Consider the following 72089-nt stretch of genomic DNA (forward strand, 5'->3'; position numbering starts at 1 on the left):
ACCATATCTTAGCATCACCCTTTAATGAGAATGGAAATAATTTAAGGATATAATAGTAGAGAGTTTTCTCATCATTAGTGAACAGGGTAGCTATATCATTTAATTTAGTAAGATGTGCCACAACAGTATCAGATTCATAGCCATAAAAAGGATCAGATTCAACCAAAGTAATTATATCAGGATCAACAGAGAAATCATAATCCTTATCAGTAATAAATATAGGTGAAGTAGCATAAGCAGGATCATATTTCATTCTAGCATTCAGATATTTTTCTTTCAGCTTAGCTAATAGTTTCTTAAGATCACTTTTATCATTGCAGGCAAGAAAGTCTCTAGCAGTTTCTTCATTCATAACATAACCCTCAGGCACAACAGGCAATTCATATATAGGGGAGAATCTTCATCATCACTTTCATCAATATTACCAGTTTCAATAATTTCATTCTCTCTAGCCCTAGCAAGTTGTTCATCAAGAAATTCACCAAGTGGCACAGTAGTATCAAGCATAGAAGTAGTTTCATAATAAGTATCATGCATAGCAGAAGTGGCATCATCAATAACATGCGACCTATCGGAATCAATAGCAGAAGCAGGTTTAGGTGTCGCAAGTTTACTCAAAACAGAAGGTGAATCAAGTGAAGAGCTAGATGGCAGTTCCTTACCTCCCCTCATAGTTGAGGGAAAAATCTTGGTTCTTTGATCTTCCAAGTTATTCATAATGATAAGCAGATATAAATCCCAAGTGACTCAAAGAATAGAGCTATGCTCCCCGGCAACGGCGCCAGCAAATGGTCTTGATAACCCACAAGTATAGGGGATCACAACAGTTTTCGAGGGTAGAGTATTCAACCCAAATTTATTGATTCGGCACAAGGAGAGCCAAAGAATATTCTCAAGTATTTGCAGCTGAGTTCTCAATTCAACCACACCTGGAAACTTAATATCTGCAGCAAGGTATTTAGTAGCAAAGTAATATGATAGTAGTGGTAACGGTGGCAAAAAGTAACGGCAGCAAAAGTAATTTTTTTTGGGGGTTTTGTAGTGATTGTAACAGTAGTAGCTGAAAAGTAAATAAGTGAAGAACAATATATGGAAAAGCTCGTAGGCAATGGATCGGTGATGGAGAATTATGCCGGGTGCGGTCAATCATGTAACAGTCATAACATAGGGTGACACAGAACTAGCTCCAATTCATCAATGTAATGTAGGCATGTATTCTGAATATAGTCATACGTGCTTATGGAAAAGAACTTGCATGACATCTTTTGTCCTACCCTCCCGTGGCATCGGGGTCCTATTGGAAACTAAGGGATATTAAGGCCTCCTTTTAATAGAGTACCGGACCAAAGCATTAACACATAGTGAATACATGAACTCCTCAAACTACGGTCATCACTGGTAGTGGTCTCGATTATTGTCACTTCGGGGTTAACAGATCATAACACATAATAGGTGACTATAGACTTGCAAGATAGGATCAAGAACTCTCATATATATTGATGATAACATCATAGGTTCAGATCTGAAATCATGGCACTCAGGCCCTAGTGACAAGCATTAAGCATAGCAAAGTCATAGCAACATCAATCTCAGAACATAGTGAATACTAGGGATCAAACCCTAACAAAACTAACTCGATTACATGATAAATCTCATCCAACTCATCACCGTCCAGCAAGCCTACGGTAGAATTACTCACGCACGTCGGTGAGCATCATGGAATTGGTGATGGAGGAAGGTTAATGATGATGATGGCGACGGATTCCCCTCTTCGGAGCCCCGAACGGACTCCAGATCAGCCCTCCCGAGAGAGTTTAGGGCATGGCGGTAGCTCCGTATTGTAAAACACGATGAATCCTTCTCTCTGATTTTTTTTCTCCTCGAACACGAATATATGAAGTTGGAGTTGAGGTCGGTGGAGCGTCAAGGGGCCCACGAGGTATGGGGCGCGCCCAGGGGGTAGGCGAGCCCCCACCCTCGTGGACAGGGTGTGGGCCCCCTGATGTGGATTCTTCTTCCAATATTTTTTATATATTCCAAAAATAATCTTCGTTGATTTTCAGGTCATTCCAAGAACTTTTATTTCTGCACAAAAATAACACTATGGCAATTCTGCTGAAAACAGCGTCAGCCCGGGTTAGTTCCATTCAAATCATGCAAGTTAGAGTCCAAAACAAGGACAAAAGTATTTGGAAAAGTAGATACGACGGAGATGTATCACGTCCCTTAAAAATCATATAATATGTGTTGTTTTGTATTAGTAGATGAGGACCAAAAAGATGTGGTGTGCCGATTTATGTCCATGCCTGAGGCGACAATAAGATGACAGAGGAAAATCATCAAATAGGAGTGGGACCTCTTAAAAAAAGAGGAAGTTGATGTGGAAACTACAAATGGAGGAGGGGCTACATGGAGCCTAGATATGTAAAAAAATTGATATACTTATTTTGGGGTGTCAAAAAGTTTTGAATTTGTTTTCACAAGTGTACATGAAGATGCTAACGACACATTTAAAAAAGTAAAAAAAAATCTTATTTAAGTGATTTGTAATAACCTTTTAGCTTCTATGAGGAAAATGTAGAAAATAATAATAAATGTTTGCTTCATAAAACTCAAACCATTACATGAATCCTATTGGTTTCCTTTTTTACAAAATGTAAGTGTGGTATGCAAAATATGAAAAATTGGCATGGGGCTATGATATGACCTAATAAGGTTCATGATATGACCTAATAAGGTTTTGTTTAAAATTGCAGAAAATATCAAAGAACTTAGATTTTGCATTGCTTTAAAAATTAAGCATCTACTGAGAACCATTGTAGCATTCAAATACAAAGTATTAGGTTTGATCTCCACATAATAGTCTCTTCAGCATTTGAACATGAAATTTCTACTAGAACGTTATATTACATTATTATATACTACTATATCTTCATGCTGCATTTTTATGTAATAATTTATTTTTATATCTTTTTAAATACCAATCCGAGGCACCATCTGTAAAGCCTTGCAAAACTACTTATCAAAAGGTTACAAAAAAAATTTACATGGAACATGCTACTATATGAAATTGTTTGTGTCAAAGTTAGGCTTTTTTGGAATTCATTTGTTATTACTAAGGCATTAAAATATTGTTATTACTAGCCATAATTCAAATTTAAACTACATGTATCTTGAAAAGTCCACTAAATGGAAGAAAAATTAATATCTAAGTACATATGTATCTTTTAAGATATTATACAATATATATAAAAAAATTGAGCAAATTCCAAATAAAAATTGAACCTACACTTGCACCTTATTGATTTTTCATTCTTTATAAACTGTAAATATGGACTAAAAATATGAAATTGGCATAGGGTCAACATATGACCTCATGAGGTTGTGTTTCATATTTTTAGACAAATCCACAATAATTAGAATGCACATTTCTTTGTAACACAAGCATTTTCTAAGAAGCATCATAGCACTCAAAATCTAAGTATGAAGTCGTCATTTGAACTTGAAATTTGGACTACAACTTGGTATTACACTAATATACCTTCATGGCCCTCTTCTTTCATAGAAATTTGTATTTTCCAAAAAAATCAATACCAATTTGATGTACCATGTGTAAATATTTCCACAAAAAACTATCTAAAAGGCTCTAAGCAGAGCTTTACAGCCAAGCAACAATTTCCCGTAAGTGGATGAGCTTAAGCATTTTCTAAACAATAGGAGTATTTGAACAACGATCAATGACCAACACCCGCACCCACAATTACTATATTTTCCTGATCTCTAATGAACTAAGTGAGATTGTCAGTCTCACTAGCCTTTCTAGTTACAAGAATTAATGCAACTTGTGTTTGGAAGGGATTTTTGCAACAAAATAAAAAATTAAGATTGTAAACGGAAATAAAAGTACCTTGATGATAGAGGTTGAAAGAAATTGGGATGAATGGACCAGGATTCGTGGTTTCACTAGTGGTGTCTCTCAATATATAAGATAACATGACATGGTGAATAAATTACACTTGTGTATAGATTAAATTACATTTTTTATGAGTATGATCATACATGGCATAAAGGCATCACATCGGGACATCTATAGACCTTTAATCCAACAACATATATAGTTAATACTCCAGCCACCAAGAGACTATCTAGCATGCATCTTAAAGTATTAAATAAAAATAGAGTATTTTATTAAGCATGATAGCCTCATTGATAATATATTGTCTTCACCCATATTTAAGGGACCTCTATGCGACTATATTTTTATCCTTAGTGGCAACAGCACTATACAAGCATTTTCCAGTTCCTTTCATTGTGGTAGCTTATTTGCAAGATTGAATCCAACTAACATACACAACTCTCTCTTGGAGATCTTTCATCTAAACATGGCCAGTGCAAGACAAATAGATCGGAGAACATATTTGTATATAAATTATGTAGCAAATAACTCATATGAATGCATGAATAAAACATGTATAAATCTGATCATAAAGTGAGAATTCATTACACTGCAACAAGGACACCATAAAGATTACATCAGATTAATCGCAGTCATATAGGTAGCTCATGTGATTGTACATTAAGTTTCTAGCCTCAAGCTGATCATCCTTCATCAAGAAAATGATGTCATGCGCATATTGTTACATAGCTAATCCATCATTATGGGGCAAGCCCGGAAATCAAACCGTGTTATTGAGCTTTCTTAACAAGCAAAGCAAGTCCGCCAGCTACTATGTCAAACAACAACCCCCCCCCCCCTCATAGTTTCCATCATCCAGGCACACCAAGTATCACCAAAGCCTTTTTCTGTCATAGGCCTTTTCAGAGTCTATTTTCATAAGCACTCCAGCTTGTTTAGTATGACTAGGAAATATGCTTGTGCGTTGCAACGGGAGAAGAAAAATATCTTAGCCTCCTCCCTCCACCCCCGCACACACTGGTCATGTCCTCTATGTCAACACAATGCCCCACTATATCTCGCCGATTATCCTCCCTCATGCCTCGCCAGTGGTGGCAGTTCAACCTTGTGTTGGTGGAACGACCACTAGTAGAAAACAGGGCTTTGGTCCAGGCCGGGTCAGCCCATTAGTCCTGGTTCAGTCTAGAACCGGGACCAATGTGGGCATTGGTCCCGGTTCGTGAGCCCAGGGGGCCGGCCGGGCCACGTGGGCCATTGGTCCCGGTTCATCTGGACCTTTTGGTCCCGGTTGGTGGGATGAACCGGGACCAATGGGCCTCGCTCCTGGACCACCACCATTGGTCCCGGTTGGTGGCTTGAACCGGGACCAAAGGCTCCCCTTTAGTCCCGGCTCATGTCACCAACCGGGACCAATGAGGTGCCTATATATACCCCCTCGCGCAAGAGCAGAGCACAGTGCTCTGTTTTTTCTGGCCGAGGGGGAGAGGGCTTTGTGGTGCTCTAGCTCACCTCCTATGCACATGAGGTGTTCGATGGAATGCCCGAGCCACACTACTTAAGCTTTCTCCTCTCGAAGCTCGACCTCCAAGCTCCATTTTCCTCGAGATTTGTCTAGATTTAGCGGTCCATCACGCCCCGTCCCCGTCTTCACCGCCGTCGATCACCCACGCCGATCTCATCACCGACACCACCATGGTGAGCCTCTTGTTCTTATCTTCTTTCTGAAAGGAAAAATATTCTTACTTGTATGTTTAGATAGATACTTGTATCATTTTCTTACATTTATTATTGCATCTTATATAGTGCGATGGTTTTGGTATCCGCCCCCGTCGGCCCTCGTCCTGTCTATGATTCGGATGTGGTATGTATATTATCTTTATAACTATTGGTACATTTATTGTTTATGAAAATTATGCCGACCAACGTGACATAGATTTTATTTATCTAGGATGTATGTGAATCGGAAATGCCAACCGACCCTATTGTCGAGAGGTTAAATTTAGTTGAAGAAGAAAACAATTTGTTGAAGGAAAAAATAAAAAAAATTGAGGAGGAGAAGATGATATTGGAGTTGCATGTTGCGGATGTCGTCGATGATCACAAGATCAAGATGGATGCAATGCGCTTGAAGATTAGAAAGATTAGAAAATATGCCATTCATACCGAGGCTTGGTATCATTATGCCGTTGGATCAATTGTTACCTTGGTTGCGATTATGATCGCATTTGTTTTCGCATTGAAATGTTTTACATAGTTTCAATGTATGGTTTAATTAATTAGATGCTCTGGAGAGCTATATGTTGTTAGATGAGAACTATGTATGCACTTTGGTTTTAATGTGATGATGAACTTCTATTAATTTTGACACTTAATTATATATAATGCACGCAGATGAACCGGCAATGGATGTACGGTGACAGACACACCCGCGAGTACATTAAGGGCGTGCATGAGTTTCTCGATGCGGCTGAGGCAAACAAGCAGAATGGTTTTATGTGTTGTCCATGCACTGAATGTGGGAATACGAGGTCTTACTCTAACCGGAAAATCCTTCACTCCCACCTGCTTTACAAGGGTTTCATGCCACACTATAATGTTTGGACGAAGCACGGAGAAATAGGGGTTATGATGGAAGACGGCGAAGAAGAAGACTACGATGACAACTACGTGCCCCCTGAATACGGTGACGCTGCAACGGAGGGAGCTGGTGAAGATCAAGAGGAACCAGACAATGTGCCCAATGATGCTGCAACGGGTGAAGCTACTGAAGATCAAGAGGAACCAGACGATGTGCCCGATGATGATGATCTCCGCCGGGTCATTGTCGATGCAAGGACGCAATGCATTAGTCAAAAGGAGAAGCTGAAGTTCGATCGCATGTTAGAGGATCACAAAAAAGGGTTATACCCCAATTGCGAAGATGGCAACACAAAGCTCGGTACCGTACTGGAATTGCTGCAGTGGAAGGCAAAGAATGCTGTGGCTGACAAAGGATTTGAGAAGCTACTGAAAATATTGAAGAAGAAGCTTCCAAAGGATAACGAATTGCCCGACAGTACATACGCAGCAAAGAAGGTCGTATGCCCTTTAGGATTGGAGGTGGAGAAGATACATGCATGCCCTAATGACTGCATCCTCTACCGCGGTGCATACAAGGATCTGAACGCATGCCCGGTATGCGGTGCATTGCGGTATAAGATCAGACGAGATGACCCTGGTGATGTTGACGGTGAGCCCCCCAGGAAGAGGGTTTCTGCGAAGGTGATGTGGTATGCTCCTATAATACCACGGTTGAAACGTCTGATCAAAAATGAAGAGCATGCCAAGTTGATGCGATGGCACAGTGAGAACCGAAAGAAAGATGGGAAGTTGAGAGCACCCGCTGACGGGTCGCAGTGGAGAAAAATCGAGAGAAAGTACTGGGATGAGTTTGCAAAGGACCCAAGGAATGTATGGTTTGCTTTAAGCACGGATGGCATTAATCCTTTCGGGGAGCAGAGCAGCAATCACAGCACCTGGCCCATGACTCTATGTATGTATAACCTTCCTCCTTGGATGTGCATGAAGCGGAAGTTCATTATGATGCCAGTTCTCATCCAAGGCCCTAAGCAACCCGGCAACGAAATTGATGTGTACCTAAGGCCATTAGTTGAAGAACTTTTACAGATGTGGAATGAAAACGGTGTACGTACATGGGATGAGCACAGACAGGAGGAATTTAACCTTAAGGCGTTGCTGTTCGTGACCATCAACGATTGGCCCGCTCTCAGTAACCTTTTAGGATAGACAAACAAAGGATACCACGCATGCACGCACTGTTTAGATGACACTGAAAGTATATACCTGGACAAATGCAGGAAGAATGTGTACCTGGGCCATCGTCGATTTCTTCCGACCAACCATCAATGTCGAAAGAAAGGCAAGCATTTCAAAGGCGAGGCAGATCACCGGAAGAAGCCCGCCATGCGCACCGATGATCACGTGCTTGCTATGGTCAATGATTTACACTACGTAATCTTTGGAAAGGGTCCCGGTGGACTAGCTATTCCGAATGACGCTGAGGGACACGCACCCATGTGGAAGAAGAAATCTATATTTTGGGACCTACCCTACTGGAAAGACCTAGAGGTCCGCTCCTCAATCGACGTGATGCACGTGACGAAGAACCTTTGCGTGAACCTGCTAGGCTTCTTGGGCGTGTATGGGAAGACAAAAGATACACCTGAGGCACGGGAGGACCTGCAACATTTGCACAAAAAAGACGGCATGCCTCCGAAGCAGTATAAAGGTCCTGCAAGCTACACTCTTACGAAAGAAGAGAAAGAAATCTTCTTTGAATGCCTGCTCAGTGTGAAGGTCACGACTGGCTTCTCATCGAATATAAAGGGAATAATAAATATGCCAGAGAAAAAGTTTTAGAACCTAAAGTCTCATGACTACCACGTGATTATGACGCAACTGCTTCCGATTGCATTGAGGGGGCTTCTACCGCAAAACGTCCGATTAGCCATTGTGAAGCTATGTGCATTCCTCAATGCAATCTCTCAGAAGGTGATCGATCCAGAAATCGTACCAAGGCTAAGGAGTGATGTGGTGTAATGTCTTGTCAGTTTCGAGCTGGTGTTCCCACCATCCTTCTTCAATATCATGACGCACGTCCTAGTTCATCTAGTCGATGAGATTGTCATCCTGGGGCCCGTATTTCTACACGATATGTTCCCCTTTGAGAGGTTCATGGGAGTCCTAAAGAAATATGTCCGCAATCGCGCTAGGCCAGAAGGAAGCATCTCCATGGGCCATCAAACAGAGGATGTTATCGGGTTTTGTGTTGACTTCATTCCTGGCCTTAACAAGATAGGTCTCCCTAAATCGCGGTATGAGGGGAGACTGACTGGAAAAGGCACTCTTGGAAGAGACTCAATAATATGCAGGGACGGATATTCTTGGTCTCAAGCACACTACACAGTTCTACAGAACTCTACCTTGGTGACCCCGTATGTCGATGAACACAAGAACAGTCTGCGCTCCAAACACCCGGAGCAGTGCGACGACTGGATTACATGTGAACACATCAGGACTTTCAACAGTTGGTTGGAAACACGTCTCAGAGGTGACAACACTGTTTGTGATGAGTTGTACTTGTTGTCCAGGGGACCATCTTTGACTGTATTGACTTACAAAGGATACGAGATAAATGGGAATACATTTTACACGATCACCCAAGATCAAAAGAGCACCAACCAAAACAGCGGTGTCCGCTTTGATGCGGCAACCGAGAGCGGAAAGGATACATATTATGGTTACATAGTGGACATATGGGAACTTGACTATGGACCTGATTTTAAGGTCCCTTTGTTTAAGTGCAAATGGGTCAATCTGTTAGGCGGCAGGGTACAGGTAGACCCACAGTACGGAATGACAACAGTGGATCTGAAAAATCTTGGGTACACTGATGAACCGTTCGTCCTAGCCAATGATGTGGCACAGGTTATCTATGTGAAGGACATGTCTACCAAACCGAGAAAAAGAAAAGATAAGGAAGCGAATACATCATACGATGAGCCAAAGCGCCACATAGTTCTTTCAAGAAAAAGGGACATCCTGTGAGTGGACGGCAAGACAGACATGTCTGAAGATTATGAAAAGTTTCATGAAATTCCTCCCTTCAATGTCAAGGCTGACCCAAGCATCCTGATAAACAATGAACTTTCAACTTTCAACTTTCTAAAACTAATGGCACTAACAGAAACTTTCAACTTTCATCTATTCTCATTTTTTAGTAAGTTAATCACAAACTTGTGATTCAACAATTTTCAAAGAATTCAAATTTTAACTATTCAAATTTGAAAACTAATGGCACTAACAGAAAGTTTATAATTTTTCTAAAACTAATGGCACTAACAGAAAGTTTATAATTTTGCTAACCTAAAAGCAAACAGAATTAAAAATTAAAGCAAAAAACAAAAGAAAATAAATAATGCAAAAAACAAATCAAAAAAATAGGAAAAAACTATTTTTATAGTAAAGTTAATCACAAAATAAAATAAATAAAGCAACAAAGAAAACAAAAAAACTAAAAAAGTGTTTTCAAATTTGAAAACTAATGGCACTAACAGAAAGTTTATAATTTTTCTAAAACTAATGGCACTAACAGAAAGTTTATAATTTTGCTAACCTAAAAGCAAACAGAATTAAAAATTAAAGCAAAAAACAAAAGAAAATAAATAATGCAAAAAACAAATAAAAAATAGGAAAAAACTATTTTTATAGTAAAGTTAATCAGAAAATAAAATAAATAAAGCAACAAAGAAAACCAAAAAACTAAAAAAGTGTTTTCAAATTTGAAAACTAATGGCATTAACAAAAAGTTTATAATTTTTCTAAAACTAAAAGCATAAAGAATTAAAAATAAAGCAAAAAACAAAAGAAAAGAAATAAAGCAACAAAAAATCAAAAAATGCCACCTACTGGGCCACCACGGCCTGAATACGACTAGAAACCCTACCCTACCATGGGCCAGGATTCAGGCCCGCAGCGGGCCCAGTAGGCCCACAGGCATTGCAGTGACAGATTAGGCCCGAAAGCCTGTAGTTGAGAGGAGCTCGGGAGGGTGGGCGCAGCAGCGCTTATAAACCACTCCCGAGCCCTCTCAACTAGCGAGGTGGGACTAAACTTTTGGGCGCGGGGCAGCACAAGGCCATTGCTCCCGGTTGGTGGCACCAACCGGGACCAAAGGCCGCCGCTTCCCGCCCTTTGGGCTGCTGAAAATTGGCATTTGGTCCCGGTTGGTGGCACCAACCGGGACCAAAGGGGGGCATTGGTCACGGTTCGTGCCACGAACCGGGACCATTGCTCTGGGTATATAAGGTAGCACCTGTGAAAATTTCGCCAACCGCTCCCATTCGCCCCCGACGCCCCCAGGCCATTCGTCGTCGTCGTCGTCGCCCTGAGCCCGTCGTCGCCCGCTCCCCGTTGCCGTCGCCCCGCGCCGCCGCAGGCCTTGTCCCCGTCGCTGCTTGTGCCGTCGCCGGCCTCCTCCTCGTCACTGCGTGCGCCATCTCCGGCCCCCTCCCCGTCGCCCCGCGTCGCCGGCCTCCCCCGCGTCGTTGCCGGCCTCCTCCCCGTCGCGCCCCCAGTGAGCTCCCCCCTTCCCATCGACCCCTGTCGCTCTGACCATCGCCGCCGAGAGGCTCATATGTATGGCTATGTATGTATGTATGTATGTATGTATGTATGTATGTATGTATGTATGTATGGCTATGTATGTATGTATGTATATGCTCATATGTATGTATGTATGTATATGCTCTCTGTATATGGATTTGGCTATGTATATGCTCTCTGTATATTCTCATATGTATGTATGTTCATATAGCATTTTTTCTATATATGAATTATTATTTTGTTCATGGATATATGCTAAAGAAAACGAGGGGGGTGATAGATGGTGATGAGGGGTCGAGAGTGGGACGAGAGGTCGAGAGGTGTCGAGGGGAGAAAAAAATGTTATCAGGGACGAGGGTCGTCGAGGGGTCGAGAGAGGGACTAGGGGTCGAGAGAACTAAATAAGAAGAAGAAGAGGAGAGGAAGAAGAGGAGAAATAAATAAGAAGAAGAAAAAAGAAGAAAAAGAAGAGGAGAAGAAGAAAGGAATAGTGGAGAAGAAGAGAAAATAGAATATATTCTATTTTTTCTTCTTCTCCACTATTCCTTTCTTCTTCTCCTCTTTTTCTTCTTCTTTTTTTCTTCGATCTTCTCCTCTAGCTATTCCTTTCTTCTTCTCCTCTTTTCTTCTTCTTCTTCTTCTTCTTCTTCTTCTTCTTCTTCTTCTTCTTCTTCTTAATTTTTATCGGGAACGAGGGTGTCGAGGATCGCCGAGGGGTCGAGGGTCGGGAACTAGGGTAGAGGGTCGAGGGTCGTTAAGGGGTCAAGGGTCGAGGGTTCTATAGGGTCGAGGGTCGAGGGTTCCAGGGTCGTCTAGGGGTCGAGGGTTCCAGGGTCGTCGAGGGTTCGAGGGGTCGAGGATCGCCGAGGGGTCGAGAGAGGTTTCCTAGTGTCAAAGTATTGAAGAAATCCATGGCTTCATCATTAGCCGGAAGTAACCAGGGCATGACGAAGTCCTCCAAAATTATTTTGGAATGGTGTCCCGGATAGGATAATTTGCCTTTTTGTATGAATTTCAGCAAAGGCCTTCCAAATAACGATATTTGGAAGGTTCTTGCTGAACTTTGTACCAAAAAGAGAATTATCCTATCTAGGAATCCGTTCCAAAATAATTTTGGAGAGCTTCGTACCATCATGCACATGTTACTTTCGCCTAATGATGAAGACATGGTTTTGTTGAATCCTTTGACACTACGCAACCTCCCGACCCCTCGGCGATCCTCTCGAACATGAGAGGAAGAAGAGGATCGCCGAGGGGTCGAGGGTTCCAGGGTCGTCGAGGGTTTGAGGGGTCGAGGATCGCCGAGGGGTCGAGAGAGGTTTCCTAGTGTCAAAGTATTGAAGAAATCCATGGCTTCATCATTAGCCAGAAGTAACCAGGGCATGACGAAGTCCTCCAAAATTATTTTGGAATGGTGTCCCGGATAGGATAATTTGCCTTCTTGTATGAATTTCAGCAAAGGCCTTCCAAATAACGATATTTGGAAGGTTCTTGCTGAACTTTGTACCAAAAAGCGAATTATCCTATCTAGGACTCCGTTCCAAAATAACTTTGGAGAGCTTCGTACCATCATGCACGTGTTACTTTCGCCTAATGATGAAGACATGGTTTTGTTGAATCCTTTGACACTAGGCAACCTCCCGACCCCTCGGCGATGCTCTCGAACATGAGAGGAAGAAGAGGATAAAAAAAGAAGAGGAAGAAGAAAAAAAAAAGAGGAGAAGAAAGAATAGAGGAGTTCTTCTCCTCTTTTTTTTCTTCTTCTTCCTCTTTTTTTTATCGGGAACGAGGGTCGTCGAGGGACATAGATGTAGTGTCGTCGTTGTCGATATATACCCCCTCCCGATAGCTTACTATGATTAGGTAGCTAGTTCTACGTTTAGCACTAATATATCCATCTGTCATGTTTGAATAATAATTGCCATGTTGTAAATATTTTTAGAAACTATGGACACCGCCCTAAACGAAGCAAAATAAGCGTTGTTGAGGGACATAATCGCAGAAGGAAGTGATGCCGTCTCGTTGTTTCTCAATGAAACCGATGGTCTGGAAGGAGAGGGTGAACAAGCTGGCTACGGTGACCTAATGCCGGTGCAAGAAGAAGAACATGAGGACGGCTCCGGTGACCCAATGCCGGTGCAAGAAGGAGACCGTGATGATGGCTCCGGTGACCGAACCGAGTCCGGCCAGGTATATATATTAGTTAAGCATGTGCTGACTAGCTGATTGATGCATTCATTGTTTTGGTATGTACACATATTAATTAAGTCTTTGTTCTTTTTTCTAGCCCTCCGGATTGAGCACAACTTCGGTAAAGAGACGAGGCCCGAAGAAAAAGTTGAGCTCGGATGAAAAGTTTGAGATCATAGCAATCGCGCCCGACGGCCAACCGATTGAACCCCTCCGGACAAAGAGCGCATTTGTTGCTCAGTGCGGGGTTCTGGTTAGGGACAAGATCCCGATAAGTATCCAGCAATGGTTTAAGCCGGCTACAGAAGACCCTGAGGTGTCTTATGTCAATGTTATGCAGAAAAATGATCTTTGGACTGAGCTGAAGTCAAATTTCACCCTACCGCCAGAGGATAATCCAGAGAACCCAGTTAAAGAGAAATTAATCGAGTCTTTTGCTCTTAAGAGGATGGCAGAACTATTCAGGAGGTGGAAGAAAGAGCTGAATAAGTTTGTCGAAAATAATGAGACACCAGAATTCAAGGGCAGATATGAGAAGATCAGAGATCACTGGCCCGCATTTGTGGCCCACAAGACATCGGAAAAGAGTAAGAAGATGTCGGCAACAAACAAGCAAAATGCTGCGAAGAAGATGCTTCACCATCGCACGGGGTCAGGTGGCTACCTCATAGCCCGGCCTAAGTGGGCCAAGACTGAGAATGATCTGGTTGATAAAGGGATCGAACCAGAGACAATTAGCTGGCCAGACCGTTGCCGGACTTGGTTCTTTGGGGCTGGCAGAACCTTGGACCCTGTAACAGGGAAGTGCATTTGGACGAACGATCAAATGGACATACCATTCAGGAAGCTTAAGCGGTATATCGAAGCAGCGCAGCAAGGGAAGTTCTTTCCAGACAGAGAGAACGACGAGCTCACAATGGCCCTCGGGAATCCTGAGCACCCTGGACGGACACGAGGCATGCCAGGCTCCATTCCGTGGAAGGTTGGGTTTCCGGACGCAGGCGGTTACAAATCCCATGAGAGGGGGAAAAAGTGCAGCAGACCCAAATGCAGGCGCTACAAGCAAGGGTAGACGCGATAGAGGAACGAGAAGCAAATCGCAGCAAACGTACTACCGAAGCCTCCCCCGAAGCTACCCCGCCATCTCAGCGCAGAAGCGGTGTGGCTTCCACCGAGCTGCTTCAGCCGGAGCATGCCTTGATGGCTCCTGCCAGTTATCCCGTGGATGCTATCACGGAGTCTCAAAATTGCCACCTTATGACGCAATGGATGAATTTGAAGGTCAAGGCGGCTGTTGGCTCTGTTTATCCTACTGAACCCGGCGCAAATTTTCACTGTCGGCCGATTCCAGAAGGATATGCTAGGGTGATGGTGGATGAAATAACGGAGGGATTTGAGGACCTCCAACTTGACCACCCTACCGGTGAAGGGGAGACTCTGCTGGGGTCTGCTCTGAAGACTCCATGCCTATGGCGGAAGGAGCTCATCAACCTTCCGAACAGGACGCCTCCGCCTCCTCCTCCTCCTCCTCCGGCGAGTCAGGGCACTCCGCCTCCTCCACCGCCTCCTCCTCCGGCGAGTGACGATCAGGGCCCTCGGCCGGCTCCTTCTCCGGCGCGTGGCGGCACTCCGCCTCCTTCTCTGCCTGCGTCGACGCGCCCGAGCAGCCAGCCTCCTCCTTCTCCGCCTCATCAGCAAGGGCGGAAGAGACCTGCCGCCGCTCCATCTACTCCGGCGCGTCGTAGTCCTTCTCCTTCGCCTCGTAAGCAAGTAAAGAAGAAAATCGCTCCGTCTGCTCGGTCGGCGTCTAGCAGTACAACCAGAGGCGGGAGGACATACAGATTCGGTCCTTCTCTGAAGACTCCAGAGAAGTTACCATATGAGAGGACCCCGGAGGAGAACGCCGAGATCGCGCGAACCGAAGTGGATGACTGGTTTCAAGGGTTGAGAGCAAAGAGACATCCACCTCTGGAGGAGAAGGTAGATCCAGTGAAAGTGAAGCGCACTCTGGCTGCCCTGGCAAAACCACCCATGTCTCCGCCGAAAGGCAACTATGAGCGCATTATTGCAAAGACATGGGCCGAAGCGGAGCGGTCGGGAAGTACAGTCAGTGATCAAAGGCTGAAAGAACGATGAGCAGCTGGGAAACAAATTGCCCAGCTCGGCGAACAAGCGAAGCAATCGTGCCCCCCCCCCCTCAAGGTGCCTAGCGACATCGTCGATCCGAGGATGGTGCCCGGTTATGGCAATGTTGACGATTACCTGCCCGATGATGCATACTATGATACCATGGAGGTGCAGATACACAGATACGAGTACGGGAAGCCTCTCGTCAAAGATGAAAAATCTTTAACAACGATGATGCGAAGATTACATGATTGGTACTTGAAAATCTGCAGAGAGTCCGGGGGGAGGAGTACTTTGTATGGAGAGTTAAACCGGAGCATGACCTCGTTGGAATTGAACTGTTGCCTATTCCATTTGAGGAGTTCTATCAGTTTTTCAATCAATTGGCCCTCGATAAAACAACGATCACCTGCTACTGTCTGTAAGTACTACTACTTCTGTCATTAAGTCTCTCTATATAGCTCATCTCTTTCATTGCATGTATTTATAATTATCCTCACTATATTATGCAGAATGAAGATCGCCGAATTGAAGAAAAGACAAATCGGTGATATTGGGTTCATTAACACATATCTCATAGATGCAACTGAGGTTCAACATCGTTCCGGAGATACCGAGGCCAACTTGATACGATCATTCAATCTTTCCTTACAACTTCAAGTGAGCGTTACTGTCTTGTGCATATTCGGTTTCCCTTATATATTAGTCCAGGTTATAGTAATGTAATTGATGAGTTATGCATGCGTGTGCAGTTTCCACTATATTCTCCTAGAGATTAGGCTTGAGCAGGGAGTAGTAACCGTCTTGGACTCTAAACGAAAAGATCCCCAGGAGTATGCGGACATGACTGAAATCCTCAAGAAGTAAGTTAAATCGATCATTATCCACCATATTAGCAACTTTGTTCATTTCCTGATATCAAGTAATTGTTTTCTTTGTCCGGCAGGTTTTGGAGAAAATTCACCAAAACAGTTCCGGGACTGCCGAAGGAGCTGGAATTTAGACACCCGAAAGTAAGTACTATAGTAGCATGTTCCGCGCATCTCCTAGTGATTCAAGCGCTAGTTTCATCAAACCATTTAGCATTCTTGCTTATCAGTTTGATTGACCTCTATTTCTTGTAAAGTGGTTGTGGCAGGAAAAGGGGAATGATTTCTGTGGATACTACGTCTGCGAGTCCATCCGCCACACGACCTGTGAGCGGGGCGGGTACTCTGACGAACAATATGAAGTACGTAAATAACAACATTCACAATTTTATTTTATTACCATCATTTGTATTGAGTTTCATTCATTCATATATATATGTATTGACCCCCTTCTTCAAATTAGATGTTTCGGAAGCGGGATGAACTCCTAGCACCAGCTCGCATGCGAGCAATTCAAGAGGAATTGGCGGCATTCTTTCTTGACCAAGTGATCGCTGAAGACGGAGAATACTATGTGGACTATGAGTCCGTATGATTATATTTGTAAGAGATAATTATTGTATATATGTAGCCGGTAGTGTCGGATAGATATACGAGAACTTGTTGTTTGACCAATCTCTCGGAGAAGGAGAGGTGGTCGATATCACTTCTCTCTGTATGCATATATGTTCATGACGATCTTCTGTTTCCTTCGTTTGCTTACTAGCTAACTAGCGTGCCTAGTCCTCTCTATACGTATGTATAGTACGTAGTATCGACCAAGCACGGACGTAAGCGAGGACACTTCTCTCTATTAATTATAGCTAGCTAACACAATATATGAAACACCTAAATTAACCCCCCCAAAACCCCCAAACCCCCCCCTTTCAAAAAACAACAAAAACCCCAGCCACAGAAATGCTGACGCGTGGATGCCTATTGGTCCCGGTTGGTGCCACCAACCGGGACCAAAGGGTCTCCTGCCTGGACTCTGCGCACTGCCCACATGGAGGCCCATCGGTCCTGGTTCTGGATTGAACTGGGACTAAAGGTACAGGGCATTAGTACCGACACTTTAGTCCCGGTTCAGGAACCGGGACTAAAGGCCCTTACGAACCGAGACTATAGGCCCTTTTTCTACCAGTGGACGTGGGCGGCAGCCGTCAGTAATGGGAGATCGTCAGCGGGAAAGCTCGGTCGTGTCAGGGTGGCATCGTCGGATAGTGCCTCGCCTATAGTCACCTCCTCCGTCAACTGAACTCCTGTCGGCTTGCAAATATAATTTGCCAAGTAAATCTGCAGTTAAAATTATAGACCTAGGCACTGAGAATTGAGCGATGATTTTAAAATAGTCAGATACATACTTTCGAGAAGCTTGTTTGTTGAGGAGTTTTTTTCGAAATGAGGAATATCCCCGGCCTCTGCATCTCTTGATGCACACAGCCATATTATTAAAAATCCAAGATCCCAACAGGGTCTGAAACGGTCTTACAAATCTCAAACAAACAAGAAAGATATGCCACAGCCGGTGAAAATAGGTTAAGATGACTAAACACTTGCCGAAAAATAAACCCTTCTAAAAGAAAGCTCAAATTTATCAAGCAGCCCAAAAAAGAATCCTTATAAAATATATTAAGTCATATTTTGTGTCATAAGATCAATCATACATTTGATGTGCATTTAATTTCTATAGGAATAGCCCACATGAAAAAAAATGCAACTTGAAAACTATACTGTTAAATAATTAGATGTGTGAATGTATATATAACTAATTTATTTTCCAAAGAGTACACACTTGACTATTCCTAAAAAAACACTTGAGGCATGAGACTACATTATCCAAGATACTCCAAAGTCATTATCATTTTAGCTTATTCGCGAGTATGGATGCCAAGATTTATTTCCAGGGAAAGTATATATGCAAAATATCTCTTCAAAACCTACACAAACTTCAACGTACCAAAAAAATTTCACAGGGAGAATTGCAGCAAACTAAAGGACAGTACCAAATTATTCAATGTATTGTTGTCAACAGTAAGAAAAGTTATCAATACAAATTATGATCAAAATTATTTTTTTAAGAGCATACCTTTGTCTTGAGAGCAGTGAGCCGACCAAGAATATCCTATGTCTGCACGATTGAAATTGATCATCATTTTTTTTTTGTTGCAACATATGCTAGCTAGCATAAACTGAAAAACAATATCCAGAGGCTGACGGTGGCAATATCAAACTCTACATCTAGTAGCCTAATAATATATAATGTTTATGATCATCTACCAAAGTAGAAACGCACAATAGAAATTAACAGGAAACAGCCAAAGCTACACGACGATATAAAATGAGAAGGAACAATCTGTACTATTTTTGTGGTAATGAAAGAGATAGTGCTCCAAAATTAACAGGAAACACCCAAAGCTGCACAGCGACATAGAAGTGATAATGAAAGAGACCATATGAAAACTAATTAATCTCCCGTGCCACTGCTTCATTTTCCATCTATCCAGCTTGGTGTTGCAGGTTATCACGACAAGAAGGATCAATCCAGTAGCCAGCTTTGTGCATGTACCAGGGAGCAGATCGATCTTTTTCTCACATATCTCGCTCCCCGTACAAGGTTTCAGCACCTCACATAGGAAGCAAACATAGGCAGGCAGTAGCACAAAAGGCAGTCTCTCACTTTTTCTCTTCAGCAGCAGCAAACATAGGCAGGCAGTAGCACAAAAGACAGTCGTGGTCTGGAGCGACCTAGCCGGCTACACGTACAACGCCAATGCCTCCGCCGTCAACTGTTGTCTGTGACTTCGCCAGGAGCCGGGAGCCTGGAACCTGGGAACATGCACGCCGCCTCCCACACAGGTTGTGCACACCGCCCACGTCTAGCTAGTGCGCCGCTGTTCTGCATCGCATCTGAGCCGGTGTCGGCCAGGTCGATCTTCTTGTCAAGCGTGTTGGGCCTAGAGGATGACAGGGAGAGCCGAAGAGAGTAGAGAGTCGAGTTCTGATATGTAGCTTTCCGTCTCCATTGACGGTGTCAGGGAGGTGCGGGCTCATGGAGATCGCGTCTCCTTTAAGACGGCACAACGGCGAGACAACTGCTAGGCGAAGCGGGTTTTCCTTAGGAGTTAGAGCAGCCCCGGCCGTGGTTTATGTCGTCATGATCGGCGGCTAGCGGAACTAAAATTCGTGATGCCGATCGTTGCTTGCGTTCGTCCTATTCTTCTTTTTTTATAGGGAATCATATTCTCCTTTTGTTACATACGTTCATGGTTGTTTGCAGTTTCCCACGCGGACACGGTTTAGGTTTGAGGTCTTTGTTGGCCTTCTGGAGTGCAGGTGCAAAGCCCCAGCCGAGCGATGGACACATCGGGGAAAACTCGTGGAAAGATTAGACGTACGGCGACTGGACCTCTTTTTTGTACCATGACGTGATGAGGTGGGACTGCTTACTAATATGAAAACCCTAAATTATGACCAACACCAATGCTAGCTCTTCTGGTTGCATTAACACAAAATCTAACGAATATAAATATATGACAGATGAAGAACTATGAAAGCCTTCATCCCACTACAAGAAACCTGTTAATGCATGACGGATTTCACGTGACGTTCTCAGAAACTGTCATCGATGGCATGGTACAACCCTGAAAGCCCGCCAAAGCCCGCGTACCCTTTACTCATATAAAATGCTAACCCTAACCCTCCTCTCTTCCTCCGCAGCCCCCTCCCTATTCCCCATCAACCCCACACAGCGCCGCCACCCACCACCTCCTCGCCTCTCTCCTCCCACAAATCGCCGCCGGCCCGACTTCTCCTCTCCTCTCACCTCGTAGCTTCCAGATCCGCCTCGTCCAGCGCCCATCCATCCTTCTCCCGAACATCTCTCTTTCTTGTGACCCTCGCACCACAGCCAACCCCCACCGATTCCGGCGACTTCCACCACTGCATATCACGCACTGTAACTAGTCTCCGGCCCCTCTGTCCCCCAGGCCGGCTAGATCCGCGGCTCACGTCTCCGGCGCTCGCCTGCGAGCATTAGCCCATGGCTAGGGTTTCGGCTGCGTCGTCGTGTCCATCGTCGCCGCGTCTCCGGCGGCTCTGCTCCGCCACACACCGCGCCCCCTTGCGCCCTCTCCTCCTCCTGGATGCCGCCATCCTTGTTCGGTGCGTTCGCCCGCGCCGATTTGCACGACAGCGACCCCAACCTCCTCTCCCGCATCTCCGGCACGATGGTGCGTCATATGGCAACGTCCTCCGCTGCATTTGGACCACTGGAGGCCCTCCCTTGCCCAGGTGAACGCGTCAAACCCCTTTTCCTCTGCTCCAGCCCTTCTTTTCTTTGTAGGATGTGTTTTGGCTGACTGAGCGTGTTCATCCGTATATATTTGAACAAGTTACTGTTCTTGGAACCATGGAACATATATGTTTACCTTGTGCAGTAATAATTTTGGTGTCAAGCTTAATAAAGAGGCAATCCAAATGGCTTGAAATGAGAAGTTTTGTGGGGGCTAATTGAGGCTTTATAGATTCTTTATAGTTAAGCACTTGTACCTCTGCCTATCTCCTCTACTGTGAGCCCGTGGCTGAACCATGCAGTGTTTCATGTAGACTATTAGCTTGCATGGGCCTGAAGAATGGAGTAATTTAGCAAGTAGGAATTCTGTTTTTTCTTGCATGAGCTGTTGCACCTCTAGTTTGTTCTATTGTGTCCTGGACAGTGAGGGGAATTGAAGTATTTTGTAGTTCATGATTTTCTGGTTTAATATGCAAATCACTTATACATATATATTTCACTTGTTCAAATGTGGTAATTATCTTGGTTAATATGCACAGTGTCTCCTGTTTCACTCACTAACTTTGTAGTGTTTGATTTGATATGTATAGCAGAGAAGTGAATGTATGACGGTGATGTCGATTGTTGGCTGCCGGTGTGAACCAACAAATATGCCGAGACAACAGGCAGTTGATGGAAGCATCCAAGTTGAGCCAGGTCAGCAAGTCGTGAATCTAAACACCCATGTTTCATAAGTGCACTCTAAATTTAAGCAAATGCCTTAAATAATGTGTGTTCACTAGCAAGGGAATAATGGTATGCTCCAACCACTTGATACTTTATTCCAATATTTTTGAATGATACATACATCTGTTGATCAAGATCTCTTATAGCCACGATTACTCCTATTGTGGCTGTAGTACATGGGTTAGCATAGTCAATTTAAGTAACAAGAATCTAGTTGATGTCATTAAGCATAACTAGGATGTGAACCAGAATTCTAATTGTCTCTGGTGTCAAGCAGAATATGTTTGTTTCAAGTTCTGTATGAGGTTTGGCCACAATTCAGAAAATCATTGATCCTGCCAACTCTGTCTTTTACGTGTTAAGAGCTAACATGTATTTTCGTAGTCGTACTTCTGCCTTCATAGGATTTTGGACAGCCAGATCAATATCAACTTGATGTAGCCCACATTCTAGATATTCTGGACAATGGAGTTGGAACTTGCCTCTCATCAGTTATTCTATTTGATATAACATGTGTAGTGTGTTCTCTCTGATATGTTTTAGTTTTGCAGCATTGCTTTGCAATAAGCTAGGACTTTGTTTTGTGATATTTAAATATACAATATATCAAAGGTTTACTGGTGAACTGTTTGCATCATGCATAAATTTGGAAATTAATAGCTTAAGGATATTCTAGTTATGGGAAAATATGGACCCATGCTTGAAAAGGCAACTATAAAAATCACTACATTTTGAAAAATAACTTAGGTTTATTATTGCTAGGATCCAAGTAAGTAAAGGAAATAGAGATTATTAAGAAAAGATTGATACTACTATTATCTATCTCAATTTTGGTAAACAATAGTGTGAATCTAGCATCTAACAGACTTCTCAAAAAAAAATAGCATATATGTTTTAATATGGTTTATGGTAGCTCACAGTCTGAATTTTGTGCTTGCAGGTGCATTCACATCACCTTATCTTGTGCAGGCTATGGAAAAATACTTGGCTGTTCTTGCTGCTTTGAAATCTAATATCTAACAGTCTTAAGAAGGTATATCAACTTTTTAATATGTATACCATGTGCTTCCTGGCATCCTTGCTCCTAGGAAACTGAATATGTATAGCACTAGGTGGCTGCACTGTAACTTTGTTTATTATACATGTAGTATGACATTAAAACAATACACGTTTTAGCATATCTTGTTTTGCTGCTGATGCATATACATGCTTGCACTATTAATATACATGCAGTAATGATGAATCATCTCTCACACATGCACAAGCCTTGTTCCTACCGTTGTCACCCTGTATACATATATACTGGTTCATTTCATTTCATTATTGTTTCCTGTTATAAATAATAGTACTATGTTTGTCAAGTGGGCAGCAAGTATTGTTTACTAGTCAGCCCTTTGAGATGTACTTGCAGCATAAACGTTGAGTTTTATGCCGCTGCTCGTTGACCCAGTTGGCGTAAACTTCAAATGTTCACGTGTCAACAAGTTTACACGTCACGGCGAGGCTATTGTTTGTTAGTGATGCCATTTGTTGGCATGTTTATATGGCCTCAACTGCTACTACAATAGTACTTGAGTTCTGTGATGTATGTTTTGTTTATTTGTCATTTAACTTTCATTTGACAGGGTTTTCTATGGATTAATTTTAGGCAACTTCATGTTTACTCTCATTTTATAGTAGATGCAATGTTATTCTCATTTGTATGCACTATAAGATTTAAGAATTTTGGACAACATATAGTTCATTTTTATTTTTGTTTTATTCTCTTATTTCTATGATCTATTCATATCTACAAATATCTAATAAGGTTCTTGTAAATATGCCAGGGAAGATTACGTAGAGAGCTACTTGGTGCTACCATCAAAATCAGCCTTGACGTGATAGTTACCACAGGAGGACCCACAGGAAGAACATGAATAATAGCCTCAATAGCTTATATGTTATGTTGAGTAAAATGGGTTGTACTGGTTCCTAACCTTGCTGTGTGATATATTGTCCATCTATGCTTGTAAGTTATCACTTCATAGAAGGATTTTGTAAACTGCTATGTTGTATTTACATATGGATGGCTGCAAACTGGATCAACTGTGCAATGTTCTTACACTTTGCAAATACTAACTCTTGGGCCGAAATTGGCATTTGGAATTTTGAGACGCATTATGCAAAAAACGTTCTTGGTCAAAATTAGGCAGAAATAAATGGGTTAAAGAGGCAGAAATGAATGCGCTAACGGGCTTGTCCAGATTTAAACTGTGCCCAAATCAATGACGATTTTTGTGACGGAAAATAGTATCCACGTAGGCAGACATGTCATTTGAATTGGTCAATTGAAAATCCTATGTGGCGTCAGTCCATGACGGATTGTTCCCGTCACAGAGGTTTGGGCTTGGGCGGGCCTGGTGCAGATCCATGACGGTCAACAACCGTCAAGGAAGGGATGATGTGAAATTATGACGCGATATATATGATGGATTTCAGATCCGTCATGCACGGGGGCCTATGACAGTTTTTCACTGATCCATGACGGACTAGATCCGTCATGTATTAACAGATTTCTTATAGTGTCCTTTATTATTAGGTAAAGATGTATCTCAATAAGCACCAAAACTCCTTCCATATTGTACCTGCCTCTATTGAAGACAATTTGGATATCAATAGCCATAAAGCTTATAATTAGACCTAACATGTCGGCTAGAACCTTAGTCAGTATCTCATAACTGACATTGAGCAGACAGATGGGCATGAACTTCTGAAACTTTATTTAACCACGATAAGCAAAGTATAATGCACCCACAAAAAGACATAATGCATTACATTATTGAGTTGAAGAACGGCGTGTCCCTAACGGCCTTTGGACAACATACACAAGGTGGATGGATAAATCATCTTACAAAGAACTCCAAGATGTCATCAGGGACGTTATATGTCGCACTTAGTAAAAATAATATCCGGCTGGACTAATCGGTTTCCCCGGCCGGTTGAAAACTTATAGAACCGCCAGGACTGGCGGTGTATGCTCATGGGCGCCATACTGAGACCGCCGGTGGCAGAACACCTTTCATGAAGGAGTAGAAAAGAACAAGTGATCTCTTGGGCTGGAAGCTAGGGGCCATATGGCCAGCTCCTCGCACCGACGCAAACGTGAACCCTCCCTCGTATTGCTGAGCGTAGCCTCCAACCTATATTTGGCCATAATTCAGTTAGCACACAATCCAATCACAAGACCTAGATTAAGGGTTATTGCATATATTGTTACCTCGCTGTCAGGGGTGTACCATGGACGCCACGGTTTTGTGATTGCCAGATTGAGATCCTTGACAGAGTACCTCGTGGCGGTAATCGGGCACACATCGTCCATATCACCGCTGTCGTCGAATTAGCGATGATTTTATGATATAAGTGGCAGGAAAAAAAATCTTACTTTGGTGTCTCGAAGGTACTGCAAATGTTTACCTGTACAGCCAGACTCTTAACCCGTTGTCGACAAGCCAGGCAAGGGTTGGCACCATGGAAACCGGGGCATCGGTCCAGTGCAAGTTACTGTGGACAGAACAAGGTGGGGGTGAATATCCGGCTGGAAATATATATGCTAGGGTAAATAAGCAGGTGCGTTACTTACGCGCACTCTGACCACTTGGTGTTGGTTCGAACATGCATAGCCTTCTGCACCTTAGGATTATTGAAGTAGGCGGCGATGTAGGCCCCGATGCACGGATCATAGCCTGGTAACTGTCTCAATCACAGAAGCCAACTAATCAGCACTACAATCGATCAAATTTCTTAGTGAATAGTGATGGTGAGATTTCTAGAAGAGAAAGAATGTAGTATATTTGTTTCTTGTAGTAGTACGTACGTAGCTGCTGGAGTGGAGGCTCCCGTCCGGCGACTCGATGCAGACCGGGGCGTAGATGTTGTATCGGTCGATGTCGCCGATTTTGAACGACTTCTTGGCCTCGCCGCACGCTGTGCCCTCGAACCGCCCGAAGCTGCAGTGCTCGCTGATGTTGCCCCACACCTCGTCCGAGATCACCCCGTGGTTCCACAAGAACTCGTACGATCCCTTTGTGTTCATGTAGTCATCGAGGTACGGGTTGCCAACCTGCAGAAATAAACCCTTTATGTCAGATCAAAGCTCGCAACGCCGGCGGACATGATCAGGCAACTTACGAAGATGCCCTTGAGGTTCACGTCTGTGAGACCGAATTCGGCGAGGGCGACGATGACGGTGGCGAGCTGGGGGACGTAGTGCCCGCTGTAGCTCTCGCCGGCGATGTAGAAGTCGCGGCCCTTGTACTCGGGGAACCTCTCCAGCCAGTTGAGCAGGAAGAGGTAGGCGTCCACCGCGGTCCCCGCGTCGCCGCTCTCCACCGAAGCGTTCGAGTAGGAGAACCCGACGCCCGCCGGCGACTCCAGGAAGATCACATTCGCCACTGCACGACACCACAAGCCATCAGCTGAGATCACAGCGTGCATGAGGTTGTAAGAGAGGGTCCGCCGGTCACGCACCATTGTTCCAGGCATGCCTGTTTCGGCTCAGGGTCTTCCCGTCGGGGTTCACACGGAACGGGCCGAGCTCCGCCATGGCGCCGGCGCCGAGCGACGAGCACCCGGGCCCGCCGTTGAGCCAGAGCACGAGCGGCTTGGAGGAGGCCTCGTAGGGGGCCTCCACGAAGTAGTAGAAGAGCGCGCGGCCGTACTCCTCGCTCACCGTGACGTAGCCGGAGTACTGGTCGAAGTTGACGCGCGGGGGCTGGCCGGGCAGCGCCGCGATCCTGTCGGCCTCCCTGGTGCCCGCCGGCGGGCTGTCGCACTTGGTGGGCAGGTGGCGGAAGCTGCTGGCCGGGTCGGCCCACGTGTCCGGCTCCGCCGGCCCGCTGGCGCGCTTCTGGGCCCTCGATTCGATGAAGGCCCTCAGCACGTCCTTCTGCTGCAGGGTCACCGCCGCGTTCGCCAGCGATGATGCGCCCAGTACGATCGCCAGTACCACTGCCGCGTAGTACATGGTATGGTTCCTCATCGTAATCTGCGACGGGTGGTGACTTGCTGAGGATACGTAGATCGTTTTGGTGTTTTTATACTGGTATATGGACTTGTCAGGGGGAGCGGCAAAGCTACCACGAAACAGTTTATGTATTTCGGGCATTCCAAGATACATGCATCATATCGATGTTTGACTGAGCTCAACAATGCTATATTCCAGAGATCATTTTCGTTCCATAGTGCCGGACATTGTGAGCGTACGGCAATGAAGTCGACATCGAAATTATTTCCTGACGACGCCGTCGATGCCGAGGTGACATCTCTAGGCAACAGTCCAAACGATGAGACCGAGGTGACCAACTGTCCGCCGGTGCAATGGTTCATATTTTTTACTCCTTTGTTTTTATTTAGTCACATATTAGCTTTAGAAAAATTCACCAAATTTATAGAATATAATATAAACAATTACATCAACAAATAAATACGGTGTGAAAATATATTCATTGATACATCCGAAAGTATTGATTTGGTATTGTAGAAACTTTCTATAAACTTGATCAAAATTTACAAAACTTGACTCAAAACAAACCAAAATGCGGTGCAAATAAAAATAGAGGGGGTATTCTTTTTAAATTGTGAATCATGGTTCATACTTCATGGACCATCATCACCTATACAGAGCACTTGGGCTACAAGTTCTGGACTAGCCAAAATATGTGTCATTTGTGTTTTGGAAATAAGGACACTGGAAGTACAAGACCGTATCCCTCGGGATCCCTATACGCCGTGTAGGTCGCTGGGTAGCGAGCAATCGCGTACCACCTATGATCGCGAGAGCTATATCTCACTTAATACCAAATGTTAGCTCGGCTCACTAGAAGAGTTTTTCTCCCCCATCGTAACAGACCCGGATCGCTTTGTTGCTTTTTTTTTCTCGTTCACTGGCTAGTTTCCATGTTTTTCCTTCGCTCGCTCATTGTAGTTTTGTTGGTTTTTTCTTCTTTGCTGCTTATTGGTTGGACTTGGCTAGTTTTCACTGGGTTTTTTGTGTGTGTGTGTTCTTTTACTGTTTTCTTTGGTTTTCACTTTTTTGGTGTATTGTCCTGCTGGTTTTTTGTTCTTTCTTCATCTGTGTTTTCTCTGTAGTTTTTTAATGGCTATTTCTTTTCTCTGTGAATTCTTTATGGTTTTCATGAGGTTTATTTTTTTTCCTTTCAAATTTGTTTTGTTACTGTTTTCATTGGTTTTCTTCAGTTTTCAATATTTTTTTCTTTAGTTTTATTTACGGTATTCTTAAGATTTTCTTGGATTTTTTTTCTGTTTCTATGTTTTTCTTTATCGTTTACTTTGTTTCTTTTGCTTCTTATTTTCTTCATTTTTAATTGGTTTTCTTTGTTTCCTTCTTTGTTTTTGTCGGCTTCCATTCATTTGCATTAGTATCCATGGGGTTTATTTTCTTTATTTTCTTTGTTTTTCTTTTTGGCTTTTATTGTGTTACTTTGTTTATTTGTCGACTTTTATGGGTTTCTTTTTTGTTCAACACAAGTCTATTTTTTTAATGTGCATTCAAAAAAATTTTGTATACAGCAGGAACATATTTTATATACATGCTTAACATGTTTGAAAAAACATTACTAAATTTTTCATAAAAAATAGAGATTTATTTACTTTTTCCATAAAAATTGTATACTTTTGGTATATGATTACAAATATATTATTTAATACAGGTTTCAAAAACTTCAAATACAAGATTAACAATTTGTAATACAATTTTAACATAGTTCGATACACAGTGAATATTTTTATAAGGGCACTAAACATTTTTTCATGCACAATGTACAATTCCGGTATACATATGGAACCTTTTTATACATGTTTTTCCATTTTTTAAATACAGAATGAACTTTAAAAAAGTTGATGTCTACTTTTATTTTAATGTATGCTGTACACGTTTCGTATACACCAGGAAAAATTTTATACACGTTAAACATGTTTTAGTTACATGATGATAAATATTGTTAGTACACATTGCATTTCTCTATATATATTTTTCGCATATATGACAAATAGATTTTTTTTACACATTTAACATTTTCAACTGGTTGATTAAAATCTTATAATACTTGATTAGACAATCATATAACTGATTAACATTTTTTAAATACATGATCAAAATTTTCATAAATTTTGTATATTTATTGTATACATTTATCATATATATGGAAACATTGTTTTATACAAATATATCCATTTACATGCTCGATTAACATTTTTTTACACATTTAACATTTTCTGTAATGTATATTAAGATTATTTGGAACTATAAATAAAGTAAAAAATAAATTGAAGAAGGAAAAGTAAAAAAAAAGGTTGTGCCATGTGGCCTCACGCACACCTGGACAGTCCATCTTGGGGAAAATATCTGGTGCACCGGAGTTTGTGGTACTACCAGTGCACCGATCTCACATTGTGCTTTCAAAATGTTCAAAAAATTCTAAAAACAATTTAACACACTGACACAACATCAATGTACGTTGTTACAAAATTTCAAGTCAAAATTTGAAACATAACTTGAGAAACAAAAATGAAAAATTCAATACTGAATAGTACATAACATAACTTGGGCTTTAGATATGGCCCATTATCACACTGATGTCAAATTTGTCATTTTTGTATCTCAAAAAATATTTCAAATTTTTACACGAAATTTGGTGACATCATAAATTGATGTTGCGTTAATGTGCTAGATTTTTTAAAGAATTTTTAAAACATTCTATTGCATCCGGTGCACCGGTAGCACCACAAGTGCGGGTGCACCGGACACTTCATCTTGCGCTCGGCTACAGGCGAGCCTTCCCTACGTCTCGCTGCCGGCGAGACATAGGGGCATCCACTATTAATCGGTATGCAGAGATATATCGTGCCGGCCCAACTAAACATAGGGGCACCCACTAGTAGTAATCGCTATGCACCGATATAACGTGTCTGGTATTGCAGGTTTTTTCCTGTGTTTTTTCTTTCTTTTTTCTGGTTATTTATTTACATTTCATTTTTGTTTTCCTTTTCCTTTTTCTCTGCATTCTTACTTTTCAATTCATGCACATTTTTAATTGTGAACATTGTTTTATTCATCAATTTCAAAAATTGTTTGTTGAATTCAAAACTTGTTCGTTGAATTGAAAATTTGTTCATCAGATTCAAAAAATCATGAAATTCCACAAAAAGCTTCCATTTCAACAAATTATTCATGGAATACAAAAGTTGTTCTTGAATTAAAAATATCATCAAATTTGAAAAATGTTCATCAGATTCAATTGTTTTTATCAAATACAAAAATGGTTATAATATTCAGATTTTTTAAAAAAATAGTGAATATTTTATAAATATTTGAAACATTTAATCGTCACAAAGTTCACACCATCTAAGTTCGACATATTTCAACGGAATAATGCCACAAATGGATGCCCAAAGGGTGAAATAAATTATACTAATGAGCCTCATGCATCACAAATCCAACTAGTATACGGCGCACCGGATCAGATGAGCAAATCCCGTGAGGCCATCTCCCACCGTTTGCACCCAAAAACCATGGGTGCTCACCCATCCTCCTTGCGAGCAAGGACCACATATGGATCCTTGATAGCCGTGATAGACACTTGGAAAATTTATTTAGCGGAAAATGCAATCATTACGAGAGTTCTAAATAGCCCAAAGTAAAGCACAAACTCCCGCACATATTGACTCTTTAACTTTGGATGAACCCATACTGACCAGTTTATAAACATATTCATCATACTACTCGTGGTGGAGGTAAATTAAAATCCATATGGTCAGAGTGCCATAATAGCTTGGCAAGTGGGCACTGAATAAATAGATGTTGAATCGGCTCCTCATTACCACAAAAGCAACACTTTCTGCATCCTTGCAAAAAAAAAATTAGGCTATCTTTGGGTAGGATCATTTGTTTGTCAAGGTACCACATGAAATTTTAATTTTTAGCAAACTTTTAGCTTCTAAATGTATTTGTGATGGAAAGGTTTGCCATTATTGATGAGATCCATGTCCATAGATTTGACTTTGAAGACACCTCTTCCTCCCTGGGGGCATCGTCTCGAAGCCGGCCACAAGCTGGAGACCAGTGGATGGCAGCATCTTCGCCGTGTGATTTGCGTCATCTTTGCAGCGTAGTTTGCTGAGGCGGCCATTTCAAGGGTGCTGATTTCTGTTTGGCAACGATGATGGTGTCGAGAGGAGCTTTGGTCACGGCTCGGGCTTCGGTAGTCGGATCTTCCCGGTGTGTCCGAGGTGCTCTTACGTTGGTTGCTTGGTTGCTTTGAAGTCGGAGCTGCGATGGAGTGTGCCCATGCGGTGACGATGACAGGTGCTCGGTGGTCGGTTACGGAGGGCACGGTCGGCGCAAGTCCGTCATATTTCCCTTGTAATGATCGTCGTCGGAGTCGGAGATGTCGGTTATTCGCGCGCCTGGCCTTCTATTGGCATGCACCGTCATGGTTTCTGTGCATCTGTTTGTACCTCTGTGATCCCATGTTGGTGGCCAGGTTGGCTGGTGGTACCCATGTTATGTGGGTTGGACTGTATAAGTTTTAGCCCGGTTTTCCGTCAATTAACCGGGCAATTCTCTCCTACTTAATCAATGAAAATGACAAGTCTTTTGCCTCGTTTCAAAAAAACCTGTGAAGACACCTGAAGGTGTCAATTTCAAACGGAATGTGTCTGGTTCATTTGTTAGGTTAACCATGATCAACCTTGTGACAAGATGTACATGTTAGATCCATTTATCATTGGTTATAGGCTACCAAAAAGAAATATTCAGGGACGCATGGCTAAAAATAGATAAAGCCGTGAGTACTGGATAGCTAGTGGGGTATCCCCACGATCTGTATTCCAAAAACCTAGTGGATAAGCCATTGGCTATCACAAAGGTTCCTCGGCGAATAAAGCCTTTTTCACCCTTAGCGAAATCTTTCCAAAAAATGTGAATCATTGAGTTTGCCTGCACCCCATAGATGGCTTTAGATTATAGGTAATTATTTATAACCAGAACATGTCATACACCATCCTCCTTAAGTAACTTGTAAAGCCATTTTCTCAACAAGCACTTATTCTTAGTCTCAAGATCTTCCTCCCTGAGATCCAGTGGTCTTTCAGACGACATATGCCATTCCATCTTATGAGGCAATCAGATTGCCAAAAAGGCTGGATATGTGCAATCAAACATTTTCCTTACTCCTTTGGGTATTTCAAAGAAGGATAACATGAACATAGGTAGACTCGTGAGAACGACATTTGTCAAGGTAAGCCTTGTCATATGACACATTAACTTTGAGGTAATATCATCATTGGTGGTTAAACTTGTCACCAATGTTCACTTTAGTGTCTAAACTTGAAAAATACACCGAACTGGTTCTAGAACTTGGCACGAGCATGCAAATATAATGTGCTGACGTTGCACCGTATTTTGATTAGCATTATGTATGTCTCCGTGACCAGGGAGGCCTACATGTCAGAATAAAGGGAAATAAGCCATAAAAACAGACAAAGACATGACTACTAAGTCAAGCTAGCTAACGCTTATCCTAACCAATGCACCACTTAGATTTTCTTGTCAACTAAGGATAATGACGCTCTATATTATAAAGGAACACACTAGTGTGCTTTAAATGGGTTGCTGTCTACGCGGCCCATGTTGCACGTGAAAGCTTTTTTTATTTTTAGAATTTCTGAAATGTACGTAAATTATCGTCTTAAAAATGTACGTAAATTATAATGACAGTAAGAAATATAAAATCAAAACATTCATTTGTTAAAAATATTATACATACAAAAAGTAATTCATTTAGAAAATGTTAAATAATTTTAAAAAGCTTTGACATCTTATTTTTGAGAAAATTATATAAATAAAATAATATTTATTACTATAAAAATAATTGCATCAATGATACAAATATTTCCAAATTACGACTAATAATTATTGTTTTAGTTATACAAAATATTTGAATAATCATGTGCACATTTTTATAATTCATAATATTGTCATTTAAGTATTTTGTGCAATTTAAAAATATTCATGATTATTTCATATTTCAAGTTTTATAAATATATACATGTGACTAAATTTAAGTTATAGGGAAATTAAGAATATCTTCCACGAGGGAAAGCTATCACAAGTTAATATTGATAAAAATGTTTGCATCCATAATTTTGTACAATTTAAATATAAGCCAGGAGGTATAATTTTTGTACATTTACTAAACAATTGATAGTTTTGTATATACTAAATGTTTTCGATATGATCCACGTCTAAATAATGAGTACTTTACAAACTAAATTAACATTTTTGAAATAAATTATTTTATTTTTACGTATAAAATTTGTAAGACGCAAAAACTCAAAATTTATTTAATGTGATATTAGTTTACAAACCTTTTTACAAATTTCTAAAAAAAATATAATATGTGCGAATGGGCTGCATTGACTGCAACCCATTTAAAAGCGATGAACGTGTTCCTACACAAGACATTAACCATGTTATCGTTATTGGTCATGCAAAATTGTATAGCATTGTGGCCCGGGCAGACCTTTGCCAGCCCCACATTTCGAGTCATAGCGGTTGCAATTTTTTACATTATAATTCCTCTGTGCTGACATGTGGGGGCCACTAGTCATAAAGGTATATATATAGCAATCTGTGCATGCTAATCAAAATTGCCACGTCAGCACATTATACGTCTGCGGATTAGACTAGCACCGTATTTGCACGCTAGTGCCAAGTTCTCAGGGCCGGCCCTAGGCCATGGCGAGGAGTCCGACCACCTAGGGCCCAGCCTCAGCAGGGACCCATACGCTGTGCACCTATATGCTATATACAATGTATATATTTCTGGAAAAATATACTAGTGCAGAAGAGCAGCAGATATACTAGTGCAGAAGAGCAGCAGACCTGGCCCATTTATCAAAAAGGAAACAAGTCACGCACAAACATCAATCCCTTCTCCTTCGCTGGCTCCTTGAATTACGCCTCGGTAGTCTCCCGTTCTTCATCTTCTTTACCAAAAATTGATTGCCCCGACTTCCTAAGAGGCCAGGCCCCAATTCCCCAAGTTAATCAATAAATTTCTTTGGTTCCTTGCATTCTATAAACAGCCCCAAGGGACCCCGACGGACCTGCAACGGCAGGGACGCGAGAGCAGCAACCTGCAGCATGGCCGTCCGAGCCGTGTTCATGGTGAAGGGCAGGCGGTGGAGATGTGAAGTCCAGGCACTGTTCAAGGTACGCACCGAAGCCATTGCTCATTCATATAATTTTTGGATTCCAATTCTTTGATCCTTGTCTGTTTATCTCAAGACGGTGCTACATCCTTTATTAGAAGATATTTTTGCGTCTATTATAGGGGCCCATTAGATGAAGCTCGCACAAGGGCCTCTAAGATCTTAGGGCCGGCCCTGCAAGTTCTAGAACCAGTTCTGCATATTTTTCAAGTTCAGGCATCAAAGTGAACATTCATGACAAGTTTAAGCACCACTCATGATATTACCTCTTAACTTTACTATCCAACATACCCGTTTTCTTCTCAAGATGGTCTTTGGTATCTGCCACACTCCTTGTTAAGAAGTCTAAGGAAATGCATTGCAATACGAAGATATTTGAATATAAAAGAGCCAGGCTCACAACCAAAGAGTTGTTTGTAATAATCCCCTTCCTCTTTTGCTTGTCTAAAGTAGAAGAGTTCACTCTTGCGGAAGTTATCTTTACACCAGGCAATAGTTCGAAGAGACAGAGAATCAATTCATGTTTTTGGCCTTCTCATTATCATGTTCCATAAAGATGGTACTGTCATCAGCATATTGCAGGACCTATAGTCCACCATCCACTAGATGTAGAATAAGACCCATCACATGACCTGCTTCCTTAGCTCGGCTGATAAGCATTGCTAGAAGCAGGGCCGGCCCTGAGGGGGGGCAGGGGGGGCGGCCGCCCCAGGCCCCCGGGTAGGAAGGGGCCCCCGATTGATTTGGTTTCCCTATATACGTGTGATTGTTTAGCGGTCGATTGATTCTCCAAAAGGAAACAAAAATTAATTGATGGATTAGCACGCCGTGCAGTCTTCTCCGCTTAATACTCTTTCTACCCAATTGGCAACAAATCAGCCATGCCATGAATGACGGCGCCCCGCCCACTCGTCTAATTGTAATTTTTGGCTGCTAGGCGCCATTAGTGGAAGAAGGTAATGCGGTTTCCAGATTCCCATCAATCTTCTCTTCAACACAATTTTTTTTCTTTCTATTCTTGTTAGATCGTTCGTTTCCTGAAGATTATCCTCGTACATCTCTCTTTCTCACACTCCAGTTTCTTGTATTGATTGGGATTAGAAAACAGAAACTTGGACTTTTGTTCGTGACGCAGCAGCAAAATCTTGCGATTTCGATTTTTCTAGCTATCCAGGTACCTTGTTCCATGCCTTTCTTAGCACTTTTATTTAATTAGCAATACTCTTAATTTCTTGTATCATATGTTGTGTGGTGATTAGCAAGATGCTACCCAGAAAGAATCCATCTGATAATTGAGGAAAAATATGCATATGAGTTAGTTGAGTCCCACATGAGTTGTTCGCATTTTTTAGAGCAGATACAAGTCCTCTACGGATTCCCTGCAAAAATAAAACAGTATTTCTACTGCTAGGAACTCCAAGGAGTTAGCTTTAGTTGTTGTTCAAGAACAACTAGTGAAAACTATAGGAAGATAAAAAATTAGTAGGCATGATAGTGCTACTAGTTCACCTAGTAATAGAAATATATACAGTACAAGGGTAGATTGACAAGATCGATCAACTTTTGCTGTGAATGTTTGTGACCCCGGTTTCTTAATAGTCAAGAAGACAAGGCACCATAAATTATAGTCTGCCGAATATTTACTTGCAGTTGAAATAAACAAAAAAATATGCATATGTTTATGTGGCTTTAGGGCCCCTCCGTGTTGTCTCGCCCCGGGCCTCGGAAATCTCAAGACCGGCCCTGGCTAGAAGGTATGCAATGATAAAGGATCGGTGACAGAGGATCACCCCGACACAGTCCTTTTCTCATATGGAAAAAATGACACCAATGTCATTATTTAACTTGATGCCAATGTTACCTCCACTAATAAATGAATCAATCCATTGACGCTATTTTGTTGGGAAACATTTAATGTGGACAGCTTGTTGCAAAAAAAATGTCCATTTGACCTTATGATTTTTCGAACCCATCTTAAAGATAACTCCATCGAGTTTATTATAGTGAAATTTGTGGATGGTTTCATGTAAAACTACAAACCCCTCTAGGATTTTTCGGCTAGGCATGAAAGTATTCTACGTTGGTCTCACCACCTTGTGAGCAATCACAACAACACGGTTGGTTGCCACTTCAGTGAAAAACTTGAAACCGGCATTGAGTAAACAAACAGGATGAAATTGTTGAATTTTAATAGCCTCTTTTTTTAAGGATAAGGGTGATAATGCAGAAGTTTAACTTATACAAGAGAAAATTTCCATTTATATAGTTCTGCAAATATGGGCATAAAATCATCCAGAAATATCTGATAGAACTCTGTCGGAAACCAATCTTGCCCTAGAGCCTTATTGTGTTCCACCGAGGGATATCACCTATGACATCACGTTCAGCTGAACATAGTCTATAGCCGTCGAGCTAAAAAAAATTGTAAAATTTGGTAACATAGGTTTTAAGCTGGTCTTCACCTATAATAGTGCCATCCTCTTGCTCAAGTTGAAAAATGTTAAAATATGTCTCATATGTTCTCAAAAAGAAAAACATAAACACATATATTGCTAGTAGAACACAACAGAAGATGCAGACTGCCAATGTATGTCCAAACTTGAGGGCACAATATGATGATAAAGGAAACTGGTCATCATAGGTGCTGGCTTTCAGATGCAGAAAGAAAAGAGAGGGAATTGATGCGGAAACTAGAAATGGATGAGGGACTACATGGAGCCCAGATTTGTGAAAAAAATATGTAACTTATTTAGGAATGTCGAAATTCTCTGAATTTTGTACCTTGATTTTTCTTTTTCTTTGAAACAAGGCATTGTACCTTTGATTTTAAGTCCGCGCCAACAACACTGATCTGTCTACTGTCTTCCCCGCCTTTTCTTTTAACACATTGCCTTGCCTGCTAATCTGTCACGTCAACCAGAGAGTTTTCTGTCTTCTGAAACAACTTCCAAAAAGACTGCTGGTGCAAGTTTCCAAATTCGTTATCTGGACAGTGTGGCCTCACCCTCACTTCGTCTGTTCATGGCTGGATCTGGCGATGCTCCTTGCGCACATTCGGAACGCGCCAACGAACATTACCAGTACCAACTTTTGTTTTTGGCAATAACTGATCCATGCAGGCCATCTTGTGAACGGAGGCAAAGAGCATGAAGAGCAACACGACGATAGCACCCTATTGGCCTATTCTCGCAAATCAGCTACCCCTGGCAAAGTAAAGGGAAATTGTACACTAAAGAAAACTAAAGTAAAAAAAAGGGCACGGCCGATCTCTTTCATCATGTTTACAGGCTAGCACTCCAGTAGCTGACACTGTGGCACAACAGACAGCACACGTTCACCACTGTAATCTCCAGCACATGTGATGGATTCCAGCAGGGCTCCCTGATGTGCGAAAAATATAACCTAGCAGAGCTGATCCTATCCTACACCAATCCTGTCTGCCGAGATGTGCTACCAGCATTGCATTTAGCCACACTCCTCTCCTCATCCCTGCCTGAAATGAACTACAGTCTACAGATCATAGAGCATATGGTGGCCAGCAATAATTCAGGCAACACATTGCTCACCTCAAAAGTTGAGGATTTATTGCATGTATGGGTGAGCGCCACTGCGGCAGGGCGTACGCTGCCTATCAACCAGGCAAAATTGAAGGGAGAGAGGACGACAAATATGGCCCATCCTTTCTGGGTGAGACCCGAGAAACCAACCACCTTCGTTTCAGTGCATGCAGATTCGAAACGAGGTGAAAGGGGATGATTATGGGACACCGCCACTGCTTTTGCCCCTGATTTGAACGCCACTGCAATCTGTCTGCTGGTAGATCAATCGCCTTTTGCTCCCCTATCTCTACATAGGCAGCCTAGTTTGTTTGGTTAATTACCAGGGATGTGCTTCCGTACAGACGATTTGGAGCAGAACGTGCAGATTAAGACTAGACTAATGGATGTGGTATTAGACTACACTCTTGATCATGGACACAATAATGACGGCTAGATGATTGCACTACTAGATACACTTAATTTGGAGGCTTGTTTTGCATGGAAAAACCTTGTTATCATCTCGAATTGTACGATGAAATCCTATAAGCAGAGGCCATTTATAGATGTAGCCATCTGGGTGCCGCACACGTACAAGAGCTTTCTGAAATGTCAAGGGTTAAATCGAGCAGCGAAAAACGACATGAGATTGAACCACAGATTTCAACGTACGGCCCCGACTCTATTAACATGAAAACGATCTTGCATCGGCCGGATGGATCAGAATCATTGTCTGAGTCAACATCTAGTGCTCCAGGCTGCCAGCAACACGGCGTAGTACGGCATTACAGGACATTTTGTTAAATAAGCTGCTAGAATTAGGTGGTGGTAAGTACGGCTAAACTAGCTAGGTGCTAGGTACACTAGTGCAGAACCGGGCAATAGCACCGGTTCGTAAGGCCCTTTAGTGCCGGTTTCATAACCGGCACTAAAGTATGGTCACTAAAGCCCCCCCCCCCTAATACCGGTTCAGCATGAACCGGTGTTAAAGGGCAACCACGTGGCACGAGCCAGCTCCGGGGGTCAGGAGCCCTTTAGTACCGGTTGGTAACACCAACCGGTACTAAAATGTTTGGGGGGTTTTTGGTTTTATGATTTCTTTTTTATTTAATTTTGTGTTTTCCATTTTAATTCTTTTTCGTTTGCTGGTATTTTACGATACTACACATTGTACACGTTATATATATATATATATATATATATATATATATATAAATAGAATTTCTAGTAGAACCAATCATATATATATATCATCAATGTCTCACAAACCACCATATTAATTCACACATACACACATGTATAGCTATATACAATTTTTCCTACATATGCATGTTGCCTTCGGAGCCAGTGGCATTAGCCTAATTGGTGCCTTCGGAGCACGATGACAATTGGAAGTGGTTCATGACCTGGTCGATGGGGGCGGTAGCGGGTAATAGTATTCTCCCTTCGGATTTATGACCTGGTCGAGTAAAAATCCCGCTATTTCCTCTTGAAGTTCTTCTACGCGCTCCGTTTCTAGGAGCTTGTCCCGCACCTCTTTGAACTGTTAAGAAGGAGATCAATATGCATATGTATTAGTTGTGTGACTAGATATCAATAATGGTGTAAAAATTGTGAATAGTGTTCTGACAAGCGTACCCATTCCTGTCTTTGAGATTTGCTCCTTTCGGACGCCATCATGCGAATGTTCTCGCAAATGCAGAATGCACACAGATCAGTCCCCTGCGCCTGCTTCAGGGCCTTTATTACGAGAATGAAATTTAATTTGATCAGATAATAATTAATCAAGCATGATAATTAAAGAGATGGCAGCTAGCTAGCTAGCTAGTACTACTTAATTACTTACCTTGGGTCGAAACCATTTCAGCTGTCGTTTCCATTCGCCTTCCGTGACGTTGATGAACCTTGCCCAAGCCCTGCCCGCCGACAAAGAAAATGAATAAAGGGGTTATTAAACAGTTCATATCATGAAATGACGAACTAAATAGGCCGAGATATATAGTTAATAATGATTGAAATTACCTGTTGACTATCCCAAACAAGATGTTATAGTCACTATTTGCTTTGAGTAGTGAGTCCAGTATTTCAACTGTTCCGGCGTCAACTTTAATGATACACAAGATCCAGTGAAATCTGCATGCACACACGTTTGCATGTCTTAATTAAGCGGGTATATGTAAGCAAAAACATGTAGCTAGCTAGTAGGCAAAAATAGAGAATTTATAGTACAAGAAAGTGTGACTCACTGGAAGTTGTAAGGAAGTAGTATATCTTCATTGTATTTGAGGCGCTTCAAGAACTCTAGCATGCTGTCCTCTACCCGCTTTTCATAATGCTTGTTTATTTTCCATGTGTATTCATTAACGGTGTTTGGGTCAATGAACCCAATGCCATAGCGTCCACCTTTTCTCATTTCATACATCTTCATCCTGCATAATACCACAGAAAAGAATATAGTGATGATAATTACAGGTAATGATTGATCAAAAGGATCACTACAGCTAGCTTGAGACTTAAATTACAGAAAAAAAATCACTTACAGACAATAGCAACTGACGATAGATTTGTCGAGTGCGTCTTGATTGTATAACTGAAACAGTTCAGAATACTCAACGGTCACAGCATTCTCATGGTAGTAATGATCCTTCTTGACTTGCACCATGAGGGACTCTCGATCGGATCTCTTGGTAATGTCCATGTACCATTGATGCAATTCATACATTCTCGTTGGGAGCTTCTTGACCTCTTCTGGCTTGACCAAAGGTTGGCCCCGGGCATATTTCCGTTTTATTTCCTCCTCTGTAAGCACAGGCATGTCCTCGATCTCGAGGAGTTGTCCAACAGTGATGTTGAGAGTTTCAGCCTGCATTATATGCTCCTGGGTTATTACCACATCGCGCATCTCGGGAACGTAAACTGTTTGCCCACAATAATATTGGGCGCGCGTACTGTCACGTGTTGTTCGCGGCACAACAAGCGGGGGGATCGATTGCGCCGCCTGTTCTCCCAGCTGGGCAACGGTTTTCCCGCATTTTTTGACAGCTGCTTGTTGTTTGCTCGAGCTCGAGCTTGCCTTCTTCTGTAGACGTTGAAATTCCTGATGTGGCGCTCATAGTCTGTGTCAACAGGCTTAGGAGCTGGTGGTTGAGCCATACGAATGAAGTGGTCAACTACTTCCACATGCACTTTCTCCCTTGGCGGCGGTGGCGGTTTCGGTCCAAAATGGGCATCGACTTCTGCCCGCACTATGGCATTGGTTTGCTCCCCGGTCCTGTCGTAAGCCCTCTCGGGAAGAGGAGTAGTGAGGTTTGGACCATATTTATATCGCTTGCCTCCACCTATACTTCCTGTACTATGACCTCGACTCGTACCACTACGCACCATAGTTGCGGGGTGTCTCTTCTGCGATTGCTGAGGCGGCGGAGACGGCTGACGCGGCTGAGTTGGACGAGGAGGAGTGGCCTGAAGCTGTGCCGGACTTGTAGTGGCCTGAGGTTGTGCCGGACTTGGAGGAGGAGTGGACGTCTGACGCTGTGTCGGACTTGGAGGAGGAGTGGCCTGACACTTTGCCGGACTTGGAGGAGGAGGAGTGGCCTCACGCGTTGGTGGACTTGGAGGAGCGGGAGTCTGCTGACTCGGTGGCGGACTTCGACGAGGAGTCGGGTGATGCGGTGTCGGTGGCCTTCGAAAGATGATGCAATCCTTTCTCCATAGGATGATACGATGTTTGGCATCTGCGAGTGTGTGCTCCTTGTTACCTCCAGAAATGTCAAGCTCTAGCCCCGAATATTGGTCCACCACCTCATCAACCACGACACGAGCATAGCCTGTTGGAATCGGGTTGCAATGGAAGGTTGCATCGGGGGAATTTGTATAAGCAATGCCGTCCGCCACCTTCAAGGATATGTTCTTAATTTTGAAGTGTAGCTCGCAGTTAGTGTTCTCCGCGATGTCATCCACGGGGTATCTATCCAGCATTGCGTCAAACGGGGCGGAACCCACGCTGCTTCTCGGCATGGATGGGGCGGTGGTATCCAATGCTGGATCATCCGCTAGCTGCTGCAGCTGCTGAGACCACCTTTGCTGGCTAAGTGAGTCGATCTGCTCCTGCTGCCGCTGGAATTTGACTACCAAGTCCGCGTGCGCTGATTCTAGGCCTTGAAGGCGTTCATAGTCCAGCTTCCTCTTCTCCTCCTCCATCTTCCTCTGCTTCTCCTCCGCAATCTTCCTTCTCGCACGGGTTCTGTAGTCGGCGTTCCAGTCCGAAAACCCCTCATACCACGGAATAGCGCCCATGCCTCGTGTTCTTCCCGGGTGTTCAGGATTTCCCAGGGCACGCGTAAGCTCGTCGTTCTCTTTGTTGGGCTCGAACAACCCGGATCGAGCCTCTTCTATTGCAACAAGTAGCTTATCTTCGGCTCCGTGCAGACATGCCTTCTTGGAAACTTTGCCTATCTTCGGGTCCAACTCCCCCCATGCGCATAGAATCAAGTCCTGCACCTGGGGGGCCAGCTCAATGTTTCTAGAGTGACACTTGCATCCAGCATCTCTTTCTCAGACTTATCCCACTTAGGCATTCCCACCGCATAAGCCACCTGGCCCCAGCTTATGGAACTTATCCTTTTTTGCGGCATTGGCCTTGTTTATTCTGACCGTTCCTTAGATAATTCTGAATCCTTGAATTTCACGAAATCGTCCCAATGAGCACTTTGATTCTCTAGTGTTCCCTCGAATACTGGAGTCTTCCTTCCTCCCTTGACGTACTTGTCCCATTCACGATTCTTGTGGTTCTTGAATGCAACCGCCATCTTCCTAAGAGCAGCGTCCTTGACTTTCTGCACATCTGCTTCTGTGAAATGATCTGGTAGGGTGAAATGTTCCATGAGAGTATCCCAAAGCAGACTTTTTTGTCTGTCGTCAACAAAAGTAAGATCTGGACGTGGCTTTGCTGGCTCTCTCCATTCTTGAAGGGAGATCGGGAGTTGGTCCTTCACAAGAACTCCGCACTGACGAACGAACTTGTCCGCAATCTTCTTAGGCGCTAATGGTTCGCCATTAGGTTTGATTGCCTCGATATTATACTTTACGCCCTCCTTCAACTTTTTGTTCGGGCCTCGTTTCGGTCCTATTACCTGAAGATTTGCTCGATCCGGATGGCTGAAAGAAGAAAGATCGATTCGTTAATATATCTTCAACTCATTTAAAACATGTGATGATCACCAGATGCCTGCTTATATAAATATATATACCTCTCCGGTGTTGTCATAATCGTAGTTCATGACTTCATCAATTCGGTCGTCGCGATCGAATATCATATCACCCTCTCCGGTATTGTTTAGAAATTCGGAGCCGTCGTAATCTTCTTCATTCTGATCATCATCTGGCCCGCGTATTATACCAAACATGGTCTGTTCTCCCTCTCTGTTGGTATTGTCCGCCATAGCTTTTATTTAACTATGCCAAAAGAAATATAAAACAATTTAGTATTCAAATTACATCGTCTCGAATACATCATCTCGAATAATAGATATAATCTCGAATACATCGTCTCGAATAATAGATATAATCTCAAATACATCGTCTCGAATAATATATAATCTCGAATACATCGTCTTGAATATTATATATCGAGTACATCACTGGCTAGGTAGCTAATAAATATCGAATACTACAGAAGAATCTAGGACACTCGCGGTTCCTGCGGCGCGGGCGGTGGACACCCAAAGAGAAGGAACCCTCACAGGATCATAGCTGAAGTGAAATCCCTGAAGAAACTGCCAGGTATTGGAGAACCTGCCGCCCTCTAACGCAACCATGTAGCGATGGACGTTCTCGTCCTCCTCCCTGACATGGCGACGTACCACCTCCGTCGGGGCCGGCTCCCTCCGCACTGAAACTGGCCCACGCGAACGCCACCAAATGAGATCAGGGCGACGACGGGACCCGGGGCCGGGTTCCTCATCAAGCGGCGCGCCCCTCCAGGCAGCACCTCCCAGTGCCAGCCCGGCGGAGCCCAGTCCCGGACATGGGTCAGTCGGACGTCGTCGCGGACGGGTCGACGGCGAGGATGCGGGCCGGGCATCGTCGAGAACAAATACTAGCTATATGCCCGCAAAAAGTAACATTTTTTTAATGATTGGATTTTGATAACTAAAATTTCTAACATTTCTATATAACTAACATTTCTATAACATTTCTAATATTTCTAGAACTAAGAAAAGAAAAATTTCTAACTTTTTTCTAACTATTTCTATAACTAAAAAATAGAAAAATTTCTAACAATTCTAAATTTTTTATAACTATTTCTATAACTAAAAAACAGAAAAATTTCTAACAATTCTAACATTTCTAACTATTCTAACAATTCAAACGTTTCTAACTATTTTAAAAAACAGAAAATTTTCTAACAATTTCTAAAAAACAGAAAAATTTCTAACAATTCTAACTTTTTTATAACTATTTCTATAACTGAAAAACAGAAAAATTTCTAACAATTCTAACATTTCTACCTATTCTAACAATTCTAACATTTCTAACTATTCTAACAATTCTAACATTTCTAACTATTTCTAAAAAACAGAAAAATTTCTAACAATTTCTAAAAAACAGAAAAATTTCTAACTATTTGTATAACTAAAAAACAAAAAATGTATGTGTGTGTGTGTGCGCCCGCGCTCACCGGCGAGGCGAGAGGCGACGGGGGGCGGCGACGGGGACGGCGATGGGCGCGGCGACGACGGGGATGGCGACGACGGGGACAGGGACGGGGCGGCGATGACGGGGACGGGGACGTACGGGCCGGGGCGGCGACGACGACGGGGACGTACGGGGCGGCGACGACGGGGACGGGGACGACGCGGGACGGGGCGGCGGTGACGACGGGGACGGGGACGACGGGGCGGCGGTGACGACGGGGACGGGGACGACGGGGCGGCGACGACGGGGACGGGGCGGCGACGGGGGCGGTGACGAGGGATGGAGACGTACGGGGGCGCGGCGGGCGACGGTGCAGAGGAGAAGAAGTAGATGAGAAAGTGAAATTTTCGTAAGTGTTGTTTATATAGGAGGGGCCTTTAGTACCGGTTGGAGCCACCAACCGGTACTAAAGGCCTGTTTTGGCCAGGCCAAGTGGCGGGAAGCGACCCCCTTTAGTACCGGGTGGTGGCTCCAACCGGTACTAAAGGCCCCCCTTTAGTACCGGTTGGTGCCACGACCCGGTACTAAAGGTCGTGCGCTGGCTCAGGTGCGGTGCGGCAAGTTTAGTCCCACCTCGCTAGCCCAGGGGCGACCGCATTGGTTTATAAACCCCCGTGCGGTAGCTCTCTCGAGGTCCTCTCCAAAGCAGGCCTACTGGGCCTACATGTTCTGTGCTGCCCTGTTGGCCTACTGGGCCTTTGCGGGCCTGCATCCTGGCCCAACAACAGGTTGGGTTTCTAGTCGTATGCCGGCCGCTTTGGCCTAGTAGGCGGGGTTTTTTTTTTGCTTTATTTATTTTTGAGTTGTTTTTTTGTGTATTTAGAGTTTCTTTGTGAATATTTTTGCTTTAGATACAAAAAATTACAAACTTTCTATTAGTGCCCGTAGTTTTCAAATTTGAATAGTTTAAATTTTTAATTATTTGAAATTAGTGTGAATCACTAGTTTGTGAATAACTTAACTTTAAAAATCAGTAAAGGCATGAAAGAATTTGTTTGCACATAAAATTTCTTCGCGTTTCAAATGCCAAAACACATAATTAACTACCCTAACTATTACAGAGATTCCCTTCTGGGTGTGAAACACAAAAAAAAGTGATGATAGTGAAGCCGATCACATCCCAGATCTTTGGGTGTGAAACTTTTTCTTCGCGTGTGTCCCTTTGCGCCGTAACCATGGAAAATCTTCATCATTTAACGGGATGCTCGGGTCAATATTCACTGTGAATGGAGCAATTTCATCAAACTTTTCATAATCTTCTGACTTGTCTGTCTTGTCATCCACTCCCATGATGTTTCTCTTCCCAGAAAGAACTATGTGCCACTTTGGCTCATCGTACGATGCATTTCTTGGCTTGGTAGACATGTCCTTCACATAGAAAACCGGTGCCACATCATTGGCTAGGACGAATGGTTCGTCTGCATACGCAAGATTTTTGAGATCCACTGTTGTCATTCCGTACTGCGGGTCTTCCGTTACCCCGCCTCGTGTCATATTGACCCATTTGCACCGAAACAAAGGGACCTTCAAACCACGTTGATAGTCAAGTTCCCATATGTCCTGTATATAACCATAATATGTTTCCTTTCCCGTCTTGGCTTCTGCATCAAAGCGGACACCACTGTTTTGGTTGGTGCTCTTCTTATCTTGGGCGATCGTGTAAAATGTATTACCATTTATCTCGTACCCTTTGAAAGTCATTATATTCGAAGATGGTAACTGGGACAGCAAGTACAGGTCATCTTCAATAGAGGTGTCATGCATGGTACGTGTCTGCAACCAGCTGGCGAAACTCCTGGTTTGTTCACGTGTAATTCAGTCATCAGACCGCTCCGGGTGTTTGGAGCGTAGAAAATTCTTGTGTTCATCCATATACGGAGCCACCAAGGCAGAATTCTGTAGAACTGTGTAGTGTGCTTCAGTGAGAGAATGTCCGTCCATACATATTATTTGTTTCCCTTCTAGCGTGCCTTTTTCATCCAGTCTGCCCTTATGCCGCGATTCAGGAACACCAATCAACTTAAGGTCAGGAATAAAGTCAATACAAAACTCAATGACCTCCTCATTTTGACGGCCCTTGGAGATGCTTCTTTCTAGCCTAGCACGGTTATGAACATATTTCTTTAAGACTCCCATGAACCTCTCAAAGGGGAACATATTGTGTAGAAATACAGGACCCAAAATGTTAATCTCTTCGCATAGGTGAACTAGGACGTGCGTCATGATGTTGAATAAGGATGGTGGGAACACCAACTCGAAACTGACAAGACATCGCACCAAATCATTCTCTAACCTTGGTATGATTTCTGGATCGATTACCTTCTGAGAGATTGCATTGAGAAATGCACATAGCTTCACAATGGCTAATCGAATGTTTTCTGGTAGAAGCCCCCTCAATGCAACCGGAAGCAGTTGCGTCATAATCATGTGGTAGTCATGAGACTTTAGGTTTTGAAATTTTTTCTCTGCCATGTTTATTATTCCCTTTATATTCAACGAGAAGCCAGACGGTACCTTAATACTGAGCAGGCATTCAAAGAAGATTTCCTTCTCTTCTTTGGTAAGAGCGTAGCTTGCATGACCCTGATGTATGCCGTCTTTTCCGTGCATACGTTGCTGGTCCTCTCGTACCTCAGGTGTATCTTTGTCTTCCCATACACGCCCAAGAAGCCAAGCAGGGTCACACAAAGATTCTTCGTCACGTGCATCACATCGATTGCGGAGCGGACCTCTAGGTCTTTCCAATAGGGCAGGTCCCAAAATATAGATTTCTTCTTCCACATGGGTGCGCGTCCGTCAGCGTCATTCGGAACAGGTTGTCCACCAGGACCCTTTCCAAAGACCACCTTCAAATCCTTGACCATATCATGTACATCAGCACCAGTACGGTGGCGAGGCTTCGTCCGGTGATCCGCCTCACCTTTGAAATGCTTGCCTTTCTTTCTTACGGGATGCCTGCTCGGAAGAAATTGACGATGTCCCAGGTACACATTCTTCTTACAATTAGCCAAATATATACTGTCGGTATCGTCCAAACAGTGCGTGCATGCGCGGTATCCCTTGTTTGTCTGTCCTGAAAGGTTACTAAGAGAAGGCCAATCATTGATGGTCACGAATAGCAACGCCTTTAGGTCAAATTCTTCCCCCATGTGCTCATCCCACGCACGTACACCTGTTCCATTCCATAGTTGTAAGAGTTCTTCAACTAATGGCTTTAGGTACACAACAATGTCGTTGCCGGGTTGCTTAGGGCCTTGGATGAGCACTGGCATCATAATGAACTTCCGCTTCATGCACAACCAAGGAGGAAGGTTATACAAACATAGAGTCACAGGCCAGGTGCTATGGTTGCTGCTCTGCTCCCCAAAAGGATTAATGCCATCTGCGCTTAGACCAAACCATACGCTCCTTGCGTCATCTGCAAACTCCTTCCCGTACTTTCTTTCGATTTTTCTCCACTGCGACCCGTCAGCGGGTACTCTCAACTTTCCATCTTTCTTACGGTCTTCTCTGTGCCATCGCATCGCCTTGGCATGCTCTTTGTTTTGGAACAAACGTTTCAACCGTGATATTATAGGAGCATACCACATCATCTTGGCAGGAATCTTCTTCTTGGGGCGCTCGCCCTCGACATCACCAGGGTCATCGCGGCTGATCTTATAGCGCAATGCACCACATACCGGGCAAGCGTTCAAATCCTCGTACTCACTGCGGTAGAGGATGCAATCATTAGGGCATGCATGTATCTTCTGCACCTCTAACCCTAGAGGGCAGACAGCCTTCTTTGCTTCGTACGTACTTTCGGGCAATTCGTTGTCCTTTGGAAACATATCCTTTATCATTACCAGCAATTTTCCAAATCCCTTGTCAGATACACCATTCTCTGCCTTCCATTGTAGCAATTCCAGTGTGGTGCCCAGCTTTTTCTTGTCACCTACGCAATTCGGGTACAACAATTTTTTGTGATCCTCTAACATGCGCTGCAACTTCTTCTTCTTCAAATCACTTGCGCAGTTTCTCTTTGCATCGGCAATGTCCCGACCTAGATCATCAACGGGCTCATCTGATGCCTCTTCTTCAGGTTCTTCCCGCATTGCCGGCTCAGGTTCTTCCCGCATTGCCGGCTCAGCTTCTTCCCCCATTATTATATCATCGTATTCAGGGAACCCATGGCCAGGATAGTTGTCGTCGTCCTCTTCTTCTTCATTGTCTTCCATCATAACCCCTCTTTCTCCATGCTTGGTCCAAACATTGTAGTGGGGCATGAAATCGGACTTAAACAGGTGAACGTGAATGGTTCTTGACGTAGAGTAATTGTGACCATTCTTACAGCGAGCACATGGACAAGGCATAAAACCATCCGCCCGCTTGTTTGCCTCAGCCGCAAGCAGAAAAGTATGCACGCCCTCAACGAACTGGGGAGAGCATCGGTCATCGTACATCCATTGCCGGCTCATCTTCATTACACAACACCGAATAGACCAAATTAATACAAGTTCATACATAAAGTTCATACAACACTTAAATGCAACAAACAAATAACTCTCTAGCTAAAGCATTTAAATGCAACAACAAATACGATCAAGATCGCAACTAAGGTAACAATGGATCCAACAGCATAATGATACCAAGCCTCACTATCGATGGCATATTCTCTAATCTTTTTAATCTTCAAGCGCATTTTCTCCATCTTGATCTTGTGATCATCGACGACATCGGCAACATGCAACTCCAATTCCATCTTCTCCCCCTCAATTCTTTTCAAGTTTTCTTTCAAGTACTCGTTTTCTCTTTCAACTAAATTTAATCTCTCGACAATAGGGTCGGTTGGAATTTCCGGTTCACATACCTCCTAGAAAAAAATTCTATGTCAACTTGATGGGCATAATTTTTCATAAACACGAAATGCAACTAGTTTTAAAAGAGAATATATATACCACATCCGAATCATAACAAGGACGAGGGCCGACGGGGACGGATATCAAAACTATGGCACTATATGTATAACAAACAACGTACGGGTAAGATAATTATACGAGTAACTATATATCCAAATCACACAAACATCAATTTTTATATAAAATTTCATGAACAAGAGGCTCACCACAAGGTGGTGCCGGCGACGGGACGGTGCGGGCGATCGACGGTGGTTACGACGGAGATTTAGAAGGCACTAAGTAAACCACACCTACATATGCAAACTAAGTGTTATTTTTGACCTCAAATTGCATATAAATCAAATACTAGCACATATATATATCCTCCCAAATTACTAAACTCACAAATTAATCACTATATAAAGCATTGCAAGAGCTAATCTAGCAATGAGAGATGAAAGGACAAAGTTGCTAACCTTTGTGATCATTTGAATGGATGGGGGCCTTCAAATCTTGATAAATTTTGGGCAAAATGTGTGATGAGCTCGAGAGAAAGAGGGGAAGAACAGAGAGAGGAGAGGGGAAAGGAGAAGAACAGAGCGAGCTCGGGTGGACGAAGGGTTTATGTAGGACGACCTTTAGTACCGGTTCGTGCCAAGAACCGGTACTAAAGGGGCTAGAGGGGCCCCAGTCTGACAACATCCTGCTACCACTCTCATTAGTACCGATTCGTGGCACGAACCGGTGCTAAAGGTTCGCCACGAACCGGTACTAATGAAAACGGCCCGGCTAGCCGTTGGAACCGGCACTAATGTACACATTAGTGCCGGCTCAAATACAAACCGGCAATAATGTGCTTTACGTTTGACCATTTTTACGTTTGACCAATTTTCTACTAGTGATACCTATTTTCCTCCTAAAAGAAAACTGTTTATTGCATGTGGCATGCACATTGGCGGGAAATAACATGGCCCAATTGGCACGCAATATGTGTACGAGCATGATATGCATGTACACATATATGCACGAGCAGTCCTTGATGTATGCACCACTTGCAACGTCGCGTTTGGCATTACGTGCATGCGTACGGGATGCCGCATATGTTACGTTGCTTCAAGGGCAGATTTAGCGGTACAAATCGCTTCCATTCTACGACTTTCTGTTGAAACTTCTGAGAGCGACCGACCTAGTACTACAAAACCCTAGCACCGGCTCTCGAGAGCGACAAACCCTACCACCTCCAGGCCCTCTTACTCCCTCCTTCCCCTCCCCGCCGCCACCCGAGGAGGTCGTCGGCATCCCCGCACGGCTGCCGGTGAAAGTGACGGCGAGGTCTCTGCTACCCCGCGTCTCGTCGGGGAGCTCTGGCACGATGGCGGCGTCGATCTCATCTAATAGGTGGCGCTGCGGGTGTTGGCTGGCCCTCCCGGTCACATGGGCGGTGGTGGTTCCTTGCAGCGTAGTCAACTCTGGCGGATACGCCAGATCTGGATCCCGACGCGTCGTCTCGGCCTCATCCGTGCTCGCTAGTTGCGGATACGGCCCTTTTCTGGGTCCCATGTTCGGGTCAGTCTGTGGGCATGGTGGGGGAGACCCGGGAGGGGGGAAACCCCTGGTTGACCCCTGTCGACCTCGTCCGTCAGGTAGCGCTGCAGGTGCTGTCTGGCCACTCCTGGTCACGTGGGCGGTGGTTGGGCGGCGGTGGCTCCTCGCGGCGTGGTTTGCTCTAGCGGATGCGCTAGATCTGGATAGCGACCGTCGTCTTGGCTTCGCCTGTCTCACCGGCTGTGAAAGGATCGAGATGGACCTAGAGGGAGTGGATATGTACAATTACAAATTTTAATTGTTACTTAGCAATTTTAGGCAATAGTGCGGAATGTGAAAGTGAGCCTAACAATTGCAAGTATGATGCTAATCGCTAAGCACGGTAAACAAGTAACACAAGTAAGTGAGTAGGCAAGTAAAATATGATATAAGTAAAGGCTAAGAGACAAGTAACCACAAGTAGGAAGTTAGGGTTAGGAATAACCGCAACTCCGAGAGACGAGGATGTATGCCGATGTTCACTTCCTTGGAGGGAAGCTACGTCATCGTTAGAGAGGTGGATGTTACCACGAAGGCACACCAACGCCACAAAGGCTCACCCTATTCTCCCTTTGAGACAACACCACGAAGGCGTTTCTCAACCACCAGAGGTAGACCTTGGGGTGGTCTCCCAACCCTCACAAACTTTCCGGGGGTAATCACAATGGTTGATTCCTCACCGAAAGACTCCTACAGCCAAGGAGTCTCCAACCTCCAAGAGTAACAAGATCCAAAGGGAAAAGCTCAAGACTAGCTCAAATCACCATTTGCTTCGGTCACAAGAAGGAGAGGGAGAAGATCGTTCTATTGATTGGAACAACTCTCTCAAATTCTCAAGAATCAAACCAGGATCTAGGATTTCGTAGGTGAGCAAGAGAGAGGGAGCACTGGTGTTCTTGGGGCGTGTTGGAGTGGAGTGTTCAACCTTATCTCGAAGAGGTAAGGATCTATTTATACCCACAACAGATTAGAGCCGTTTGGAGTAGAGCTTGACTTGCCCGGATGATCTGGAGTACCATCCGGATGATCTGGACAGCATCCGGATGATCTGGACAGCATCCGGATGATCTGACTGTAGACCCGGATGTAAGTGGTAGTAGCAGAGCTGCGAAGAAGCCGGACGGTCTGAAGGACAGCCCGGATGATCTTGACGAAGCCCGGATAATCCGGGAGAACATCCGGATGATCAGGCTTCATCCAACAAGGTTCTGTGGTGAGAAGAGCTATATTACCCGGACCATCCGGGACAAGGTCCGGATGATCCGGGCACAGCTAGGATGATCCGGGACAGATCTGAATGATTCGGCTATAATCAGCTCTGAAAGATGGCCCCTGGATGCATTATCTGGATGATCCAGAACCAGCTCCGGACGATCCGGGTCTAGCCCGGATGATCCGGGGCCTCGTCCGGATGATCCGGCTAGGAGTCTGTATGTGGAGAAAAGGGAGAGAAGGTTTTGGCTAAGTAGTTTTCCTAGGAATTTTTGGTCTTTGTGAAAACGTCTTGTGAAGTAGACTGTGAGCAAGCCTTGAACCTACACCTCGGTCCCTTCTTAATAGTGCGGGATCCCTATTACTCAAGAAATGTATAAAAGAGCAAAATGCTTCGTTTTTGCTTCTTTCCTCGTTGGTTATCTACTTGAGCAATATCTCAGTTGATGTGTCGATGATGCACATTAAAAACAAGGGCACTAATGACATGTGTATATACTTAGCAAACATAGTTAGTCCCCTATATGTAATTTGTCATCAACATCAAAAATACACCTAAGAGCAAGATTGCACTTTCAGGTTGCGGATCCGGCCGTTTTTGGGCCCCATGCTCAGGTCAGCCTGTGAGCGCGGTGGGGGAGATCTAGGAGGGGGATATCCCTGGTCGACCCCCGTCGACCTCACACCAACGGTGGCTCCGACCTTGTTTTTCCTTCCCGAGGGGCGCTTGCTTCCCCTTCCCCCACCTCCTCCTTCCTCTTATCCGGGGTGAAAACCTTGGCCGTGTGCGGCTGGGTGACGGTGGCGCTCCGGCGTCGTGATCTCTTGAAGACGCCGCCTTGGGGTGAGTGGGGGGCTGTGGATGTGCTTCGAGTCATCTGCGTCGACGGCGGCTATGTCTTTCCTGATGGATGTCATTGGTGGTGGGTGTGAGCTCGCCTTCCTGCTCCCATTGTTGTGGTTTGATGTCCGGGCGCGATGTAGGTAATTGGTCGGTGATGGTGCTTCGTTGTTGGGGTGAGCAGAGATGAGCCCCCCCCCCCATCCTGCAATGTCTGAGGAGAGGTGGTGGCCTTTCCTTCGTCCCTGACTTGGCTATCCTGACTTTTGTGACGGCGCTCATCCCTGTGGTGGTGTTCCTATCACCCTCCGTCTGGTGCGTCTCTATAGCCTCTGCACATGTTGGTCCTCTTCGGCATGGAGTTCATCTTCGACTTGATCTTGTTGTTTTCTTCAGTGGCAGTTGTGTGTGGCCTTCTCTACTTAGGGCATCTCCAAAACTGACTCGCAAATGGCTCCAGTGTATATCTGTTTTTATGTCTGGACTTTGTCCGCGGACATGATGCAGGAGAGAGCCATCCAACGCCTTTCACAAATTAATCCTTATTTGTCCGTTGGGAGGAGAGAAAGGAGAGGGGCCATGCATGGGTGGAGAGAGAAAAGAGAGGAGGGCTGTGTTGTGGCTTTTGTTGATCAAGTGGATGTCCACACACCGGTATAGCTCCCCATGTTTGTCTCGAAAAATGAACATCTGAACTACTTTGCGGACCGATGGGTCTCATTGTATGACGAAAGTTGACACAAATGGTCTTGACACCATAATCTGGATATATATACTGAAGCTTTGAGGGTCTCCTTTGAAGATGCCCTTAGCATCTCTGTGCTGGCAGTCTGCGTTTCTTTCTTGTATCAAGTCCGTATCAGTGTATGCAACACAAAGGCATCCCCTAGCCGGTTGATTGCTTCATTAATTAGTCAGACTTTATGCCTTTTCTCTAAAAAGGGGAGATTTAGCGGGAAGTAAAGCCCTGTTTTAGTGAGAGAGAAATAAGCTCCACGTTGCACCGTCATATTCTTTTTTTTAAACGGATTGCACGGTCATATTCTGGTCCAAACGGAGTACCGGGCCGGGTGTGAGGTGCCCATCAGAACAGTGAAGTATTGGTGAGAAGCTAGAAGCAAATTCACACGGTGGTTGGTGCAAATTTCAAACACCAGCTAGCCTGCATGCATGCATGGGTACGTGCAGTACTGCAGGGTGTAGCGGGCTCGCGAATAGAGTAAACCAGCTCCCCCCATGAGACGTGCAGTAGAGTATTTATTAGCCGTTTCTCCAACTGATAGTTTCGGCTCGTACGTGGCTTCTTCTTCCCCATGAATGTCATAGAGCACCACCCACCACCTGCCCGTCTAGCCGAGACCCAAAGAGAGAATGGGCAAACCGCGCCGCGTCCACGCGTACGTGCAGCGGCCGCTCCGCCGTACGTCCAGCTCTAGGCGGGTCGACGACGACGCGAGGCCTTTCTCTTTCCGGCCATAGCCATAGCCATGCATGCACGGCACAGCACATGTCAGGCGGAGGCGGGCCAAGCTATATATGCATGGATGCGTCCGTGGACCGGTGGATGTGGCGTGCAGCAACGCGCGGGCTGGTGGCCGGTGGACCAGGGCAACACCAACGATCTTCGGTCGATTTTCCGAACGGAGGTAGTAGTTTAGTACACTGCGTTCGTGCATGCATGGGTTCTTTCACCGTCTCAGTCATCTTAGGCTTCTAGCTAGTTATACATAGGTCCAAGGTCATTTTGCATGGTACAAAGAATCATAGATGGCGCTAGACAAGACAGGCCCTCCGTCACATGAACAAGACTTACTGGCTAGACAGAATTATCTCAACTCTACGTTTTCCCTCGAAGACCGACGACCCCTTTTTACCATCTCTGTCGTGTAGACTAAAATGAATGAATATATGCTTTGCTTAGAGTAAGCAGCCGTTCGAAAGTAGGCTTTATTGACATTTACTCGTACTGATTTTACCTCTGCATCCACATGCCATGCCAGACTTTTCAGGTGCAGCGAGCATATATTCTTGCCGGCCAGGCTTTAAGTGCGAGACAAGTTTGGAACCAAAGACACAACCTCAGTTTGCCTCCGCGGAAATGCAGGCATTGTCGTGGCCTGACGAGCGGTATATTACATAGGTGCGCACGGTACGTCCACAAATAAATTGCTTCAGCTAGGGCTAGGCTCGGAGAGACGCTGGCGCTCTCATGGTCGTAGACGTTCTGGGAGACGAAAGCAACCATGACTTTTGTGTCCGGTACTGGAGCTTGCACTCAATATAGTACCTCCTGCACAGTTGCCGCCTCGCTTTCATCAACAGTTTCAGCTTCCAAAGAACAAAACGACGGCATCATCCACGGTGAAGCTACGATCGATGTGCATCCGTATACATATTTGTGTGATGAGGAGGAGACGAAAAAGATGCGAATTCCGTCGACCTGCTGCAGCGCTAGCCGTGAAACATCATCAGATCAGTACTGTGGGACGGTCGCCAGGGCCAAATGCCATCGGACCAGTGCTGCAGTCGTGGGGGCTTGCATGCCCACTGATCGTGCATTGGACACGTGGGCCTGGCGAGCAGAAAGGGGTAGAACCTTTTCTCAGAAAAGGTAGCCATGGACCATGGAAGGCGGACTGTAACGCTCGATCGTTGTGCAAGAGCATCTTCAATAGCGGCTGTAAGAACCGCGTGCGCGGTAGAATGTGATTTTAGCGTGCACGGGACGTTTTTGCATGCTCCAACAAAGGCGGGAAATTCAGACCCGTGGAAAAAGATTGCGCGTGTGCGGGAAAAAGCGATAGGTCGCGCGCTAGATTTGGCGCTTCGTTTTTGGCGTGCCTATAAATTGCCGTGCCTGCCACGCGGCCTCCCATCGCTATCCACATTACCACGCGTTCTCTCCCCGCTTCCTCTGCCGCTTCCTCGTCCGTCACTGACGCGTCACCACCGCACCACCATGCGCCGCGCTGCCGGGGATCTTCGAGCTACCGCGGCGTCTACGGACGCCCCTCTGGCGCCTTCTACGCTGAGATACGGTTCGGCGACGTCTGCCTCGGCCACGACACGTTCGAGACCGCGCACGAGGCCGCCCGCATGTATGATGCGGCGGCTTGGCGCCTCGGGAGACCTTGCCCAGAGATGAACTTTCAGAACATCTGGACGTGCGAGCAGGCGCATGCCGTCGCCCCTCCGCCGCAGCTAATAACTAACACCGACCGTCAGCGGCAGCGCCGCCTCCTCATCGCCGAGGCGGATGAGCGAGGCATGACGGAGTGGCGCCAGCGCCACCCGAAGGACGTCGCCAACGAGAACGCCTTCTGGGCGGAGAGGAGGGCAAGGTATCGCTTTTTTTTATCTATGTATCACTTTTTATCTATGCCTATGGTTTCTTTGGGTTTTGAGTGCATAGCGCAGAATTTGCAGTGGCTGCTGGAGCAAGCGCTCCTTGACGCGCAAAAAGTTACGAACAGCGCGCTGCAAACGCTTTTTTAGCGCGTCGCGCGTTGCGTGGCTGTTGGAGATGCTCTAATGTAATTATGCATGTTCTATCCAGCTTCTATCTCAAATGTCCCGGGCCAGGGTTTTTAAGATTAGAAGATTAGAAAACAGTTTAAGCCGTTGTAAGCAGAAGGGTTACTCTTCCCCGCAAAAAAAAAAAAAGCAGAAGGGTTACTCATGATTGAGCCGTACGTAGGCATGCCCGTAGGTGGCCGGCTACCCATTCCTTAAGCGGCATAGGTACGTACGTACAGTAGTATAGAAGGGGGTCACTGTCGAACGTAGTGTCTCCAGTCCAGTGTCAAACACTCAATTCTCTGGGCCATTTTTGGGGCGGGCCATGAATGGGCTGCAGGTCACGTGGGCAAAGGCGCGCGGAAAGCGCGAGGATGCCACTCCGGATTGCTTCGGCGCTCCGCGATCGGCATGTGCCGCTCTTCGTGCGTGCGTGCGTGCGTGACCTTCCTCTGTCGCGGTCGCGGCCGATGCAGCTTTGCCAGCCACCAAACGTACCGCAGAAAACCAGCCGTTAAGCTGTCTGCAAGTAAACCTGAATCAAATTTTCATCTGACAGCTTTACATGACGCTTATATTCAACTGAACGGTCTTCGTACTAGTTTTGCGAAGGAATGAACGGTCTTCGATCTAAACACGTGGAGTCCTGGGACTGTACGTGTCTGGGTGCTGCGAGCTTCATACCATGACGACCATATTGCTGGTCACTGAGGCAGAGCAAGTAGACTGTCAACTGTTGCTCCTGCGTTGCACGGCCATCACACTGGCGCCACGCTGCCACGACCACCCACCGGCGTGTCACGAACGGGTACCGCACGTCGCGACTCGAGTCGACCAAAACGGAGGCAGGCGATCGAGTGAAACCCAGTAAAAAGGTGAACGATCCGTGGATGTATCCATCTCCACGGCCGTGGACTGGACCTGGAGGAAGCTGTAAAGTGAAACTTGCTTGTCAAAGTGCGGAGCAGCAGCGTGCTGCTGCATGATTTACCTGCGTGGCCGGCCCGGGCCCGTCGTCATGGCCCACGGCAGCTGCAGAGCAGAACACGCTTGGGCCCCGCAGAGACTGGCGCGTGGCCCTGGTTCCCTAATAAAAAAAAAAGGTCATTTCGTGGTAGGAGTTTCTCTGCTCGCTGGGACGCGGTCAGTCTGCCTGTCCACATGTCAGGGTCAGTTATGATTCGCCCACCGACTCGCCGGGTCGCGACGCTCCTGACCGAACCGCACGGCCGCACGGCGCTGGGAGTTTGGTTCACCAAGAAGGCAAGAACTTTCAGCCCCAGCCTGACGGTACAGTCGGTACTAGCACGGCTGCACATAAATTACAGGAGCCTCCGGGGTGCACCGGAACGAAGACCAGAATTTACTGAGCCTAAATGCAACGTCGCACTTGAGGAGTTGGGGAGTACTGCGGTCTACAGTGACTGACTGTGAGACACAGCCATAATCTTAAATGCAGGTGTGAAGACAAATACTCCCCAATATGGGGTAGTGTATCTTTCCTGTAAATACTCCGCAATTTCTCATGTCATTATGCATTTGCCCATCATACGAGTACAATAAAATAAATTCAATGGAGTCACCTAATGGAAGGTGCGAGAATATTCAAAGCTACTCTCTAGTTGAAGCTTGTCCAAAACGGTAGTGTAGTCGCGCAAGGGTGGATAAGGCAATCGACCAAAACCTAGACACCTTTCGTCACCTTCCATTCATGTTGCCGTCATGGTGTGTCGCCTTCGGGGGCAAGGAGGTCCGGTTCAATGGCGGCTTGCTAGGGAAGTTTTGGAGGTTTTCGAGGGCTGCAACAGTCAAAGGTTGATATGCGGGCTTGAGTGGATGTCTTCGTGGCGCGGTGCTTGACAACGGTGTTGGTAAAGCCGGCGATGTCCGGATGAATCCAACGCGGTGAGCTTTGACGGCGGCCCAACCTAGCTAGGCCACGGGAGAAAATGGCGTTGGCGCATGAGCTTGAACGAAGGCGAACTCGATCTAAGTTTTGAACTTGGCGTACAACGGTGTGGGTAATCTGTCTCGGGATTTCTTTAGGGAGTTTTCGGGTTTGGCTTTGGACGGCTGGTTTCCCTATTTAAGAATAATGGCTTCCCCGCCCTATCCTGATATGTTGGCGTACCTATCACAGGTGGAGGCCATAATGTTTTGTGCTTCTGGGATCCAGTTGGTTTAGGTTTTCATTGGATTCGGCCGGTTTTCATCTTCTTTGGAGTTTTTACATACCCTTATCGGCATTCTCTTCTCTGCACTGATGATTTGCTTCGTAGAACCGACGTCGGCATTTCATGGTCTACATCAACGACTTGCTGGTCGCTACTTCTACAAGCTCCTGGGTTTCGAAATGTTTGCTCTGCCAAGGCGGAGTCCTAGAAGTGGCATCGACCCACGTTAAAGGCTGTCGTCGATGGATGCAGGAGGAAGAATACTTTGGCACCCACAAGGCTTTGGTGAATCTTAATATAGCCTTAAGCCTTTTCACACAAAAAATCACTCAATTCTATTCGTCTAAAGTTCGTTAAGCGTATAAAGGCTCACTAAGATGCATCAACACAACACATGTAATAGGCATACACAATCTTCACATTTTGGGCACACAAAAAATTGATACTACTCTTGTCCATGCCTTCATACCTCCAAGTTAATGCAGATATTCATCCATTGCCCCAGACATAGAGGTTGGAGATGGAGAAAACATGGGATAGACGATAGTGGGCAGTGCTCGGTGGCCCGCGGACAACTAGATATGAGTAGTAGGGTTGCCGTTGGGCGGAGGTGGTCAAAATCTTAGCCATCCCACCGGTAGTTCCAATAATTAAGCAGCGAGCGATTTCTCTACCCCTACAATTATCTTACATTTGTTTGAAGATGTAATACACCTCAAAAGCAAGGCATGTTGCGAAAAATGCCAATGGAGATTGATCTCCACGGATTTCGATACAGAAATACCATTTTATATAGCGTGAAAAACTGAATTCTTTTGTGAATACACATACACATGTATAATACGGATGTGCAAATTTTTATAATTTTATACCTTCACATGTGGCTAAAAGGACAAACATGTCTTTTCTAGTGGGCCATTGTTTTTGTTGGGCCAAAATTTTGTTTTCTCTATGCAGGCTACAACTCATAATATTTTCAAACACAATTTTACATGTTCGTACTGAACTCATAAGTTCTCATTGGGTTTTTTCAAATATTTTTAAAACTTTGAAGTATGTTTTTTGAAGATAGCAAGCTCTATGGAGCTCGGCCTCCATATGTCCACACTCAGTATGTTTTTAATTTCGGTTTTGCAGAGCCACTATTGGAAAATGTCACAATTGTATATTTTCGAGACCTTATTGAAAAATGCAGGGATTGATGTTGCTGAGGTGATATTTACAAATGAACCTCATACGTTGAAAATAAATTGATTGCAGACCTAAAAAAATCATTTGAATTACAGATAGTCACAACTCATCATAGAAAAACAATTGTAACAATAGACCGTACGTTAAAAAATTTAAACTTTTATGAAGGGTGCTGCCTGCAAAATGAGAGAGCTCAATTGCGTCACCACAAGAGCGCAACTTGTAGTAGTACTAGAACGGGGCGGTGCAGACAGCACCCCGTTTCTCTCTGCCCCCGATACTATGTCCATGCCTTCTTGCGTTCATGTCATGTATTATACTTAATGTTGCATTCATTCTCTTTCCTTCTATTAATGAAAAGATACACAAATTTTGCGTATTCGCGAAAAAAGAAAGCAGTTGTAAAAACAAATTCATACACTAAATAAATAGAAATTTATGAAGGGTGCTGGCTGGAAAACGAGAGAGCTTAATTACGCCACCGCAAGCATGCAACCAGTACTAATAACTAATTTAAAAATCTCAACAAACTTTAGGAATGGCTTATTTTTTAAGCTGAAGAAAGGCGACTTATTTTTCAAGCCGTCCAAAAGAACTGGCCCTAGAACGGGAACGACTGTGCAGGCTGCAAGCTAAACCCGATTCCCATTTCCACACGCGAGGGAAGAGAAGAGACCAACCGCGGAAGCGCCACGCATCGCCATCGCCGCATCCCAATTCCTACGCACGCCGACCAATCCTGCCCTTAACCCAATCGGGAACGCCACCCAATCGAATCCGCCAGCAGCAGAGGCCTCGCTTGCTAGCTAGTCTGGCCGCGGTGGCCTGGACCACGCTCCGTCCCGCCGCCCAGGAGCACCGCCGAACTCGCGGTGCCTTTAATGGCGCTAGAGTCTTCCCCCGCGTTCTGTAGGCCCCCCACGAAGAGGATTTAAGCTGCAGGCTCGTCGCTCCGTTCCGTCGCAGCTCACCGCGCGTGTGGTGTTGGTAGAGGCGAGCGTACGGCGTCCGAGATGAATGGCCGGGCTCGGAGGCCGGCCGCGGCGCACGGCGCGAAGGCCGCCCCGAAGGGCGACAGGGTAAGGCTTCTTTAACCCCCCTCTCTCTCTGTGTTTCTTTGCGAGCTCTGGCTCTAGCTCTGCCACTTGCATTTAGACTATAACATGCATGATGTAACGTAGAAAGACAGAGCCATGGCACTACTACTATGAGACATGCGAGGTTGATTTTTATTGAAATAGAGAGTTGTACTATTAATTAAGTAGATAAAATATAGTTTGTGCAATCGCGCAAGGCCACGCTCAGCATGCAGGTTGGCACTGTACCTTGCATAACCCCATCACGCAACTCTCTACGCCCAGACAAGACTATGAAGTAACCTATTGTTCCTTCTATCTACTTTCAAAACTCTAACTTCTGTGTTCCCTTTGATGGCTTGAAACTCCTTTGTAATTCCTCCAACTTCCGATCTATCAATAGACGAAAGGATGAGCACCTTTGTCACCAAGCTGCAATCTGTCTCAATGATTACGGGCAGATCCGTCCCCGACATTGCCTTCCGTAGTCCTTTTAGGCAAGCCATGGCTTCCTCGCAGTCCGCTCCATTGCACCGTGGTATATAATCCCAAGCTGATAAGATAATTCTTCCATCATGGTCTCGAATCACAGCGCCCCAGACTCTACTCCTACTTTTCTCCAGAAAACTTCCATCAACATTGACCTTAGCCCATCCGAGCTCTGGCTTTTGCCATCTCGTTTCCCTTGTATTATCATGTTGTTGCACACTTGGTAATTTAACCATCGGACTTTTCCCTTTTCGATATATCTCAGAAGTTCCATCCGAAATCAAGCGGAGGTTTCCAAGATAGTTTTGCAGAAAACGAGCAGAGTGAGAAATTTCCGCTTTACCTTTTGCGAAGATCGTGTCATTTCTATGGTGCCAAACACGCCACCAAAATAGCATAAATTTTTGTTTCATATCTTCACTTACCTTATTAGCAGGATTAGGACCCAATCCTTTCCGGTGTACTCAATTTCATGCTCAGGGGGAAGGTTCCATACATCCTTGAGTTCGTGCCACAGGGCCCTTGCAAATGTGCGTCGTTGTGCCATATGAAACCCTGTTTCATCATCGACCCCGCATACATTACAAATCGAGGTGAGGCCCGGGATGCGTCGAAATCTATTAGTTTGATGAAGGGCAATTCTCGCATCTTTTTCATTGTTGACTAGGTAAGCAAAAATTTGAGTAAAAAACAGTGACTCTTCTAGCACATCAATTTTTCCCACTTCATCTACTTTGTGGATTTTTTCTTCGAACGATCTGGTTGACAAATGATTGAGATGAATATGTGAGCTCCATTTCATTCTCGCATATAGCAAATCAATCCTTTATAATGTCCAACCCGAGAAGTATTGACTCTTTGGCCATATACAATGAAGTAAAGGTAATGTATACTTGGCCATACCTTACACTTCAAATGCATGTAAGGCTCATGATCTCATCTTCTGAATGCAAAATTCTAATGAAAGTGAAGGAAATATGCCCTAGAGGGAATAATAAAGTTATTATTTATTTCCTTATTTCATGATAAATGTTTATTATTCATGCTAGAATTGTATTATCCGAAAACATAATACATGTGTGAATACATAGACAAACATAGTGTCACTAGTATGCCTCTACTTGACTAGCTCGTTAATCAAAGATGGTTAAGTTTCCTAGGCATAGACAAGAGTTGTCATTTGATTAACGGGATCACATCATTAGGAGAATGATGTGATTAACTTGACCCATTCTGTTAGCTTAGCACTTGATCGCTTAGTATGTTGCTATTGCTTTCTTCATGACTTATACATGTTCCTATGACTATGAGATTATACAACTCCCGTTTACCGGAGGAACACTTTGTGTGCTACCAAACGTCACAACGTAACTGGATGATTATAAAGGTGCTCTACAGGTGTCTCCGATGGTACATGTTGAGTTGGCATAGATCAAGATTAGGATTTGTCACTTCGATTGTCGGAGAGATATCTCTGGCCCTCTCGGTAATGCACATCACTATAAGCCTTGCAAGCAATGCAACTAATGAGTTAGCTGCGGGATAGTACATTACGAAACGAGTAAAGAGACTTGCCAGTAACGAGATTGAACTAGGTATTTTAATACCGATGATCGAATCTCGGGCAAGTAACATACCGATGACAAAGAGAACAACATATAGTGTTATGTGGTTTGACCGATAAAGATCTTCGTAGAATATATATAGGAACCAATATGAGCATCCAGGTTCCGCTATTGGTTATTGACCGGAGACATGTCTTGGTCATGTCTACATAGTTCTCGAACCCGTAGGGTCCGCACGCTTAAAGTTCTGTGACGATCGGTTTTATGAGTTTATATGTTTTGATGTACCAAAGGTAGTTCAGAGTCCCAGATATGATCATGGACATGACGAGGAGTCTCGAAATGGTCGAGACATGAAGATTGATATATTGGAAGCCTACATTTGGACATCGGAAGAGTTCCGGGTAAAATCGGGATTTTACCGGAGTACCGGAGGGGTTACCGGAACCCCCCGGGAGCTAATGGGCCTTGTTGGGCCATAAGGGAAAGAGAGAGGGGCCGGCCTAGGGCAGGCAGCGCGCCCCCTTCCCTCTGGTCTGAATTGGACTAGGAGCAGGGGGCGGCGCCCCCCTTTCCTTCTCTTTCTCTCCCTTCCTTTCCCCCTCCTAGTAGGAGTAGGAAAGAGGGGAATCCTACTCCTACTAGGAGGAGGATTCCTCCTCCTGGCGCACCAACAAAGGGCCGGCCGGCCTCCCCCTTGCTCCTTTATATACAGGGGCAGGGGCACCTCTAAAAACACAAGTTGATCACAAAGATCTCTCCCAGCCGTGTGCGGTGCCCCCCTCCACCATAATCCAACTCGGTCATACTGTAGCGATGCTTAGGTGAAGCCCTGTCACGGTAGCTTCATCAACATCGTCACCACGCTGTCGTGCTGACGAAACTCTTTCCCGAGCTCTACTGGATAATGAGTTCGCAGGACGTCACCGAGTTGAACGTGTGCTGAACGCGGAGGTGCCGTACGTTCGGTACTGAGGATCGGTCGGTCGTGAAGACGTACGACTATATCAACCGCGTTGTCATAACGCTTCCGCTTAATGGTCTACGAAGGTACGTGGACGACACTCTCACCTCTCGTTGCTATGCATCACCATGATCCTGTGTGTGCGTAGGATTTTTTTTGAAATTACTATGTTCCCCAACGGTGGCATCCGAGCCAGGTTTTATGCGTAGATGTTATATGCACGAGTAGAACACAAGTGAGTTGTGGACGATGCAATCATACTGCTTACTAGCATGTCATACTTTGGTTCGGCAGTATTGTTGGATGAAGCGGCCCGGACCGACATTACGCATACGCTTACGCGAGACAGGTTCTACCGACGTGCTTTGCAAATACATGGCTGGCAGGTGTCAGTTTCTCCAACTTTAGTTGAACCAAGTGTGGCTACGCCCGGTCCTTGAGAAGGTTAAAACATCACTAACTTGACAAACTATCGTTGTGGTTTTGATTCGTAGGCAAGAACGGTTCTTGCTCAGCCCGTAGAAGCCACGTAAAACTTGCAACAACAAAGTAGAGGACGTCTAACTTGTTTTTGCAGGGCATGTTGTGATGCGATATGGTCAAGACATGATGCTATATTTATTGTATGAGATGATCATGTTTTGTAACGGAGTTATCGCCAACTGGCAGGAGCCATATGGTTGTCGCTTTATTGTATGCAATGCAATCGCCCTGTAATTGCTTTACTTTATCAGTAAGCGGTAGCGATAGTCGTAGAAGAAATAGTTGGCGAGACGACAACCATGCTACGATGGAGATCAAGGTCTCGCGCCGGTGACGATGGTGATCATGACGGTGCTTCGGAGATGGAGATCACAAGCACAAGATGATGATGGCCATATCATATCACTTATATTGATTGCATGTGATGTTTATCTTTTATGCATCTTATGTTGCTTTGATTGACGGTACCATTATAAGATGATCTCTCACTAAAATTTCAAGATAAAAGTGTTCTCCCTGAGTATGCACCGTTGCCAAAGTTCGTCGTGCCAAGACACCACGTGATGATCGGGTGTGATAAGCTCTACGTCCATCTACAATGGGTGCAAGCCAGTTTTGCACACGCAGAATACTCGGGTTAAACTTGACGAGCCTAGCATATGCAGATATGGCCTCGGAACACTGAGACCGAAAGGTCGAGCGTGAATCATATAGTAGATATGATCAACATAGTGATGTTCACCATTGAAAACTACTCCATCTCACGTGATGATCGAACATGGTTTAGTTAATATGGATCACGTGATCACTTAGATGATTAGAGGGATGTCTGTCTAAGTGGGAGTTCTTAAGTAATATGATTAATTGAACTTAAATTTATCATGAACTTAGTCCTGATAGTATTTGCATATCTATGTTGTAGATCAATGATACGTCTCCAACGTATCTATAATTTTTGATTGATCCATGCTATATTTTCTACTGTTTTAGACATTATTGGACTTTATTATCCACTTTATATTATTTTTGGGACTAACCTATTAACTGGAGGCCCAGCCCAGAATTGCTGTTTTTTTGTCTATTTTAGGGTTTCGAAGAAAAGGAATATCAAACGGAGTCCAAACGGAATGAAACCTTCGGGAACGTGATTTTCTTACCGAACATGATCCAGGAGACTTGAACCCTATGTCAAGAAACAAAGGAGGAGGCCATGAGGTAGGGGGGGCGCGCGGACCCCACCCCAGGCACGCCCTCCACCCTCGTGGCCCCCTTGTTGCTCCACCGACGTACTCCTTCCTCCTATATATACGTACGTACCCCCAAACGATCAAATACGGAGCCAAAACCCTAATTCCACCGTCGTAACTTTATGTATCCATGAGATCCCATCTTGGGGCCTGTTCCGGAGCTCCGCCGGAGGGGGTATCCATCACGGAGGGCTTCTACATCAACACCATAGCCTCTCCGATGAAGTGTGAGTAGTTTACCTCAGACCTTCGGGTCCATAGTTATTAGCTAGATGGCTTCTTCTCTCCTTTTGGATCTCAATACAATGTTCTCCCCCTCTCTTGTGGAGATCTATTCGATGTAATCTTCTTTTTGCGGTGTGTTTGTTGAGACCGATGAATTGTGGGTTTATGATCAAGATTATCTATGAACAATATTTGAATCTTCTCTGAATTCTATTATGTATGATTGGTTATCTTTGCAAGTCTCTTCGAATTATCAGTTTGGTTTGGCCTACTAGATTGATCTTTCTTGCAATGGGAGAAGTGCTTGGGTTCAATCTTGCGGTGTCCTTTCCCAGTGACAATAGGGGCAGCAAGGCACATATTGTATTGTTGCCATCGAGGATAACAAGATGGGGTTTTTATCATATTGCATGAATTTATCCCTCTACATCATGTCATCTTGCTTAAGGTGTTACTCTATTTTCATGAACTTAATACTCTAGATGCATGCTGGATAGTGGTCGATGAGTGTAGTAATAGTAGTAGATGCAGGCAGGAGTCGGTCTACTTGTCTCGGACGTGATGCCTATATACATGATCATACCTAGATATTCTCATACTATGCTCAATTCTGTCAATTGCTCAACAGTAATTCGTTCACCCACTGTAAAATACTTGTGCTCTTGAGAGAAGCCACTAGTTAAACCTATGGCCCCCGGGTCTATCTTCATCATATTAATCTTCCAATACTTAGTTATTTCCTTTGCTTTTACTTTGCCTTTATTTTACTTTGCATCTTTATGACAAAAATACCAAAAATATTATCTTATCATATCTATCAGATCTCACTCTCGTAAGTGACTGTGAAGGGATTGACAACCCCTTATCGTGTTGGTTGCGAGGAGTTATTGGCTTTGTGCAGGTACTAGGGGACGCGCGCGCAACCTCCTACTGGATTGATACCTTGGTTCTCAAAAACTGAGGGAAATACTTACGCTACTTTGCTGCATCATCCTTTCCTCTTTGGGGAAATCCAACGCAGTGCTCAAGAGGTAGCAAGAAGAATTTCTGGCGCCATTGCCGGGGAGGTTCGCACAAGTCAAGATTTGACTTCCAACAACGAGCCATTTCTGGCGTCTACGCAAAAGTCAACATACCAAGTACCCATCACAATCCTTATCTCCCGCATTACATTATTTGCCATTTGCCTCTCATTTTCCTCTCCCCACTTCACCCTTGCCGTTTTATTCGCCCTCTCTCTCTATCCTCCCTCTCTTTCTCTATTTGCCTCTTTTTTGCCCGCTTGCTTTTTGTTTGCTTGTGTGTTGGATTGCTTGCTTGTCACGATGGCTCAAGATAACACTAAATTATGTGACTTTACCAATACCAACAACAATGATTTTATTAGCACTCTGATTGCTCCTCTTACGGATGCTGAATCTTGTGAAATTAATTCCGCTTTGCTGAATCTTGTCATGAAAGATCCGTTCTCCGGCCTTCCTAGTGAAGATGCCGCTACTCATCTAAATAGCTTCGTTGATTTGTGTGATATGCAAAAGAAGAAAGATGTGGATAATGATATTGTTAAACTGAAGCTATTTCCTTTTTCGCTTAGAGATCGTGCTAAAGCTTGGTTTTCGTCTTTGCCTAAAAATAGTATTGATTCTTGGAACAAGTGCAAAGATGCTTTTATCTCTAAGTATTTTCCTCCCGCCAAGATCATCTCCCTTAGAAACGATATTATGAATTTTAAGCAACTTGACCATGAACATGTTGCACAATCTTGGGAGAGGATGAAATTAATGATACATAATTGGCCTACTCATGGTTTGAATTTGTGGATGATTATACAAAATTTTTATGCCGGATTGTATTTTGCTTCTAGAAATCTTTTAGATTCGGCCGTGGGAGGCACTTTTATGGAAATCACTTTAGGAGAAGCTACTAAACTCCTAGATAATATTATGGTTAATTATTCTCAATGGCATAGTGAAAGATCTACTAATAAAAAGGTGCATGTGATAGAAGAAATTAATGTTTTGAGTGGAAAGATGGATGAACTTATGAAATTATTTGCTAGTAAGAGTGTTTCTTCTGATCCTAATGATATGCCCTTGTCTACCTTGATTGAGAATAATAATGAATCTATGGATGTGAATTTTGTTAGTAGGAATAATTTTGGTAACAACACATATAGAGGAAATTTAAATCCTAGGCCTTATCCTAGTAATACCTCTAATAATTATGGTAATTCCTACAACAATTCTTATGGAAATTATAATAAGATGCCCTCTGATTTTGAATCTAATATTAAAGAATTTATTACTTTGCAAAAGAATTTCAATGCTTTGATTGAAGAAAAATTGCTTAAGATTGATGATTTGGCTAGGAACGTTGATAGAATTTCTCTTCATGTTGATTCTTTGAAACTTAGATCTGTTCCACCTAAGCATGATATCAATGAGTCTCTCAAAGACATGAGAATTTCCATTGATGAGTGCAAAGAAAGAACCGCTAGGATGCGTGCTAAGAAAGATGCCTTTATAAGAGTGTAATCTTCTAGTTCCTATGATAATAAAGATGAAGATCTAAAAGTTATTGATGTGTCCCCTATTAAATATTTGTTTTGCAATATGAATCTTAATAATTATGGGACTGAATATGCTCCACCTTTACCTAGAAGGCGTTCCAAAAATTAGGAGTTTTTAGATCTTGATGCTAAATTTGATGAAAGTGGGATTGAAGAAATTAAAACCCTAGATGTTGCTAAACCCACTATTATGGATTTCAAGGAATTTAATTATGAAAATTGCTCTTTGATTGATTGTATTTCCTTGTTGCAATCCGTGCTAAATTCTCCTCATGCTTATAGTCAAAATAAAGTGTTTACTAAACATATCGTTGATGCCTTGATGCAATCTTATGAAGAAAAACTTGAGTTGGAAGTTTCTATCCCTAGAAAACTTTATGGTGAGTGGGAACCAACTATTAAAATTAAGATTAAAGATCATGAATGCTACACTTTGTGTGATTTGGGTGCTAGTGTTTCCACGATTCCAAGGACTTTGTGTGATTTGTTAGGTTTCCGTGATTTTGATGATTGCTCTCTAAACTTGCACCTTGCGGATCCCACTATTAAGAAACCTATGGGAAGAATTAATGATGTTATTATTTTTGCAAATAGGAATTATGTGCCCATATATTTTATTGTTCTTGACATAGATTGCAATCCTTCATGTCCTATTATTCTTGGTAGACCTTTCCTTAGAACGATTGGTGCAATTATTGATATGAAGGAAGGAAATATTAAATTCCAATTTCCGTTAAGGAAAGGCATGGAACACTTTCCTAGAAATAAAATTAAATTACGTTATGAATCTATTATGAGAGCCACTTATGGATTGCCTACCAAAGATGGCAATACCTAGATCTATCCTTGCTTTTTATGCCTAGCTAGGGGCGTTAAACGATAGCGCTTGTTGGGAGGCAACCCAATTTTGTTTTTATTCCTTGCTTTTTGCTCCTGTTTAGTAATAAATAATTTACCTAGCCTCTATTTTGGTTGTGTTTTTTGTGTTTAATTAGTGTTTGTGCCAAGTAGAACCGTTGGGAAGACTTGGGGAAAGTCTTAATATCTTGCTGTAAAAAACAGAAACTTTAGTGCTCACGAGACCTGCTGCCATGTTTATTTGGAAAGTGCTATTTAGTTAATTATTTTTCAGATGATTAATAGATAAATTACTCACGTCCAGAAATTTATTTTAGAGTTTTTGGGGTTCCAGATCTTGGGCTAGCTACAGATTACTACAGACTGTTCTGTTTTTGACAGATTCTGTTTTTCGTGTGTTGTTTGCCTATTTTGATGAATCTATGGCTAGAAAAATAGTTTATAAACCATATAGCAGTTTGTATAAATTAGGTTTAACACCAATATAAATAAAGAATGAGTTCATTACCAGACCTTGAAGTGGTCTTTTGTTTTCTTTCGCTAACGGAGCTCACGATATTTTCTAATTTGAGTTTTGTGTTGTGAAGTTTTCAAGTTTTGGGTAAAGATACGATGGATTATGGAACAAGGAGTTGCAAGAGACTAAGCTTAGGGGTGCCCATGGCACCCCCAAGATAATCTAATGACACCTAAAAGCCAAAGCTCGGGGATGCCCCGGAAGGCATCCCCTCTTTCGTCTTCTATCGGTAACTTTACTTGGAGCTATATTTTTATTCACCACATGATATGTGTTTTGCTTGGAGCGTATTGTATGATTTGAGTCTTTGCTATTTAGTTTACCACAATCATCCTTGCTGTACACACCTTTTTAGAGAGCCATACATGATTTAGAATTTGTTAGAATACTCTATGCGCTTTGCTTATATCTTTTGAGTTATATAGTTTTGCTCTAGTACTTCACTTATATCTTTTAGAGCACGGTGGTGGATTTGTTTTATAGAAACTATTGATCTCTCATGCTTCACTTAGATTATTTTGAGAGTCTTAAATAGCATGGTAATTTTCTTAAATAATCCTAATATGCTAGGTATTCAGGATTAGTAAAAAAATTCCTATGAGTGTTTTGAATACTAAGAGAAGTTTGATACTTGCTGATTGTTTCGAGATATGGAGGTAATAATATCAAAGTCGTGCTAGTTGAGTAGTTGTGAATTTGAGAAGTGCTTGTGTTGAAGTTTGCAAGTCCCATAGCATGCACGTATGGTAAACATTATGTAACAAATTTGAAACATGAGGTGTTCTTTGATTGTCTTCCTTATGAGTCGCGGTCGGGGACGAGCGATGGTCTTTTCCTACCAATCTATCCCCCTAGGAGCATGCGCGTAGTGCTTGGTTTTTGATGACTTGTAGATTTTTGCAATAAGTATGTGAATTCTTTATGACTAATGTTGAGTCCATGGATTATACGCACTCTCACCCTTCCATCATTGCTAGCCTCTTCGGTCCGTGCATTGCCCTTTCTCACATTGAGAGTTGGTGCAAACTTCGCTGGTGCATCCAAACCCCGTGATATGATACGCTCTTTCACACATAAACCTCCTTATATCTTCCTCAAAACAGCCACCATACCTATCTATTATGGCATTTCCATAGCCATTCCGAGATATATTGCCATGCAACTTTCCACCATTCCTTTTATCATGACACATTCATCATTGTCATATTGCTTAGCATGATCATGTAGTTGACATAGTATTTGTGGCAAAGCCACCGTTCATAATTTTCATACATGTCACTCTTGATTCATTGCATATCCTGGTACATCGCCGGAGGCATTCATATAGAGTCGTCTTTTGTTCTAGTATCGAGTTGTAATCATTGAGTTGTAAATAAATAGAAGTGTGATGATCATCATTTTCAAGAGCATTGTCCCAAGTGAGGAATATATAAAAAAAGGCCATAAAAAATAGAAGGCCCAAATAAAAAAATGAGAGAAAAAGAGAGAAGGGACAATGCTACTATCCTTTGCCACACTTGTGCTTCAAAGTAGCACCATAATCTTCATGATAGAGAGTCCTTTGTTTTGTCACTTTCATATACTAGTGGGAATTTTTCATTATAAAACTTGGCTTGTATATTCCAACAATGGGCCTCCTCAAGTGCCCTAGGTCTTCATGAGCAAGCAAGTTGGATGCACACCCACTTAGTTTCTTTTGTCGAGCTTTCATACATTTATAGCTCTAGTGCATCCGTTGCATGGCTATCCCTACTCCTTGCATTAACATCAATCGATGTGCATGTCCATAGCCCATTGATTAGCCTCGTTGATGTGAGATTTTCTCCCTTTTTGTCTTCTCCACATAACCCCCATCATCATATTCTATTCCACCCATAGTGCTATGTCCATGGCTCGCACTCATATATTGCGTGAAAGTTTATAGGTTTGAGATTGCTAAAGTATGAAACAATTGCTTGGCTTGTCATCGGGGTTGTGCATGATGAGAGTATTCTTGTGTGACGAAAATGGAGCATGACTAAACTATATGATTTTGTAGGGAGGAACTTCCTTTGGCCATGTTATTTTGAGAAGACATAATTGCTTTGTTAGTATGCTAGAAGTATTATTATTTTTATGTCAATATGAACTTTTATCTTGAATCTTTCGGATCTGAATATTCATGCCACAATTAAAAATAATTACATTGAAATTATGCCTAGTAGCATTCCACATCAAAAATTCTGTTTTTATCATTCAGCTACTCGAGGACGAGCAGGAATTAAGCTTGGAGATGCTTGATACGTCTCCAACGTATCTATAATTTTTGATTGCTCCATGCTATATTATCTACTGTTTTGGACATTATTTGGCTTTATTATCCACTTTTATATTATTTTTGGGACTAACCTATTAACCGGAGGCCCAACCCAGAATTGTTGTTTTTGCCTATTTTAGGGTTTCGAAGAAAAGGAATATCAAACGGAGTCCAAACGGAATGAAACCTTAGGGAACGTGATTTTCTCACCGAACATGATCCAGGAGACTTGGACCCTACGTCACGAAACAAAGGAGGAGGCCACGAGGTAGGGGGTGCACCTACCCCACCCCCAGGCGCGCCCTCCACCCTCGTGGGCCCTCTGTTGCTCCACCGACGTACTCCTTCCTCCTATATATACCTACGTACCTCCAAACGATCAGATACGGAGCCAAAACCCTAATTCCACCGCCATAACTTTTTGTATCCACGAGATCCCATCTTGGGGCGTGTTCCGGAGCTCCGCCGGAGGGGGTATCCATCACGGAGGGCTTCTACATCAACACCATAGCCTCTCCGATGAAGTGTGAGTAGTTTACCTCAGACCTTCGGGTCCATAGTTATTAGCTAGATGGCTT

General features: G+C 43.8%; 1 protein-coding gene and 2 long non-coding RNA genes across 3 annotated transcripts; 2 read left to right on the forward strand and 1 right to left on the reverse strand.

The window, feature by feature from the left end:
* Positions 1-20004: 20004 nt before the first annotated feature.
* On the forward strand, positions 20005-23424 carry LOC125509598. Its single transcript, XR_007284158.1, has 4 exons — positions 20005-20598; positions 21193-21295; positions 22266-22358; positions 23152-23424. It is a non-coding gene; the product is annotated as an uncharacterized LOC125509598 (long non-coding RNA).
* A 772-nt stretch (positions 23425-24196) lies between these two features.
* On the reverse strand, positions 24197-26327 carry LOC125556181 (serine carboxypeptidase 1-like). The gene is made up of 8 exons (XM_048718963.1): positions 26257-26327; positions 25832-26109; positions 25493-25755; positions 25179-25424; positions 24945-25054; positions 24779-24865; positions 24582-24690; positions 24197-24504 (listed from the first exon to the last, which is right to left on the reverse strand). Exons 1-8 carry the CDS (start codon positions 26325-26327, stop codon positions 24343-24345), a joined length of 1326 nt encoding a protein of 441 aa, XP_048574920.1. The 3' UTR covers positions 24197-24342.
* Positions 26328-33270: 6943 nt separating this feature from the next.
* On the forward strand, positions 33271-34551 carry LOC125556182. The gene is made up of 2 exons (XR_007305030.1): positions 33271-33348; positions 33470-34551. It is a non-coding gene; the product is annotated as an uncharacterized LOC125556182 (long non-coding RNA).
* Positions 34552-72089: the final 37538 nt, after the last annotated feature.

This window comes from Triticum urartu, chromosome 5 (genome assembly GCF_003073215.2).
Source record: "Triticum urartu cultivar G1812 chromosome 5, Tu2.1, whole genome shotgun sequence".
NCBI lineage: Eukaryota > Viridiplantae > Streptophyta > Magnoliopsida > Poales > Poaceae > Triticum > Triticum urartu.

What these genes read in the sequence shown, in the direction of transcription:
- LOC125556181 (XM_048718963.1), bottom strand. Translation starts at nt 26,327, where the DNA reads ATGTACTACGCGGCAGTGGTACTGGCGATCGTACTGGGCGCATCATCG. An exon ending in GCCTCCACTCCAGCAGCTAC is followed by an intron (nt 25,055 to 25,178) that starts GTACGTACTACT and finishes TGATTGAGACAG; the next exon opens with TTACCAGGCTATGATCCGTG. An exon ending in GGTACACCCCTGACAGCGAG is followed by an intron (nt 24,505 to 24,581) that starts GTAACAATATAT and finishes GGCCAAATATAG; the next exon opens with GTTGGAGGCTACGCTCAGCA.